General features: G+C 41.5%; 1 protein-coding gene across 4 annotated transcripts; it reads right to left on the minus strand.

Annotated features, from left to right (window-relative positions):
• Positions 1-809: 809 nt before the first annotated feature.
• On the minus strand, positions 810-40,235 carry LOC121844133 (palmitoyltransferase ZDHHC3-A-like; the record flags this gene model as incomplete). Of its 4 annotated transcripts, none has more annotated exon segments than XM_042314048.1 (6): positions 810-906; positions 27,809-27,933; positions 33,726-33,912; positions 34,761-34,856; positions 35,084-35,145; positions 40,021-40,235. In XM_042314048.1, coding segments are annotated over 5 exon segments (525 nt in total), but the record flags the coding sequence as incomplete, so codon positions are not given.
• Between the last annotated feature and the right edge of the window lie 14,765 nt (positions 40,236-55,000).

Raw genomic sequence — 55,000 nt, forward strand, 5'->3', positions numbered from 1 at the left:
CCATGAGATGGGTGGATATGGAACAGTTTCTCCATGAGATGGGTGGATATGGAACAGTTTCCCCATGAGATGGGTGGATATGGAACAGTTTCCCCATGAGATGGGTGGATATGGAACAGTTTCCCCATGAGATGGGTGGATATGGAACAGTTTCTCCATGAGATGGGTGGATATGGAACAGTTTCCCCATGAGATGGGTGGATATGGAACAGTTTCCCCATGAGATGGGTGGATATGGAACAGTTTCTCCATGAGATGGGTGGGTATGGAACAGTTTCTCCATGAGATGGGTGGATATGGAACAGTTTCCCCATGAGATGGGTGGATATGGAACAGTTTCCCCATGAGATGGGTGGATATGGAACAGTTTCTCCATGAGATGGGTGGGTATGGAACAGTTTCTCCATGAGATGGGTGGATATGGAACAGTTTCTCCATGAGATGGGTGGGTATGGAACAGTTTCTCCATGAGATGGGTGGATATGGAACAGTTTCCCCATGAGATGGGTGGATATGGAACAGTTTCCCCATGAGATGGGTGGGTATGGAACAGTTTCTCCATGAGATGGGTGGATATGGAACAGTTTCCCCATGAGATGGGTGGGTATGGAACAGTTTCTCCATGAGATGGGTGGGTATGGAACAAAGTCATTTTCAGTGCATTTGACAACTTAAAAACATCTTAATTCCTAACTTTCCAATAGGTAGTGTGAGTTGGCTACTGGTCTGTGTTATTGCAGCAGGCTGAAGGTGTAATGGGGTCTACAGTATGGAACGTTCCAGTATGTAAAGGATAGACTGGTACGTACTGTGAAGAGCACAAAGAACTTCTGGTTGTTCTCTCCCACACAGTTGTTAACCCAGGGACAGTGGTGGTCCATCTTCCTTATGCAGCGCTTACACACACTAGTATAGAGGGAGAGAGAGAACTAATTACACACACTAGTATAGAGGGAGAGAGAGAACTAATTACACACACTAGTATAGAGGAGAGAGAGAACTAATTACACACACTAGTATAGAGGAGAGAGAGAGAGAACTAATTACACACACTAGTATAGAGGGGGAGAGAGAGAACTAATTACACACTAGTATAGAGGGAGAGAGAGAACTAATTACACACACTAGTATAGAGGGAGAGAGAGAGAACTAATTACACACACTAGTATAGAGGGAGAGAGAGAACTAATTACACACACTAGTATAGAGAGAGAAGAGAACTAATTACACACACTAGTATAGAGAGAGAGAGAGAACTAATTACACACACTAGTATAGAGGGAGAGAGAGAGAGAACTAATTACACACACTAGTATAGAGGGAGAGAGAGAACTAATTACACACACTAGTATAGAGAGAGAGAGAGAACTAATTACACACACTAGTATAGAGAGAGAGAGAGAACTAATTACACACACTAGTATAGAGAGAGAGAGAGAACTAATTACACACACTAGTATAGAGAGAGAACTAATTACACACACTAGTATAGAGGGAGAGAGAGAACTAATTACACACACTAGTATAGAGAGAGAGAACTAATTACACACACTAGTATAGAGGGAGAGAGAGAGAACTAATTACACACACTAGTATAGAGGGAGAGAGAGAACTAATTACACACACTAGTATAGAGAGAGAGAGAACTAATTACACACACTAGTATAGAGGAGAGAGAGAGAGAACTAATTACACACACTAGTATAGAGGGAGAGAGAGAGAACTAATTACACTAGTATAGAGAGAGAGAACTAATTACACACACTAGTATAGAGAGAGAGAGAACTAATTACACACACTAGTATAGAGGAGAGAGAGAGAACTAATTACACACACTAGTATAGAGGGAGAGAGAGAACTAATTACACACACTAGTATAGAGGAGAGAGAGAGAGAACTAATTACACACACTAGTATAGGGAGAGAGAGAGAGAACTAATTACACACACTAGTATAGAGGGAGAGAGAGAGAACTAATTACACACACTAGTATAGAGGGAGAGAGAGAGAGAACTAATTACACACACTAGTATAGAGGGGAGAGAGAGAGAACTAATTACACACACTAGTATAGAGGGAGAGAGAGAACTAATTATACACACTAGTATAGAGGGAGAGAGAGAACTAATTACACACACTAGTATAGAGAGAGAGAACTAATTACACACATAGTATAGAGTATAGAGAGAGAGAGAACTAATTACACACACTAGTATAGAGGAGAGAGAGAACTAATTACACACACTAGTATAGAGAGAGAGAGAGAACTAATTACACACACTAGTATAGAGGGAGAGAGAGAGAACTAATTACACACACTAGTATAGAGGGAGAGAGAGAGAACTAATTACACACACTAGTATAGAGGAACTAATTACACACACTAGAGAGAGAGAGAACTAATTACACACACTAGTATAGAGAGAGAGAGAGAACTAATTACACACACTAGTATAGAGGAGAGAGAGAGAACTAATTACACACACTAGTATAGAGGAGAGAGAACTAATTACACACACTAGTATAGAGAGAGAGAGAGAACTAATTACACACACTAGTATAGAGGGAGAGAGAGAGAACTAATTACACACACGAGTATAGAGGGAGAGAGAGAGAGAACTAATTACACACACTAGTATAGAGGGAGAGAGAGAGAGAACTAATTACACACACTAGTATAGAGAGAGAGAGAGAACTAATTACACACACTAGTATAGAGGGAGAGAGAGAGAACTAATTACACACACTAGTATAGAGAGAGAGAGAGAACTAATTACACACACTAGTATAGAGGGAGAGAGAGAGAGAACTAATTACACACACTAGTATAGAGGGAGAGAGAGAACTAATTACACACACTAGTATAGAGAGAGAGAGAACTAATTACACACACTAGTATAGAGGGAGAGAGAGAACTAATTACACACACTAGTATAGAGAGAGAGAACTAATTACACACACTAGTATAGAGAGAGAGAACTAATTACACACACTAGTATAGAGAGAGAGAACTAATTACACACACTAGTATAGAGGGAGAGAGAGAACTAATTACACACACTAGTATAGAGGGAGAGAGAACTAATTACACACACTAGTATAGAGAGAGAGAGAACTAATTACACACACTAGTATAGAGGGAGAGAACTAATTACACACACTAGTATAGAGGGAGAGAACTAATTACACACACTAGTATAGAGGGAGAGAACTAATTACACACACTAGTATAGAGGGAGGGAGAGAGAACTAATTACACACACTAGTATAGAGGGAGAGAGAGAGAACTAATTACACACACTAGTATAGAGGGAGAGAGAACTAATTACACACACTAGTATAGAGGGAGAGAGAGAACTAATTACACACACTAGTATAGAGGGAGAGAGAGAGAACTAATTACACACACTAGTATAGAGGGAGAGAGAGAGAGAACTAATTACACACACTAGTATAGAGGGAGAGAGAGAGAACTAATTACACACACTAGTATAGAGAGAGAGAGAGAACTAATTACACACACTAGTATAGAGAGAGAGAGAGAACTAATTACACACACTAGTATAGAGGGAGAGAGAGAACTAATTACACACACTAGTATAGAGGGAGAGAGAGAGAACTAATTACACACACTAGTATAGAGAGAGAGAGAGAACTAATTACACACACTAGTATAGAGGGAGAGGAGAGAGAACTAATTACACACACTAGTATAGAGAGAGAACTAATTACACACTAGTATAGAGAGAGAGAGAACTAATTACACACACTAGTATAGAGAGAGAGAGAACTAATTACACACACTAGTATAGAGGGAGAGAGAGAGAACTAATTACACACACTAGTATAGAGGGAGAGAGAGAGAACTAATTACACACACTAGTATAGAGGGAGAGAGAGAACTAATTACACACACTAGTATAGAGGGAGAGAGAGAACTAATTACACACACTAGTAGAGGGAGAGAGAGAACTAATTACACACACTAGTATAGAGGAGAGAGAGAACTAATTACACACACTAGTATAGAGGGAGAGAGAGAACTAATTACACACACTAGTATAGAGGGAGAGAGAGAGAACTAATTACACACACTAGTATAGAGGGAGAGAGAGAACTAATTACACACACTAGTATAGAGGGAGAGAGAGAACTAATTACACACACTAGTATAGAGGGAGAGAGAGAACTAATTACACACACTAGTATAGAGGGAGAGAGAGAACTAATTACACACACTAGTATAGAGGGAGAGAGAGAACTAATTACACACACTAGTATAGAGAGAGAGAACTAATTACACACACTAGTATAGAGGGAGAGAGAGAACTAATTACACACACTAGTATAGAGGGAGAGAGAGAACTAATTACACACACTAGTATAGAGGGAGAGAGAGAACTAATTACACACACTAGTATAGAGAGAGAACTAATTACACACACTAGTATAGAGGAGAGAGAGAACTAATTACACACACTAGTATAGAGAGAGAGAACTAATTACACACACTAGTATAGAGAGGAGAGAGAGAACTAATTACACACACTAGTATAGAGAGAGAGAGAACTAATTACACACACTAGTATAGAGGGAGAGAGAGAGAACTAATTACACACACTAGTATAGAGGAGAGAGAGAGAACTAATTACACACACTAGTATAGAGGGAGAGAGAGAACTAATTACACACTAGTATAGAGGGAGAGAGAGAGAACTAATTACACACACTAGTATAGGGGGAGAGAGAGAACTAATTACACACACTAGTATAGAGGGAGAGAGAGAACTAATTACACACACTAGTATAGAGGGAGAGAGAGAACTAATTACACACACTAGTATAGAGAGAGAGAGAACTAATTACACACACTAGTATAGAGAGAGAGAGAGAACTAATTACACACACTAGTATAGAGAGAGAGAGAGAACTAATTACACACACTAGTATAGAGAGAGAGAGAGAACTAATTACACACACTAGTATAGAGGGAGAGAGAACTAATTACACACACTAGTATAGAGGGAGAGAGAGAGAACTAATTACACACACTAGTATAGAGGGAGAGAGAGAACTAATTACACACACTAGTATAGAGGGAGAGAGAGAGAACTAATTACACACACTAGTATAGAGAGAGAGAGAGAACTAATTACACACACTAGTATAGAGGGAGAGAGAGAACTAATTACACACACTAGTATAGAGAGAGAACTAATTACACACACTAGTATAGAGAGAGAGAGAACTAATTACACACACTAGTATAGAGGGAGAGAGAGAACTAATTACACACACTAGTATAGAGAGAGAACTAATTACACACACTAGTATAGAGGGAGAGAACTAATTACACACACTAGTATAGAGAGAGAGAGAGAACTAATTACACACACTAGTATAGAGGGAGAGAGAGAGAGAACTAATTACACACACTAGTATAGAGGGAGAGGAAGAGAGAACTAATTACACACACTAGTATAGAGGGAGAGAGAGAGAACTAATTACACACACTAGTATAGAGGGAGAGAGAACTAATTACACACACTAGTATAGAGGGAGAGAGAACTAATTACACACACTAGTATAGAGGGAGAGAGAGAACTAATTACACACACTAGTATAGAGGGAGAGAGAGAGAGAACTAATTACACACACTAGTATAGAGAGAGAGAGAGAACTAATTACACACACTAGTATAGAGAGAGAACTAATTACACACACTAGTATAGAGAGAGAGAGAACTAATTACACACACTAGTATAGAGGGGAGAGAGAGAGAACTAATTACACACACTAGTATAGAGGGAGAGAGAGAGAACTAATTACACACACTAGTATAGAGGGAGAGAGAGAACTAATTACACACACTAGTATAGAGGGGGAGAGAGAGAACTAATTACACACACTAGTATAGAGAGAGAGAGAGAACTAATTACACACACTAGTATAGAGTATAGAGGAGAGAGAGAGAACTAATTACACACACTAGTATAGAGGGGAGAGAGAGAGAACTAATTACACACACTAGTATAGAGGGAGAGAGAGAACTAATTACACACACTAGTATAGAGGGAGAGAGAGAGAGAACTAATTACACACACTAGTATAGAGGGGAGAGAGAGAGAACTAATTACACACACTAGTATAGAGGGAGAGAGAGAACTAATTACACACACTAATTACACACACTAGAGAGGAGAGAGAGAACTAATTACACACACTAGTATAGAGGGAGAGAGAGAACTAATTACACACACTAGTATAGAGAGAGAGAGAGAGAACTAATTACACACACTAGTATAGAGGGAGAGAGAGAGAACTAATTACACACACTAGTATAGAGGGAGAGAGAGAACTAATTACACACACTAGTATAGAGGGAGAGAGAGAGAACTAATTACACACACTAGTATAGAGGGAGAGAGAGAACTAATTACACACACTAGTATAGAGGGAGAGAGAGAACTAATTACACACACTAGTATAGAGGGAGAGAGAGAACTAATTACACACACTAGTATAGAGGGAGAGAGAGAACTAATTACACACACTAGTATAGAGGGAGAGAGAGAGAACTAATTACACACACTAGTATAGAGGGAGAGAGAGAACTAATTACACACACTAGTATAGAGAGGAGAGAGAGAGAACTAATTACACACACTAGTATAGAGGGAGAGAGAGAACTAATTACACACACTAGTAGAGAGAGAGAGAGAACTAATTACACACACTAGTATAGAGGGAGAGAGAGAGAACTAATTACACACACTAGTATAGAGGGAGAGAGAGAGAACTAATTACACACACTAGTATAGAGGGAGAGAGAGAGAGAGAACTAATTACACACACTAGTATAGAGGGAGAGAGAGAGAACTAATTACACACACTAGTATAGAGGGAGAGAGAGAACTAATTACACACACTAGTATAGAGGGAGAGAGAGAGAACTAATTACACACACTAGTATAGAGGGAGAGAGAACTAATTACACACACTAGTATAGAGGGAGAGAGAGAACTAATTACACACACTAGTATAGAGGGAGAGAGAGAACTAATTACACACACTAGTATAGAGGGAGAGAGAGAGAACTAATTACACACACTAGTATAGAGAGAGAGAGAACTAATTACACACACTAGTATAGAGGGAGAGAGAGAGAACTAATTACACACACTAGTATAGAGGGAGAGAGAGAGAACTAATTACACACACTAGTATAGAGGGAGAGAGAACTAATTACACACACTAGTATAGAGGGAGAGAGAGAACTAATTACACACACTAGTATAGAGGGAGAGAACTAATTACACACACTAGTATAGAGAGAGAGAGAGAACTAATTACACACACTAGTATAGAGGGAGAGAGAACTAATTACACACACTAGTATAGAGAGAGAGAGAACTAATTACACACACTAGTATAGAGGGAGAGAGAACTAATTACACACACTAGTATAGAGAGAGAGAGAACTAATTACACACACTAGTATAGAGGGAGAGAACTAATTACACACACTAGTATAGAGAGAGAGAGAGAACTAATTACACACACTAGTATAGAGGGAGAGAGAACTAATTACACACACTAGTATAGAGGGAGAGAGAGAACTAATTACACACACTAGTATAGAGGAGAGAGAGAGAACTAATTACACACACTAGTATAGAGAGAGAGAGAGAACTAATTACACACACTAGTATAGAGGAGAGAGAGAACTAATTACACACACTAGTATAGAGGGAGAGAGAGAGAACTAATTACACACACTAGTATAGAGGAGAGAGAGAGAACTAATTACACACACTAGTATAGAGAGAGAGAGAGAACTAATTACACACACTAGTATAGAGGGAGAGAGAGAACTAATTACACACACTAGTATAGAGAGAGAGAGAACTAATTACACACACTAGTATAGAGGAGAGAGAGAGAGAACTAATTACACACACTAGTATAGAGAACTAATTACACACACTAGTATAGAGAGAGAACTAATTACACACACTAGTATAGAGGGAGAGAGAGAACTAATTACACACACTAGTATAGAGGGAGAGAGAGAACTAATTACACACACTAGTATAGAGAGGAGAGAGAACTAATTACACACACTAGTATAGAGAGAGAGAGAACTAATTACACACACTAGTATAGAGGGAGAGAGAGAACTAATTACACACACTAGTATAGAGAGAGAGAGAGAGAACTAATTACACACACTAGTATAGAGGGAGAGAGAGAGAACTAATTACACACACTAGTATAGAGGGAGAGAGAGAACTAATTACACACACTAGTATAGAGGAGGAGAGAGAACTAATTACACACACTAGTATAGAGAGAGAGAGAGAACTAATTACACACACTAGTATAGAGGAGAGAGAGAGAACTAATTACACACACTAGTATAGAGGGAGAGAGAGAACTAATTACACACACTAGTATAGAGGGAGAGAGAGAGAACTAATTACACACACTAGTATAGAGGAGAGAGAGAGAACTAATTACACACACTAGTATAGAGGAGAGAGAGAGAACTAATTACACACACTAGTATAGAGGAGAGAGAGAACTAATTACACACACTAGTATAGAGGAGAGAGAGAGAACTAATTACACACACTAGTATAGAGGGAGAGAGAGAACTAATTACACACACTAGTATAGAGGGAGAGAGAGAACTAATTACACACACTAGTATAGAGGGAGAGAGAGAACTAATTACACACACTAGTATAGAGGGAGAGAGAGAGAACTAATTACACACACTAGTATAGAGGGAGAGAGAGAGAACTAATTACACACACTAGTATAGAGGGAGAGAGAGAACTAATTACACACACTAGTATAGAGGGAGAGAGAGAGAGAACTAATTACACACACTAGTATAGAGGGAGAGAGAGAGAGAACTAATTACACACACTAGTATAGAGGGAGAGAGAGAGAACTAATTACACACACTAGTATAGAGAGAGAGAGAACTAATTACACACACTAGTATAGAGGGAGAGAGAGAGAGAACTAATTACACACACTAGTATAGAGGAGAGAGAGAACTAATTACACACACTAGTAGAGAGAGAGAGAGAACTAATTACACACACTAGTATAGAGAACTAATTACACACACTAGAGAGAGAGAACTAATTACACACACTAGTATAGAGAGAAGAGAGAACTAATTACACACACTAGTATAGAGAGAGAGAGAACTAATTACACACACTAGTATAGGAGAGAGAGAGAACTAATTACACACACTAGTATAGAGGGAGAGAGAGAACTAATTACACACACTAGTATAGAGAGAGAGAGAACTAATTACACACACTAGTATAGAGAGAGAGAGAACTAATTACACACACTAGTATAGAGGGAGAGAGAGAGAACTAATTACACACACTAGTATAGAGGGAGAGAGAGAGAGAACTAATTACACACACTAGTATAGAGGGAGAGAGAGAGAACTAATTACACACACTAGTATAGAGGGAGAGAGAACTAATTACACACACTAGTATAGAGGGAGAGAGAGAACTAATTACACACACTAGTATAGAGGGAGAGAGAGAGAGAACTAATTACACACACTAGTATAGAGGGAGAGAGAGAGAACTAATTACACACACTAGTATAGAGGGAGAGAGAGAGAACTAATTACACACACTAGTATAGAGAGAGAGAGAGAACTAATTACACACACTAGTATAGAGGGAGAGAGAGAGAGAACTAATTACACACACTAGTATAGAGGGAGAGAGAGAGAGAACTAATTACACACACTAGTATAGAGGAGAGAGAGAGAACTAATTACACACACTAGTATAGAGGGAGAGAGAGAGAACTAATTACACACACTAGTATAGAGGGAGAGAGAGAGAGAACTAATTACACACACTAGTATAGAGGGAGAGAGAGAACTAATTACACACACTAGTATAGAGGGAGAGAGAGAGAGAACTAATTACACACACTAGTATAGAGGGAGAGAGAGAGAGAACTAATTACACACACTAGTATAGAGAGAGAGAGAGAACTAATTACACACACTAGTATAGAGAGAGAGAGAGAACTAATTACACACACTAGTATAGAGGAGAGAGAGAACTAATTACACACACTAGTATAGAGGGAGAGAGAGAGAACTAATTACACACACTAGTATAGAGGGAGAGAGAGAGAACTAATTACACACACTAGTATAGAGGGAGAGAGAGAGAGAACTAATTACACACACTAGTATAGAGGAGAGAGAGAGAACTAATTACACACACTAGTATAGAGAGAGAGAGAACTAATTACACACACTAGTATAGAGAGAGAGAGAGAACTAATTACACACACTAGTATAGAGAGAGAGAGAGAACTAATTACACACACTAGTATAGAGGGAGAGAGAGAGAACTAATTACACACACTAGTATAGAGGGAGAGAGAGAGAACTAATTACACACACTAGTATAGAGAGAGAGAGAACTAATTACACACACTAGTATAGAGAGAGAGAGAGAACTAATTACACACACTAGTATAGAGAGAGAGAGAGAACTAATTACACACACTAGTATAGAGAGAGAGAACTAATTACACACACTAGTATAGAGGGAGAGAGAGAGAACTAATTACACACACTAGTATAGAGGAGAGAGAGAGAACTAATTACACACACTAGTATAGAGGAGAGAGAGAGAACTAATTACACACACTAGTATAGAGGAGAGAGAGAGAACTAATTACACACACTAGTAGAGAGAGAGAGAGAACTAATTACACACACTAGTATAGAGAGAGAGAGAGAACTAATTACACACACTAGTATAGAGAGAGAGAGAGAACTAATTACACACACTAGTATAGGGAGAGAGAGAACTAATTACACACACTAGTATAGAGGGAGAGAGAGAACTAATTACACACACTAGTATAGAGGGAGAGAGAGAGAACTAATTACACACACTAGTATAGAGAGAGAGAGAGAACTAATTACACACACTAGTATAGAGGGAGAGAGAGAGAACTAATTACACACACTAGTATAGAGGGAGAGAGAGAGAACTAATTACACACACTAGTATAGAGGGAGAGAGAGAGAACTAATTACACACACTAGTATAGAGGGAGAGAGAGAACTAATTACACACACTAGTATAGAGGGAGAGAGAGAACTAATTACACACACTAGTATAGAGGGAGAGAGAGAACTAATTACACACACTAGTATAGAGGGAGAGAGAACTAATTACACACACTAGTATAGAGGGAGAGAGAGAACTAATTACACACACTAGTATAGAGGGAGAGAGAGAACTAATTACACACACTAGTATAGAGAGAGAGAGAGAACTAATTACACACACTAGTATAGAGGGAGAGAGAGAACTAATTACACACACTAGTATAGAGAGAGAGAGAGAACTAATTACACACACTAGTATAGAGGGGAGAGAGAGAACTAATTACACACACTAGTATAGAGGGAGAGAGAGAGAACTAATTACACACACTAGTATAGAGGGAGAGAGAGAACTAATTACACACACTAGTATAGAGGAGAGAGAGAGAGAACTAATTACACACACTAGTATAGAGAGAGAGAGAGAACTAATTACACACACTAGTATAGAGAGAGAGAGAACTAATTACACACACTAGTATAGAGGGAGAGAGAGAGAACTAATTACACACACTAGTATAGAGGGAGAGAGAGAGAACTAATTACACACACTAGTATAGAGGGAGAGAGAGAGAACTAATTACACACACTAGTATAGAGAGAAAGAGAACTAATTACACACACTAGTATAGAGGGAGAGAGAGAACTAATTACACACACTAGTATAGAGAGAGAGAACTAATTACACACACTAGTATAGAGGGAGAGAGAGAACTAATTACACACACTAGTATAGAGAGAGAACTAATTACACACACTAGTATAGAGAGAGAGAGAGAACTAATTACACACACTAGTATAGAGGGAGAGAGAGAGAACTAATTACACACACTAGTATAGAGGGAGAGAGAGAACTAATTACACACACTAGTATAGAGAGAGAACTAATTACACACACTAGTATAGAGAGAGAGAGAGAACTAATTACACACACTAGTATAGAGGGAGAGAGAGAGAGAACTAATTACACACACTAGTATAGAGGGAGAGAGAGAACTAATTACACACACTAGTATAGAGGGAGAGAGAGAACTAATTACACACACTAGTATTACACACACTAGTATAGAGGAGAGAGAGAGAACTAATTACACACACTAGTATAGAGAGGAGAGAGAGAGAACTAATTACACACACTAGTATAGAGGGAGAGAGAGAACTAATTACACACACTAGTATAGAGGGAGAGAGAGAGAACTAATTACACACACTAGTATAGAGGGAGAGAGAGAGAACTAATTACACACACTAGTATAGAGGGAGAGAGAGAGAACTAATTACACACACTAGTATAGAGGGAGAGAGAGAGAACTAATTACACACACTAGTATAGAGAGAGAGAGAACTAATTACACACACTAGTATAGAGGGAGAGAGAGAGAACTAATTACACACACTAGTATAGAGGAGAGAGAGAGAACTAATTACACACACTAGTATAGAGGGAGAGAGAGAGAACTAATTACACACACTAGTATAGAGAGAGAGAGAGAACTAATTACACACACTAGTATAGAGAGGGAGAGAGAGAGAACTAATTACACACACTAGTATAGAGAGAGAGAGAGAACTAATTACACACACTAGTATAGAGGAGAGAGAGAGAACTAATTACACACACTAGTATAGAGGAGAGAGAGAGAACTAATTACACACACTAGTATAGAGAGAGAGAGAGAACTAATTACACACACTAGTATAGAGAGAGAGAGAGAGAACTAATTACACACACTAGTATAGAGAGAGAGAGAGAACTAATTACACACACTAGTATACACTAGGAGAGAGAGAGAGAGAACTAATTACACACACTAGTATAGAGGGAGAGAGAGAACTAATTACACACACTAGTATAGAGGGAGAGAGAGAGAGAACTAATTACACACACTAGTATAGAGAGAGAGAACTAATTACACACACTAGTATAGAGAGAGAGAGAACTAATTACACACACTAGTATAGAGGAGAGAGAGAGAACTAATTACACACACTAGTATAGAGAGAACTAAGAGAGAGAGAACTAATTACACACACTAGTATAGAGAGAGAGAGAGAGAACTAATTACACACACTAGTATAGAGAGAGAACTAATTACACACACTAGTATAGAGAGAGAGAGAACTAATTACACACACTAGTATAGAGGAGAGAGAGAGAACTAATTACACACACTAGTATAGAGGGGAGAGAGAGAACTAATTACACACACTAGTATAGAGGGAGAGAGAGAGAACTAATTACACACACTAGTATAGAGGGAGAGAGAGAACTAATTACACACACTAGTATATAGAGAGAGAGAACTAATTACACACACTAGTATAGAGGGAGAGAGAACTAATTACACACACTAGTATAGAGGGAGAGAGAGAACTAATTACACACACTAGTATAGAGGGAGAGAGAGAACTAATTACACACACTAGTATAGAGAGAGAGAGAACTAATTACACACACTAGTATAGAGGGAGAGAGAGAACTAATTACACACACTAGTATAGAGGGAGAGAGAGAGAACTAATTACACACACTAGTATAGAGGGAGAGAGAGAGAACTAATTACACACACTAGTATAGAGGGAGAGAGAGAACTAATTACACACACTAGTATAGAGGGAGAGAGAGAGAACTAATTACACACACTAGTATAGAGGGAGAGAGAGAACTAATTACACACACTAGTATAGAGGAGAGAGAGAGAACTAATTACACACACTAGTATAGAGGGAGAGAGAGAACTAATTACACACACTAGTATAGAGGAGAGAGAGAGAACTAATTACACACACTAGTATAGAGAGAGAGAGAGAGAACTAATTACACACACTAGTATAGAGAGAGAGAGAGAACTAATTACACACACTAGTATAGAGGGAGAGAGAGAACTAATTACACACACTAGTATAGAGAGAGAGAGAGAACTAATTACACACACTAGTATAGAGAGAGAGAGAGAACTAATTACACACACTAGTATAGAGGGAGAGAGAGAACTAATTACACACACTAGTATAGAGAGAGAGAGAGAACTAATTACACACACTAGTATAGAGGGAGAGAGAGAACTAATTACACACACTAGTATAGAGAGAGAGAGAGAACTAATTACACACACTAGTATAGAGGAGAGAGAGAACTAATTACACACACTAGTATAGAGAGAGAGAACTAATTACACACACTAGTATAGAGGGAGAGAGAACTAATTACACACACTAGTATAGAGAGAGAGAACTAATTACACACACTAGTATAGAGGGAGAGAGAACTAATTACACACACTAGTATAGAGGGAGAGAGAGAACTAATTACACACACTAGTATAGAGAGAGAGAACTAATTACACACACTAGTATAGAGAGAGAGAACTAATTACACACACTAGTATAGAGAGAGAGAGAACTAATTACACACACTAGTATAGAGAGAGAGAGAACTAATTACACACACTAGTATAGAGAGAGAGAACTAATTACACACACTAGTATAGAGAGAGAACTAATTACACACACTAGTATAGAGAGAGAGAGAACTAATTACACACACTAGTAGAGAGAACTAATTACACACACTAGAGAGAGAGAGAGAACTAATTACACACACTAGTAGAGAGAGAACTAATTACACACACTAGAGAGGGAGAGAGAGAACTAATTACACACACTAGTATAGAGAGAGAGAGAGAACTAATTACACACACTAGTATAGAGGGAGAGAGAGAGAACTAATTACACACACTAGTATAGAGGAGAGAGAGAGAACTAATTACACACACTAGTATAGAGGAGAGAGAGAGAACTAATTACACACACTAGTATAGAGGGGAGAGAGAGAGAACTAATTACACACACTAGTATAGAGGGGAGAGAGAGAACTAATTACACACACTAGTATAGAGAACTAATTACACACACTAGTATAGAGAGAGAGAGAACTAATTACACACACTAGTATAGAGGAGAGAGAGAGAACTAATTACACACACTAGTATAGAGGGAGAGAGAGAGAACTAATTACACACACTAGTATAGAGGGAGAGAGAGAGAGAACTAATTACACACACTAGTATAGAGGGAGAGAGAGAGAACTAATTACACACACTAGTATAGAGGGAGAGAGAGAGAACTAATTACACACACTAGTATAGAGGGAGAGAGAGAGAACTAATTACACACACTAGTATAGAGGGAGAGAGAGAGAACTAATTACACACACTAGTATAGAGAGAGAGAGAACTAATTACACACACTAGTATAGAGGGAGAGAGAGAACTAATTACACACACTAGTATAGAGGAGAGAGAGAGAACTAATTACACACACTAGTATAGAGAGAGAGAGAACTAATTACACACACTAGTATAGAGGGAGAGAGAGAGAACTAATTACACACACTAGTATAGAGGGAGAGAGAGAGAGAACTAATTACACACACTAGTATAGAGGGAGAGAGAGAACTAATTACACACACTAGTATAGAGGGAGAGAGAGAACTAATTACACACACTAGTATAGAGGAGAGAGAGAGAACTAATTACACACACTAGTATAGAGGGAGAGAGAGAGAACTAATTACACACACTAGTATAGAGGGAGAGAGAGAGAACTAATTACACACACTAGTATAGAGGGAGAGAGAGAGAACTAATTACACACACTAGTATAGAGGGAGAGAGAGAGAACTAATTACACACACTAGTATAGAGAGAGAGAGAGAGAACTAATTACACACACTAGTATAGAGAGAGAGAGAACTAATTACACACACTAGTATAGAGAGAGAGAGAGAACTAATTACACACACTAGTATAGAGAGAGAGAGAGAACTAATTACACACACTAGTATAGAGAGAGAGAGAGAACTAATTACACACACTAGTATAGAGGGAGAGAGAGAACTAATTACACACACTAGTATAGAGGGAGAGAGAGAACTAATTACACACACTAGTATAGAGAGAGAGAGAGAACTAATTACACACACTAGTATAGAGGGAGAGAGAGAACTAATTACACACACTAGTATAGAGGGAGAGAGAGAACTAATTACACACACTAGTATAGAGAGAGAGAGAACTAATTACACACACTAGTATAGAGAGAGAGAGAGAACTAATTACACACACTAGTATAGAGGGAGAGAGAGAGAACTAATTACACACACTAGTATAGAGGGAGAGAGAGAGAACTAATTACACACACTAGTATAGAGAGAGAGAACTAATTACACACACTAGTATAGAGGGAGAGAGAGAACTAATTATACACACTAGTATAGAAGGAGAGAGAGAGAACTAATTACACACACTAGTATAGAGGAGAGAGAGAGAGAACTAATTATACACACTAGTATAGAGAGAACTAATTACACACACTAGTAGAGAGAGAGAACTAATTACACACACTAGTATAGAGGGAGAGAGAGAGAACTAATTACACACACTAGTATAGAGGGAGAGAGAGAACTAATTACACACACTAGTATAGAGGAGAGAGAACTAATTATACACACTAGTATAGAGGGAGGAGAGAGAGAACTAATTACACACACTAGTATAGAGGGAGAGAGAGAGAACTAATTACACACACTAGTATAGAGGGAGAGAGAGAGAACTAATTACACACACTAGTATAGAGGGGAGAGAGAGAACTAATTACACACACTAGTATAGAGGGAGAGAGAGAACTAATTACACACACTAGTATAGAGAGAGAACTAATTACACACACTAGTATAGAGGGAGAGAGAGAACTAATTACACACACTAGTATAGAGGGAGAGAGAACTAATTACACACACTAGTATAGAGGGAGAGAGAGAACTAATTACACACACTAGTATAGAGGGAGAGAGAGAGAGAACTAATTACACACACTAGTATAGAGGGAGAGAGAGAACTAATTACACACACTAGTATAGAGGGAGAGAGAGAACTAATTACACACACTAGTATAGAGAGAGAGAGAGAACTAATTACACACACTAGTATAGAGGGAGAGAGAGAACTAATTACACACACTAGTATAGAGGGAGAGAGAGAGAACTAATTACACACACTAGTATAGAGGGAGAGAGAGAGAACTAATTACACACACTAGTATAGAGGGAGAGAGAGAGAACTAATTACACACACTAGTATAGAGAGAGAGAGAACTAATTACACACACTAGTATAGAGGGAGAGAGAGAACTAATTACACACACTAGTATAGAGGGAGAGAGAGAGAGAACTAATTATACACACTAGTATAGAGGGAGAGAGAGAGAGAACTAATTATACACACTAGTATAGAGGGAGAGAGAGAGAGAACTAATTACACACACTAGTATAGAGGGAGAGAGAGAACTAATTACACACACTAGTATAGAGAGAGAACTAATTACACACACTAGTATAGAGGGAGAGAGAGAGAACTAATTACACACACTAGTATGGAGGGAGAGAGAGAACTAATTACACACACTAGTATAGAGGGAGAGAGAGAGAACTAATTACACACACTAGTATGGAGGGAGAGAGAGAACTAATTACACACACTAGTATAGAGGGAGAGAGAGAGAGAACTAATTACACACACTAGTATAGAGGGAGAGAGAGAACTAATTACACACACTAGTATAGAGAGAGAGAGAGAACTAATTACACACACTAGTATAGAGGAGAGAGAGAGAACTAATTACACACACTAGTATAGAGGGAGAGAGAGAACTAATTACACACACTAGTATAGAGAGAGAGAGAGAACTAATTACACACACTAGTATAGAGAGAGAGAGAGAGAACTAATTACACACACTAGTATAGAGGGAGAGAGAGAGAACTAATTACACACACTAGTATAGAGGGAGAGAGAGAGAACTAATTACACACACTAGTATAGAGGGAGAGAGAGAGAACTAATTACACACACTAGTATAGAGGGAGAGAGAGAGAACTAATTACACACACTAGTATAGAGGGAGAGAGAGAACTAATTACACACACTAGTATAGAGGGAGAGAGAGAGAACTAATTACACACACTAGTATAGAGGGAGAGAGAGAGAGAACTAATTACACACACTAGTATAGAGAGAGAGAGAGAACTAATTACACACACTAGTATAGAGGGAGAGAGAGAGAACTAATTACACACACTAGTATAGAGAGAGAGAGAGAACTAATTACACACACTAGTATAGAGGGAGAGAGAGAACTAATTACACACACTAGTATAGAGGGAGAGAGAGAGAACTAATTACACACACTAGTATAGAGGGAGAGAGAGAGAACTAATTACACACACTAGTATAGAGGGAGAGAGAGAACTAATTACACACACTAGTATAGAGAGAGAACTAATTACACACACTAGTATAGAGAGAGAGAACTAATTACACACACTAGTATAGAGGGAGAGAGAGAACTAATTACACACACTAGTATAGAGAGAGAACTAATTACACACACTAGTATAGAGAGAGAACTAATTACACACACTAGTATAGAGAGAGAACTAATTACACACACTAGTATAGAGAGAGAGAGAACTAATTACACACACTAGTATAGAGGGAGAGAGAACTAATTACACACACTAGTATAGAGGGAGAGAGAGAACTAATTACACACACTAGTATAGAGGGAGAGAGAGAACTAATTACACACACTAGTATAGAGAGAGAACTAATTACACACACTAGTATAGAGAGAGAGAGAACTAATTACACACACTAGTATAGAGGGAGAGAGAGAACTAATTACACACACTAGTATAGAGAGAGAACTAATTACACACACTAGTATAGAGAGAGAGAGAACTAATTACACACACTAGTATAGAGAGAGAGAGAACTAATTACACACACTAGTATAGAGGGAGAGAGAACTAATTACACACACTAGTATAGAGGGAGAGAGAGAACTAATTACACACACTAGTATAGAGGGAGAGAGAGAGAACTAATTACACACACTAGTATAGAGGGAGAGAGAACTAATTACACACACTAGTATAGAGGGAGAGAGAGAACTAATTACACACACTAGTATAGAGGGAGAGAGAGAACTAATTACACACACTAGTATAGAGGAGAGAGAGAGAACTAATTACACACACTAGTATAGAGGGAGAGAGAGAGAACTAATTACACACACTAGTATAGAGGGAGAGAGAGAGAACTAATTACACACACTAGTATAGAGGGAGAGAGAGAGAACTAATTACACACACTAGTATAGAGGGAGAGAGAGAACTAATTACACACACTAGTATAGAGGAGAGAGAGAGAACTAATTACACACACTAGTATAGAGGGGAGAGAGAGAACTAATTACACACACTAGTATAGACAGAGAGAGAGAACTAATTACACACACTAGTATAGAGGGAGAGAGAGAGAACTAATTACACACACTAGTATAGAGGGAGAGAGAGAGAACTAATTACACACACTAGTATAGAGAGAGAGAGAACTAATTACACACACTAGTATAGAGAGAGAGAGAACTAATTACACACACTAGTATAGATAGAGAGAGAGAACTAATTACACACACTAGTATAGAGGAGAGAGAGAGAACTAATTACACACACTAGTATAGAGAGAGAGAGAGAACTAATTACACACACTAGTATAGAGAGAGAGAGAGAACTAATTACACACACTAGTATAGAGAGAGAGAGAACTAATTACACACACTAGTATAGAGAGAGAGAACTAATTACACACACTAGTAGAGGGAGAGAGAGAACTAATTACACACACTAGTATAGAGAGAGAGAGAACTAATTACACACACTAGTATAGAGGAGAGAGAGAACTAATTACACACACTAGTATAGAGGGAGAGAGAGAACTAATTACACACACTAGTATAGAGAGAGAGAGAACTAATTACACACTAGTAGTAGGGAGAGAGAGAGAACTAATTACACACACTAGTATAGAGGAGAGAGAGAACTAATTACACACACTAGTATAGAGAGAGAGAGAACTAATTACACACACTAGTATAGAGAGAGAGAACTAATTACACACACTAGTATAGAGGAGAGAGAGAACTAATTACACACACTAGTATAGAGAGAGAGAGAGAACTAATTACACACACTAGTATAGAGAGAGAGAACTAATTACACACACTAGTATAGAGAGAGAGAACTAATTACACACACTAGTATAGAGGGAGAGAGAACTAATTACACACACTAGTATAGAGAGAGAGAACTAATTACACACACTAGTATAGAGGGAGAGAGAACTAATTACACACACTAGTATAGAGGGAGAGAGAGAACTAATTACACACACTAGTATAGAGGGAGAGGGAGAGAGAACTAATTACACACACTAGTATAGAGGGAGAGAGAGAGAGAACTAATTACACACACTAGTATAGAGAGAGAGAGAACTAATTACACACACTAGTATAGAGGGAGAGAGAGAGAGAACTAATTACACACACTAGTATAGAGGGAGAGAGAGAGCTAATTACACACACTAGTATAGAGGGAGAGAGAACTAATTACACACACTAGTATAGAGAGGAGAGAGAGAACTAATTACACACACTAGTATAGAGAGGAGAGAGAGAGAACTAATTACACACACTAGTATAGAGGGAGAGAGAGAGAACTAATTACACACACTAGTATAGAGGGAGAGAGAGAGAACTAATTACACACACTAGTATAGAGGGAGAGAGAGAACTAATTACACACACTAGTATAGAGGGAGAGAGAGAGAACTAATTACACACACTAGTATAGGGAGAGAGAGAGAACTAATTACACACACTAGTATAGAGGGGAGAGAGAGAACTAATTACACACACTAGTATAGAGGGAGAGAGAGAACTAATTACACACACTAGTATAGAGGGAGAGAGAGAACTAATTACACACACTAGTATAGAGGGAGAGAGAGAACTAATTACACACACTAGTATAGAGGGGAGAGAGAACTAATTACACACACTAGTATAGAGGGAGAGAGAAACTAATTACACACACCAGTATAGAGGGAGAGAGAGAGAACTAATTACACACACTAGTATAGAGGGAGAGAGAGAGAGAACTAATTACACACACTAGTATAGAGGGAGAGAGAGAGAGAACTAATTACACACACTAGTATAGAGGGAGAGAGAGAACTAATTACACACACTAGTATAGAGGGAGAGAGAGAACTAATTACACACACTAGTATAGAGGGAGAGAGAGAGAACTAATTACACACACTAGTATAGAGGGAGAGAGAGAGAACTAATTACACACACTAGTATAGGGAGAGAGAGAGAACTAATTACACACACTAGTATAGAGGGAGAGAGAGAGAACTAATTACACACACTAGTATAGAGAGAGAGAGAACTAATTACACACACTAGTATAGAGGGAGAGAGAGAGAACTAATTACACACACTAGTATAGAGGGAGAGAGAGAACTAATTACACACACTAGTATAGAGAGAGAGAGAACTAATTACACACACTAGTATAGAGGGAGAGAGAGAGAACTAATTACACACACTAGTATAGAGGGAGAGAGAGAACTAATTACACACACTAGTATAGAGGGAGAGAGAGAGAACTAATTACACACACTAGTATAGAGGGAGAGAGAGAGAACTAATTACACACACTAGTATAGAGGGAGAGAGAGAACTAATTACACACACTAGTATAGAGGGAGAGAGAGAACTAATTACACACACTAGTATAGAGGAGAGAGAGAACTAATTACACACACTAGTATAGAGAGAGAGAGAGAACTAATTACACACACTAGTATAGAGGGAGAGAGAGAGAACTAATTACACACACTAGTATAGAGGGAGAGAGAGAGAACTAATTACACACACTAGTATAGAGAGAGAGAACTAATTACACACACTAGTATAGAGGGAGAGAGAGAACTAATTATACACACTAGTATAGAAGGAGAGAGAGAGAACTAATTACACACACTAGTATAGAGGGAGAGAGAGAGAGAACTAATTATACACACTAGTATAGAGGGAGAGAGAGAGAGAACTAATTACACACACTAGTATAGAGGGAGAGAGAGAGAGAACTAATTACACACACTAGTATAAAGGGAGAGAGAGAACTAATTACACACACTAGTATAGAGGGAGAGAACTAATTATACACACTAGTATAGAGGGAGAGAGAGAGAGAACTAATTACACACACTAGTATAGAGGGAGAGAGAGAGAGAACTAATTACACACACTAGTATAGAGGGAGAGAGAGAGAGAACTAATTACACACACTAGTATAGAGGGAGAGAGAGAACTAATTACACACACTAGTATAGAGGGAGAGAACTAATTACACACACTAGTATAGAGGGAGAGAACTAATTACACACACTAGTATAGAGGGAGAGAGAGAACTAATTACACACACTAGTATAGAGGGAGAGAGAGAACTAATTATACACACTAGTATAAAGGGAGAGAGAGAACTAATTACACACACTAGTATAGAGGGAGAGAGAGAGAGAACTAATTATACACACTAGTATAGAGGGAGAGAGAGAACTAATTACACACACTAGTATAGAGGGAGAGAGAGAACTAATTATACACACTAGTATAGAGGGAGAGAGAGAGAACTAATTACACACACTAGTATAGAGGGAGAGAGAGAACTAATTACACACACTAGTATAGAGGGAGAGAGAGAACTAATTACACACACTAGTATAGAGGGAGAGAGAGAACTAATTACACACACTAGTATAGAGAGAGAGAGAGAACTAATTACACACACTAGTATAGAGGAGAGAGAGAACTAATTACACACACTAGTAGAGAGAGAGAGAACTAATTATACACACTAGTATAGAGGGAGAGAGAGAGAGAACTAATTATACACACTAGTATAGAGGGAGAGAGAGAGAGAACTAATTACACACACTAGTATAGAGGGAGAGAGAGAACTAATTACACACACTAGTATAGAGGGAGAGAGAGAACTAATTACACACACTAGTATGGAGGGAACATCCAGAGAGAGAGAGAACTAATTACACACACTAGTATAGAGGGAGAGAGAGAGAACTAATTACACACACTAGTATAGAGGGAGAGAGAGAACTAATTACACACACTAGTATAGAGGGAGAGAGAGAGAGAACTAATTACACACACTAGTATAGAGGGAGAGAGAGAGAACTAATTACACACACTAGTATAGAGGGGAGAGAGAGAACTAATTACACACACTAGTATAGAGGGAGAGAGAGAACTAATTACACACACTAGTATAGAGGGAGAGAGAGAACTAATTACACACACTAGTATAGAGGGAGAGAGAGAACTAATTACACACACTAGTATAGAGGAGAGAGAGAGAACTAATTACACACACTAGTATAGAGAGAGAGAGAACTAATTACACACACTAGTATAGAGGGAGAGAGAGAACTAATTACACACACTAGTATAGAGGGAGAGAGAGAACTAATTACACACACTAGTATAGAGGAGAGAGAGAACTAATTACACACACTAGTATAGAGGGAGAGAGAGAGAGAGAACTAATTACACACACTAGTATAGAGGGGAGAGAGAGAACTAATTACACACACTAGTATAGAGGGAGAGAGAGAACTAATTACACACACTAGTATAGAGGGAGAGAGAGAACTAATTACACACACTAGTATAGAGGGAGAGAGAGAACTAATTACACACACTAGTATAGAGGGAGAGAGAGAACTAATTACACACACTAGTATAGAGGGGAGAGAGAGAGAACTAATTACACACACTAGTATAGAGGGGGAGAGAGAACTAATTACACACACTAGTATAGAGGGAGAGAGAGAGAGAACTAATTACACACACTAGTATAGAGGGAGAGAGAGAACTAATTACACACACTAGTATAGAGGAGAGAGAGAGAACTAATTACACACACTAGTATAGAGGGAGAGAGAGAGAGAACTAATTACACACACTAGTATAGAGAGAGAGAGAGAACTAATTACACACACTAGTATAGAGAGAGAGAGAACTAATTACACACACTAGTATAGAGAGAGAGAGAACTAATTACACACACTAGTATAGAGAGAGAGAGAGAACTAATTACACACACTAGTATAGAGAGAGAGAGAACTAATTACACACACTAGTATGGAGAGAGAGAGAGAACTAATTACACACACTAGTATAGAGAGAGAGAGAACTAATTACACACACTAGTATAGAGGGAGAGAGAGAGAACTAATTACACACACTAGTATGGAGAGAGAGAGAGAACTAATTACACACACTAGTATAGAGAGAGAGAGAACTAATTACACACACTAGTATAGAGAGAGAGAGAACTAATTACACACACTAGTATAGAGGGAGAGAGAGAGAACTAATTACACACACTAGTATGGAGAGAGAGAGAGAGAGAACTAATTACACACACTAGTATAGAGGGAGAGAGAGAGAACTAATTACACACACTAGTATGGAGAGAGAGAGAGAACTAATTACACACACTAGTATAGAGGGAGAGAGAGAGAACTAATTACACACACTAGTATGGAGAGAGAGAGAGAACTAATTACACACACTAGTATAGAGGGAGAGAGAGAGAACTAATTACACACACTAGTATAGAGGGAGAGAGAGAGAGAACTAATTACACACACTAGTATGGAGAGAGAGAGAGAACTAATTACACACACTAGTATAGAGAGAGAGAGAACTAATTACACACACTAGTATAGAGAGAGAGAGAACTAATTACACACACTAGTATAGAGAGAGAGAGAACTAATTACACACACTAGTATAGAGGGAGAGAGAGAGAACTAATTACACACACTAGTATAGAGAGAGAGAGAGAACTAATTACACACACTAGTATAGAGAGAGAGAGAGAACTAATTACACACACTAGTATAGAGAGAGAGAACTAATTACACACACTAGTATAGAGAGAGAGAGAACTAATTACACACACTAGTATAGAGAGAGAGAGAGAACTAATTACACACACTAGTATAGAGAGAGAGAGAACTAATTACACACACTAGTATAGAGGGAGAGAGAGAGAACTAATTACACACACTAGTATAGAGGGAGAGAGAGAGAACTAATTACACACACTAGTATAGAGGGAGAGAGAGAACTAATTACACACACTAGTATAGAGGGAGAGAGAGAACTAATTACACACACTAGTATAGAGGGAGAGAGAGAGAACTAATTACACACACTAGTATAGAGGGAGAGAGAGAGAACTAATTACACACACTAGTATAGAGGGAGAGAGAGAACTAATTACACACACTAGTATAGAGGAGAGAGAGAGAACTAATTACACACACTAGTATAGAGGGAGAGAGAGAGAACTAATTACACACACTAGTATAGAGGGAGAGAGAGAGAACTAATTACACACACTAGTATAGAGAGAGAGAACTAATTATACACACTAGTATAGAGGGAGAGAGAGAACTAATTACACACACTAGTATAGAGGGAGAGAGAACTAATTACACACACTAGTATAGAGGGAGAGAGAGAACTAATTACACACACTAGTATGGAGAGAGAGAGAGAACTAATTACACACACTAGTATAGAGAGAGAGAGAGAACTAATTACACACACTAGTATAGAGAGAGAGAGAACTAATTACACACACTAGTATAGAGAGAGAGAGAACTAATTACACACACTAGTATAGAGGGAGAGAGAGAGAACTAATTACACACACTAGTATAGAGGGAGAGAGAGAGAGAGAACTAATTACACACACTAGTATAGAGGGAGAGAGAGAACTAATTACACACACTAGTATAGAGGGAGAGAGAGAACTAATTACACACACTAGTATAGAGGGAGAGAGAGAACTAATTACACACACTAGTATAGAGAGAGAGAGAGAACTAATTACACACACTAGTATAGAGGGAGAGAGAGAGAACTAATTACACACACTAGTATAGAGAGAGAGAACTAATTACACACACTAGTATAGAGGGAGAGAGAGAACTAATTATACACACTAGTATAGAAGGAGAGAGAGAGAACTAATTACACACACTAGTATAGAGGGAGAGAGAGAGAGAACTAATTATACACACTAGTATAAAGGGAGAGAGAGAACTAATTACACACACTAGTATAGAGGGAGAGAACTAATTACACACACTAGTATAGAGGGAGAGAACTAATTACACACACTAGTATAGAGGGAGAGAGAGAACTAATTACACACACTAGTATAGAGGGAGAGAGAGAACTAATTATACACACTAGTATAAAGGGAGAGAGAGAACTAATTACACACACTAGTATAGAGGGAGAGAGAGAGAGAACTAATTATACACACTAGTATAGAGGGAGAGAGAGAGAGAACTAATTACACACACTAGTATAGAGGGAGAGAGAGAACTAATTACACACACTAGTATGGAGGGAACATCCACAGAGAGAGAGAACTAATTACACACACTAGTATAGAGGGAGAGAGAGAACTAATTACACACACTAGTATAGAGGGAGAGAGAGAACTAATTACACACACTAGTATAGAGGGAGAGAGAGAGAACTAATTACACACACTAGTATAGAGGGAGAGAGAGAACTAATTACACACACTAGTATAGAGGAGAGAGAGAGAACTAATTACACACACTAGTATAGAGGAGAGAGAGAGAACTAATTACACACACTAGTATAGAGGGAGAGAGAGAGAACTAATTACACACACTAGTATAGAGGGAGAGAGAGAACTAATTACACACACTAGTATAGAGGGAGAGAGAGAGAACTAATTACACACACTAGTATAGAGGGAGAGAGAGAGAACTAATTACTCACACTAGTATAGAGGGAGAGAGAGAACTAATTACACACACTAGTATAGAGGGAAACATCCATGGAGAGAGAGAGAACTAATTACACACACTACTATGGAGGGAAAAACCCATTGAGAGAGAGAGAACTAATTACACACACTAGTATGGAGGGAAAAACCCATTGAGAGAGAGAGAACTAATTACACACACTAGTATGGAGGGAAAAACCCATTGAGAGAGAGAGAACTAGTGAACAACAACTAAACAATCCCTGTATGTCAGCAAGATGTCCTGAAGTCACAGTGTCCAGCAGACAGTCTGCCTCAGCTGACCGTTGGTCCTAAAGTCACAGCAGACAGTCTGCCTCAGCTGGCCGTTGGTCCTAAAGTCACAGCAGACCTACTATACTGTACGGAGGGAGGAGTCCCACCCGTCTGATCAACTGGGACTTTGAGTCAGGGTTCCCCTACCTGCAGTGTCTTCTGTTCTCTGGGACAGGGTCAGTCAGGGTTACTCTACCTGCAGTGTCCTCTGGGACAGTGTCAGTCAGGGTTACTCTACCTGCAGTGTCCTCTGGGACAGTGTCAGTCAGGGTTACTCTACCTGCAGTGTCCTCTGGGACAGTGTCAGTCAGGGTTACTCTACCTGCAGTGTCCTCTGGGACAGTGTCAGTCAGGGTTACTCTACCTGCAGTGTCCTCTGGGACAGTGTCAGTCAGGGTTACTCTACCTGCAGTGTCCTCTGTTCTCTGGGACAGTCCTACCATTCAAAGATATGTGCCGAGTCATCCTACCTACAGTGATGTGCCGAGTCATCCTACCTACAGTGATGTGCCCGGTCAGGCTTGATGCTGCAGCACTTGGGACACTTGTACACCACCTGTCCCGGCTTCAGCTGAAGACTCTCGATGTACTCTTTAGTGGCGTTTCCTGTTGGCACAGCTCCCTATAGGACAGACAGAGCAGTGAGTTGACTGGATGACTTATCATGATTCACCTGTTGGTGAAATGGGGTCTACTGTTGCAGTGGTCAGGCAGTGTTATAGAATATTGATGTGCTTTAAGTTGGTGCATTAATGGTGCATTACTGTATTGGCTGCAGTCTTGCGAGCTCTGACCCAACTTTGCCATTTTTTAAACTTATGATCGACAAGACCTTTTGAACATCAGATCGGCAGTTAATGACCTCAATTCCAGCTTCAACATTGACACATCTGCCCTGGGATATTTGTGTAATTGCGACCCAATTTTTAGTCTATCCAAGAGAAAACGCAAGCAAGAGGCAGGAGAAGGGAGCACTCGCGAGATTAAAGAGAATAGAAAACTAGCAACCTCTGACCTCTAATTGTGGATTTTCTATCAACAAGACTCTCGTAACCGCAATTTTCTGGGCTTTTCTGAAACTTCAGGAGCACAAGCTTTAGTGAATTATTTGTCCCAAATACAATGCTTCAAGTTTTTTGAAATATTTAGGACTAACTCATTCCTTGCCACCCATTCTGAAACTAACTGCAGCTCTTTAAGTGTTGCAGTCATTTCAGTTTCTGTAGTAGCTGACGTGTATAGTCATCCGCATACATCGACACACTGGCTCTACTCAAAGCATGTCGTTAGTAAAGATTGAAAAAAGTAAGGGTCCTAGACAGCTGCCCTGGGGAATTCCTGCTTCTCTCTGGATTAATGTTGGAGAGGCTTCCATTAAAGAACACCCTCTGTGTTCTGTTAGACAGGTAACTCTGTATCCACATTATAGCAGGGTGTAAAGTCATAACACATACGTTTTTCCAGCAACAGGCCCTGGAACGGACCCTGTATGTAGCTAACTTACTCTCTCAAGTTCTTGTCATTTTTATTTCTCGTGATTTTTTTTGTTTGTTTTCTAGTACTACTGCATTGTTGGGAAAGAGCCAGCAAGAAAAGGCATTTAACAGTACTAGTACAACTGACAATAACAACGAGATACAGGTAACAAGTTCAAACAGGTGCAGTTAATAGAGGTAATGAGTGGAGAACAGGAGGGCTTCTTAAAGAAAAACTATCAGGTCTGTGAGAGCCGGAATTCTTACTGGTTGGTAGCTGATCAAATATGTCATGCAATAAAATGCTAATTAATTACTTAAAAATCATACAATGTGATTTTGTTTTTTTTTGTTGTTTCAGATTCCGTCTCTCATAGTTGAAGTGTACCTATGATAAAAATTACAGCCCTCTACATGCTTTGTAAGTAGGAAATCCTGCAACATCGGCAGTGTATCAAATACTTGTTCTCCCCACTGTATGTGTGAGTACGGTCGTGTTCAGTTAGGCACAAAACAGGAGGAAAACGTTTTGAAACTAATAAAGAGGCCGCCACTACCTGAACGTATCCCAACAACAACAAAACTCCTCTTTTCCTTTAAACTGTTTCAAAACGTTTTTCTACGTACGGTGTTGTGCCCAAATGAACACAACCCAGACAACACCAGCATGTCAACTGTACAGTCAGCGCAGTGTCGCGTGTACAGTGTACAGTCAGCGCAGTGTAAAGTGTAAAGTCAGCGCAGTGTCGCGTGTAAAGTGTACAGTCAGCCCAGTGTCGTGTGTAAAGTGTACAGTCAGCCCAGTGTAAAGTGTACAGTCAGCCAGTGTAAAGTGTACAGTCAGCCCAGTGTCGCGTGTAAAGTGTACAGTCAGCCCAGTGTAAAGTGTACAGTCAGCCAGTGTAAAGTGTACAGTCAGTGCAGTGTAAAGTGTACAGTCAGCCAGTGTAAAGTGTACAGTCAGCCCAGTGTCGCGTGTAAAGTGTACAGTCAGCCCAGTGTAAAGTGTACAGTCAGCCAGTGTAAAGTGTACAGTCAGCCAGTGTAAAGTGTACAGTCAGCCCAGTGCGTGTAAAGTGTACAGTCAGCCGTGTAAAGTGTACAGTCAGCCCAGTGTAAAGTGTACAGTCAGCCAGTGTCGCGTGTAAAGTGTACAGTCAGCCCAGTGTATAGTGTACAGTCAGCCCAGTGTAAAGTGTACAGTCAGCCCAGTGTCGCGTGTAAAGTGTACAGTCAGCCCAGTGTAAAGTGTACAGTCAGCCCAGTGTAAAGTGTACAGTCAGCCCAGTGTAAAGTGTACAGTCAAAGTGTAAAGTGTACAGTCAGCCCAGTGTAAAGTGTACAGTCAGCCCAGTGTAAAGTGTACAGTCAGCCCAGTGTAAAGTGTACAGTCAGCCCAGTGTAAAGTGTACAGTCAGCCCAGTGTAAAGTGTACAGTCAGCCCAGTGTAAAGTGTACAGTCAGCCCAGTGTAAAGTGTACAGTCAGCCCAGTGTAAAGTGTACAGTCAGCCCAGTGTCGCGTGTAAAGTGTACAGTCAGCCCAGTGTAAAGTGTACAGTCAGCCAGTGCAGTGTCAGCCCAGTGTAAAGTGTACAGTCAGCCCAGTGTAAAGTGTACAGTCAGCCCAGTGTAAAGTGTACAGTCAGCCCAGTGTAAAGTGTACAGTCAGCCCAGTGTAAAGTGTAAAGTGTACAGTCAGCCCAGTGTAAAGTGTACAGTCAGCCCAGTGTATAGTGTACAGTCAGCCCAGTGTCGCGTGTAAAGTGTACAGTCAGCCCAGTGTCAGCCCAGTGTAAAGTGTACAGTCAGCCCAGTGTAAAGTGTAAAGTGTACAGTCAGCCCAGTGTATAGTGTAAAGTCAGCCCAGTGTAAAGTGTACAGTCAGCCCAGTGTAAAGTGTAAAGTGTACAGTCAGCCCAGTGTAAAGTGTACAGTCAGCCCAGTGTAAAGTGTACAGTCAGCCCAGTGTAAAGTGTACAGTCAGCCCAGTGTATAGTGTACAGTCAGCCCAGTGTAAAGTGTACAGTCAGCCCAGTGTAAAGTGTACAGTCAGCCCAGTGTCGCAGTGTAAAGTGTACAGTCAGCCCAGTGTAAAGTGTAAGTCAGCCCAGTGTATAGTGTACAGTCAGCCCAGTGTAAAGTGTACAGTCAGCCCAGTGTATAGTGTACAGTCAGCCCAGTGTATAGTGTACAGTCAGCCCAGTGTAAAGTGTACAGTCAGCCCAGTGTGTACAGTCAGCCCAGTGTAAAGTGTACAGTCAGCCCAGTGTAAAGTGTACAGTCAGCCCAGTGTAAAGTGTACAGTCAGCCCAGTGTATAGTGTACAGTCAGCCCAGTGTATAGTGTACAGTCAGCCCAGTGTAAAGTGTACAGTCAGCCCAGTGTAAAGTGTACAGTCAGCCCAGTGTAAAGTGTACAGTCAGCCCAGTGTAAAGTGTACAGTCAGCCCAGTGTAAAGTGTACAGTCAGCCCAGTGTAAAGTGTACAGTCAGCCCAGTGTAAAGTGTACAGTCAGCCCAGTGTAAAGTGTACAGTCAGCCCAGTGTAAAGTGTACAGTCAGCCCAGTGTATAGTGTACAGTCAGCCCAGTGTAAAGTGTACAGTCAGCCCAGTGTAAAGTGTACAGTCAGCCCCCAGTGTAAAGTGTACAGTCAGCCCAGTGTAAAGTGTACAGTCAGCCCAGTGTATAGTGTAAAGTGTACAGTCAGCCCAGTGTAAAGTGTACAGTCAGCCCAGTGTAAAGTGTACAGTCAGCCCAGTGTAAAGTGTACAGTCAGCCCAGTGTATAGTGTAAAGTGTACAGTCAGCCCAGTGTAAAGTGTACAGTCAGCCCAGTGTAAAGTGTACAGTCAGCCCAGTGTATAGTGTAAAGTGTACAGTCAGCCCAGTGTAAAGTGTACAGTCAGCCCAGTGTAAAGTGTACAGTCAGCCCAGTGTAAAGTGTACAGTCAGCCCAGTGTAAAGTGTACAGTCAGCCCAGTGTAAAGTGTACAGTCAGCCCAGTGTATAGTGTAAAGTGTACAGTCAGCCCAGTGTAAAGTGTACAGTCAGCCCAGTGTAAAGTGTACAGTCAGCCCAGTGTAAAGTGTACAGTCAGCCCAGTGTATAGTGTACAGTCAGCCCAGTGTTAGTGTACAGTCAGCCCAGTGTATAGTGTACAGTCAGCCCAGTGTAAAGTGTACAGTCAGCCCAGTGTAAAGTGTACAGTCAGCCCAGTGTAAAGTGTACAGTCAGCCCAGTGTAAAGTGTACAGTCAGCCCAGTGTAAAGTGTACAGTCAGCCCAGTGTATAGTGTACAGTCAGCCCAGTGTATAGTGTACAGTCAGCCCAGTGTATAGTGTACAGTCAGCCCAGTGTAAAGTGTACAGTCAGCCCAGTGTAAAGTGTACAGTCAGCCCAGTGTAAAGTGTACAGTCAGCCCAGTGTAAAGTGTACAGTCAGCCCAGTGTAAAGTGTACAGTCAGCCCAGTGTATAGTGTACAGTCAGCCCAGTGTATAGTGTACAGTCAGCCCAGTGTAAAGTGTAAAGTCAGCCCAGTGTAAAGTGTACAGTCAGCCCAGTGTAAAGTGTACAGTCAGCCCAGTGTAAAGTGTACAGTCAGCCCAGTGTAAAGTGTACAGTCAGCCCAGTGTATAGTGTACAGTCAGCCCAGTGTAAAGTGTACAGTCAGCCCAGTGTAAAGTGTATAGTGTACAGTCAGCCCAGTGTAAAGTGTACAGTCAGCCCAGTGTAAAGTGTACAGTCAGCCCAGTGTATAGTGTACAGTCAGCCCAGTGTAAAGTGTACAGTCAGCCCAGTGTAAAGTGTACAGTCAGCCCAGTGTAAAGTGTACAGTCAGCCCAGTGTAAAGTGTACAGTCAGCCCAGTGTATAGTGTACAGTCAGCCCAGTGTATAGTGTACAGTCAGCCCAGTGTATAGTGTACAGTCAGCCCAGTGTATAGTGTAAAGTGTACAGTCAGCCCAGTGTAAAGTGTACAGTCAGCCCAGTGTAAAGTGTACAGTCAGCCCAGTGTATAGTGTACAGTCAGCCCAGTGTAAAGTGTACAGTCAGCCCAGTGTATAGTGTACAGTCAGCCCAGTGTATAGTGTACAGTCAGCCCAGTGTATAGTGTACAGTCAGCCCAGTGTATAGTGTACAGTCAGCCCAGTGTATAGTGTACAGTCAGCCCAGTGTATAGTGTACAGTCAGCCCAGTGTAAAGTGTACAGTCAGCCCAGTGTATAGTGTACAGTCAGCCCAGTGTAAAGTGTACAGTCAGCCCAGTGTAAAGTGTACAGTCAGCCCAGTGTAAAGTGTACAGTCAGCCCAGTGTAAAGTGTACAGTCAGCCCAGTGTATAGTGTACAGTCAGCCCAGTGTAAAGTGTACAGTCAGCCCAGTGTATAGTGTACAGTCAGCCCAGTGTAAAGTGTACAGTCAGCCCAGTGTATAGTGTACAGTCAGCCCAGTGTATAGTGTACAGTCAGCCCAGTGTATAGTGTACAGTCAGCCCAGTGTAAAGTGTACAGTCAGCCCAGTGTATAGTGTACAGTCAGCCCAGTGTATAGTGTACAGTCAGCCCAGTGTATAGTGTACAGTCAGCCCAGTGTAAAGTGTACAGTCAGCCCAGTGTATAGTGTACAGTCAGCCCAGTGTACAGTCAGCCCAGTGTAAAGTGTACAGTCAGCCCAGTGTATAGTGTACAGTCAGCCCAGTGTATAGTGTACAGTCAGCCCAGTGTAAGTGTACAGTCAGCCCAGTGTATAGTGTACAGTCAGCCCAGTGTATAGTGTACAGTCAGCCCAGTGTATAGTGTAAAGTGTACAGTCAGCCCAGTGTAAAGTGTACAGTCAGCCCAGTGTAAAGTGTACAGTCAGCCCAGTGTATAGTGTACAGTCAGCCCAGTGTATAGTGTACAGTCAGCCCAGTGTAAAGTGTGTTCAGTTTGAACAACTCACAGGGTCGGTACACATGGCCCTGAAGTGAGAGGCGAGAGCCAGGAAGGCCAGAGTGTTGAACACAGTCCCATTGACTAAACTATAGGTCAGGTTTTTAGAAGGCAACAGCATGACGAAGAGCACAACGAACTCAGCATAGAACACCAACATCCAGGTGATAACCCCGCACACGATGCCACACGCGTCCCTGAATAAACAGATTAAATTTTTATTACACACATTTTTGTTTTTTAAATACATAAAGTTGCCTCAGTTATTTGAGTAAAAAAAAAAAAAAAAAAAAAAAAAATATATATATATATATATATAATGAATAATTTTTTATGAAGTCAGCTGACTCATTTCCATTCTGGTGCTGGTTATCACCAGGTGGGCAGGTAGAATGGACAGCCTGGGTAAGACGTGCTGTGCACGGAGCACTTCAAAAAGGTACTTCACCATTCATTACAATCAGAAAATACAGACAATATAGGCCTATACACAAATACATGGCTTAGACAAGATCCAGGTCAGTAATCCAGTGATCTACCATGACCTCTCATTACAAAGACTTAGGTTTAGGGGTTTCTGGAAGATTCCTGGAATTACATTGAAATAAGCAGGAAATCCAGGAATCCTCCAACCCATTTCTGGAAAAGTTGGGAAAGTTACCCATTCAATGCGCTAATGGACAACTATGTTTACCACGGTCTAGCAACCCAAAGGTTGCATTATGGACAACTATGTTTACCATGTGGCTCAGTTGGTAGAGCACGCTAACGCCACGGTCTAGCAACCCAAACGTTGCATTATGGACAACTATGTTTACCATGTGGCTCAGTTGGTAGAGCACGCTAACGCCACGGTCTAACAACCCAAACGTTGCATTATGGACAACTATATTTACCATGTGGCTCAGTTGGTAGAGCACGCCGCTTGCAAGACCAGGGTCGTGGGTTCGAGTCCCACGTGGGACCGGTACGAAAAACTTAAGTCACTCTGGATAAGAGAATCTGCTAAAAAAAAAAAAGGAACAAAATATGTAAATCTAACTACCTGATAAACCACATGCCGCTGGGGATGTGCTGGGAGACGGGGACACACGGCTGCTCAGTCTGCAGGCAGGCAGCCTGCCTCTCCACGTCCCTGCACCTGAACAACAACACCTTATTCACTCATACCTGCTGTACCCAATACATCTTGCTTTACACACATGGGTCTTGCCTTAGACCGCTACGCCACTCAGGAGTCCTATCATCGTAATGACATGAAAACAATTGGTAGATTATTATCAATGACTGATCAACAGCTGTAACAAGTTGTCCAGTGTAGGAAATCCTCACTGCTTCTAGAAAAGACCCACATTCACACAAACAGACCTGTGCACCGGGCTCTTCATCGTACAGACTCAGGATGGGGCCCGCCTCACAGTCACCACATGCTGTGGGCAGAAAGGGTAGAAGAAGAAGTGGTACGACTGTGAGCAAATACTGGCACATTCAGTGTACACTTCAGTAGAGATGGAATACTGTATAACACTACATTTATCCCATAATGACAAAAATAAAAACACGTTCTTACAATTTTTTTTGCACATTTAATTGATCATTTACATAATACATTTACATATTTACAACCAAGTCATTACATGTTTGAATCACCTTTGGCAGCGATTACAGCTGTGAGTCTTTCTGGGTCTAAGTCTCTAAGAGCTGTGAGTCTTTCTGGGTCTAAGTCTAAGAGCTGTGAGTCTTTCTGGGTAAGTCTCTAAGAGCTGAGTCTTTCTGGGTCTAAGTGTAAGAGCTGTGAGTCTTTCTGGGTCTAAGTCTAAGAGCTGTGAGTCTTTCTGGGTCTAAGTGTAAGAGCTGTGACTCTTTCTGGGTCTAAGTCTAAGAGCTGTGAGTCTTTCTGGGTCTAAGTCTAAGAGCTGTGAGTCTTTCTGGGTCTAAGTCTAAGAGCTTTGCACACCTGGATTGTACAATATTAGCATTTTTTTTTTTTTAATTCTTCAAGTTCTGTCAAGTTGGTTGTTGAACATTGCTAGACAGCCATTTAAGTCTTGATATATATATTTTCAAGCCGATTAAGTCAAAACTGTAATAAGGTCACTCAGGAACATTCAATGTCGTTGTGGTAAACTACTCCAGTGTAGATTTGGCCTTGTTTTTAGGTTATTGTACTGCTGAAAAAGGTGAATTTGTCTCAGTGTCTTGGAAAGCAGACTGAACCAGGTTTTCCTCAAGGATTTTGCCTGTGCTTAGCTCTATTCTATTTTTTTTTTATCCTAAAAAACCTCCCTAGTCCTTGCCGATGACAAGCACACCCATAACATGATGCACCCACCACCATGCTTGAAAATATGAAGTGGTACTCAGCAACACGTCATATTTATTTATTTTATTTAACTAGGCAAGTCAGTTAAGAACAAATTCTTATTTATAATGACGGCCTACCAAGAGGCGAAAGGCCTCCTGTGGGGATGTTTTTGTTTTAGATTCCATCTCTCACAGTTGAAGTGCACCTTTGATAAAAATTACAGACCTCTACGTGCTTTGTAAGTAGGAAAACCTGCAAAAATCGGCAGTGTATCAAATACTTGTTCTCCCCACTGTAAATATAGGACAAACCACACATTACGACAAGAGAGACAACACAACATGGAGACCTAAGACCACATAGCAAGGCAGCAACACAACATGGAGACCTAAGACAACATAGCAAGGCAGCAACACAACATGGAGACCTAAGACAACATAGCAAGGCAGCAACACAACATGGAGACCTAAGACAACATAGCAAGGCAGCAACACAACATGGAGACCTAAGACAACATAGCAAGGCAGCAACACAACATGGAGACCTAAGACAACATAGCAAGGCAGCAACACAACATGGTAAAAGCATTACTGGGCACAGACAACAGCAAAGGGCAAGAAGGTAGAGACATCAATACATCACACAAAGCAGCCACAACTGTCAGTAAGAGTGTCCATGATTGAGTGTTGAATGAAGAGATGGAGATAAACCTGTCCAGTTTGAGTGTTTGCTGCAGCTCGTTCCAGTCTCTAGCTGCAGCGAACTGAAAAGACGAGCGACCCAGGGATGTGTGTGCTTTGGGGACCTTAAACAGAATGTGACTGGCAGAATAGGTGTTGTATGTGAAGGATGAGGGCTGCAGTAGATATCTCAGATAGGGGGGGAGAGTGAGGCCTAAGAGGGTTTTATAAATAAGCATCAACCAGTGGGTCTTGCAACGGGTATATAGAGATGACCAGTTTACAGATGAGTATAGAGTGCAGTGATGTGTCCTATAAAGAGCATTGGTGGCAAATCTGATATTGGATTTGCCCACAACATTACTTTTTGTGCTGAATACAAAAGGGTTAACTGGTTTGCCACCTTTTTTGCAGTATTACTTTAGCGCCTTGTTGCAAACAGGATGCATGTTTTGGAAGAATCTCATTCCGTACAGGCTTCAGTCTTTTCACTCTTTCAATTAGATTAGTATTAAGGAGTAACTAATATACAATGTTGTTCTCCTATCACAGCCATTAAACTCTTAACAGTTTTAAAGTCACCATTGGCATCATGGTGAAATCCCTGAGTGGTTTCCTTCCTCCCCGGCAACTGAGTTAGGAAGAACGCCTGTATCTTTGTAGTGGCTGGGTGTTTTGATATACCGTCCAAATTGTAATTAATAACTTCACCATGCTCAAAGGGATATTCAATGTCTGCTTTTTTTAACCCATCAACCAACAGGTGCCCTTCTTTGTGAGGCATTGGAAAACCTCCCTGGTTGTTGTGATTGAATTTCACTGATCGACTGAGGGACCTTATGTAACAGGTTTATACTGGTGATTCCCCTTGCCACTTTATTGTTAAGCCAATGGGTTTTTGGTTTGAGTTTGTCTTGCCTTCACCTACTCAACATGGCATCTTATTGGCTGGTTTGCGTAGCTTGCTTACGAGGGGGGATGTTCCAGTTAGAATCGTCCCAGTGAACAAGCACCAAACCAGCGGTAAGTTGTTGGTTGCAAAGCACTGTACATCAAAAGTGATTTTTAAACTCTCAAGTGATGATTTAAATGTACAATTTATATCAAATTGTTTGTAAATGTTATTCGAACATCACACATAAGATGCAGCGGTTTTTGGAGAATATTTGTTGTGCATTTTGTTGTAGAGAATTCCCGCCAGTACTAGCTAGCAACTTACTGTGTCTGGTGGGGGGAGGTTCATATATTTTGTACAGTGTGTGAGTGCAGAGTTGGATGGTGAGACGTGCATTGCATGACGTGCAATTTTGTGCCGTTCCTAACAGAATACATCTACATGACTGATGCTACATATTGGAGTTCCGTGTCGATGACTGATTGTACACAACGCAAGAAGAGTACTGTTACATTTACAATTATCTGTATGTGTGGGGTACAGAGATGAGGAAGTCATTCAAAAATCATGTGAAACACTATTATTGCACACAGAGTGAGTCCATGAAACTTATGTGACTATTTAAGCTTACCATAACAAAGAGGTTAAATACTCATTGACTCAAGACATTTCGGCTTTAAAAAAAAACAATTCGACTGACATTATGGGGTATTTTGTGTAGGCCACCAGCGCCACAAAATCTCAATTTAATCCATTTAAAATTCAAACTGTAACAACAAAAAATGTGGAAAAAGTCAAGGGATGTGAATACTTTCTGCAGGTACTGTACATGCACTTTATCTACAGTGCCTAATGTCAATCCAACTACTAGCCTAATTTGCTGTTAGTGTAAACATTGGAAACATTAGTCAAGATGGAAAATCTACCAGAAAACAAAAAACAGGTGATCCATGAGAACATAAAATGATTGTTCTGTGTGTCAGATGACCACTCAAGCGTGTCCAGCGCACACAATCACCTCATGGCAAAAATACTGTATGCAGCAGAGCAGTGTTTGTTTGCATCCCAAATGGTACCTCATTGCCAATATAGTACACTACTTTTGTCCAGAGCTCTATAGGCTGTGGTAAATTTTAAAAAAATAGTGCACTAAATAGGGAATAGTTTTCCATTTGGGACACAAATCCTGACTCAGTAGTATCACGGCTCTATGTAAAAGGAAATACTGCTGTGCTGGCTGAGCATTTACCGCTCACTGTGATGCCAATGACAAATTCGACCTGAGGATAACAGACACCAGGACATCTGACTTCTGTGTCATTTTCTGATGAAAGATTGTGCCTCCTAGTTACCTAATAAGACAAACTTATTTATACAAACATACCCGTATTAGCTGCTACACACACACACACACACACACCTGTGATTAGATCACTGGAGGGGATGGGGACCATGGGGGTGATGGTGAAAACCAAAGTAAAGGGCATCACTGTCGCAATATTGTAGCTGGCTTGGCCTGTGCAGAATGTCCCACGACCCTCCCACCCACCATCATCATCATCATCATCATCATGCTAAAAGATGCGACAGTTTGGTTGGAAAGACGAACTAGCCACTAGCTAACGTTTACAAGCCAGCTGTTTTGCAAGCTACGTTAATGTTTTATGTTTTTTTAAAACGAACTGGCTTGTTTTATGTGGGTTAGTTTGCGGTTTTCCTTGGGAGTTAAACGTAGCTAACGGCGTTAGAGATAGCTAACGATATGTAAAACAGAACAGCTCGTCATATACACCATTGTTATTTAACTACATAATCAGATCATAGTAATTTAACAGCCGGGTAGCTAACAAATAAAACAGATAATACAGGCTGTAGTTAGCTCATTATAGCTAGCCGTCTCACTACCTGGCTGGAAATGCGAGCTAGCCAACGTTAGCTTACCTAGATAGCCAACGGAAACTAGTAGCTCATTTACCTGTCTTCAACATAGACGTGTCATGTTGCGAGACTCCAGGAAGAGAACTTTCTTAAAAATGGATCTGAAAACAAACTATGGTAAATGAGCTAAAATATCGTACAAAAATAGGCATGAAATGACTCCTGGTGAATCCACAGCGGAGGAACTGTCAACAGCGTCCTCTCTCTCTCTCTCTCTTCCATCGAGGCGGAGAGTCACTAGTGACTCACCATTGATTCACTCGTGATTCAACATTGATTCACTCGTGACTCAACATTGATTCGCTCGTGACTCAACATTGATTCGCTCGTGACTCAACATTGATTCGCTCGTGACTCAACATTGATTCACTCGTGACTCAACATTGATTCACTCGTGATTCAACATTGAGTCACCATCAATCGATTCTTTGTAAAAAATAAAATCTTTTTTTTTTTAAAGTCAATTTTGAAAGGGCTTTACCTGTACCTGTTTTTCCCTGTACAACTGTGGTGCTGAAGTGTATAATTCAAATTTAAAAACTTGATCGCATACAACCACCGAATTTTTCCTAATATGTGTTGCGCATTCTACATAAACATGAATTTCACTTGGCACATTCACGCTGAGTTGAGCAACACAAGGTTGTATTAAAAAGAGGTGTTTGGAAGAAGTCACGTCCTCCCAGTCCGGTGGCCAGGCGTAGGAGCGGTGAGGGAGTGTTTTGGTTTTATGGGTGCAGGGTTTGATCTGCAAATACATTATTTTATTTTTACCGTGCACATTTCCTTTTCAATTAAATATATTTAATCAATAATGTGGAATTATTAACATTCTGAATTGGGAAAGGCAGCAATACACCAAAAAAAAGCCTCAAGTCTGCCGGAAATTCACACGAAGAAGAAGTGGCGCTGGCCAATGGCTGAAGAGAAGGTTCTGTTTCGCTGATCTGTAGGCGGTGGTCGTTTTTAACCGCTTCCTCGTGGCTTGTTTGATGTTTTATTGTTTAATTGAATGTCATTTCCTTTTGAAACCTTTGGAAGTTGAAGTTGTGGAATATTGTTTTGCGTGCAAACGGATCAACCGGAAGTTGCCTAGTCTACTGATAAACATAAACCTCCTCTGGAATCATCAATCCAACCCATTTATAAACTCACACTGGACTGGAGTGTAACATTCCAATAGAGAAAGATAAACAGGAACAGTAAACATTACACTCACATAAGTTCCAAAGAATAAAGACATTACAAATGTCATATTATGTATATACTGTATACAGTGTTGTAACGATGTACAAAAGGGAAAATAAATAAGCATAAATATGGGTTGTATTTACAATGGTGTTTGTTTTCTCTCCCTCCAGTTAATGTCAGCTCTCCCAGCTCTTACTGACACCTACCATGACACCTACCACCTACCCTCTTTCCATTTACTGTTACAAGCATCCTCGCCCACTGAGCACCGACCAACACTGTACGTCCATGGACGTTGAAATTTGGTCAGTCAACCCTGGCCAGACCAAATCTGAACCAATCATAGACATCTATGTTTCACAAGTTTGGACAGCTCAGCACAGAAGAGAACTGTACAGTACAGTAGGGTATAATAACAAGGACAGGTGAAACTGATCAGGGTGTGACATTTCTGTGGCTGACTCCTGGTTGCAAACCTATGTAGTTTGAATGGAGTTGAAAAGGTATATGGTTTAGGCCTCTTAACTTGGGCCTCTTCACTAAAGGTCTGGGCTTAGGCCTCTTAACTTGGGCCTCTTCACTAAAGGTCTGGGCTTAGGCCTCTTAACTTGGGCCTCTTAAGGTATGGGTTTTAGGCCCCTTCACTAAAGATATGGGTTTTAGGCCCCTTCACTAAAGGTATGGGGTTTAGGCCCCTTCACTAAAGGTATGGGGTTTAGGCCTCTTCACTAAATGTATGGGGTTTAGGCCCCTTCACTAAAGGTATGGGGTTTAGGCCCTTCACTAAAGGTATGGGGTTTAGGCCCTTCACTAAAGTTATGGGGTTTAGGCCTCTTCACTAAAGGTATGGGGCTTAGGCCTCTTCACTAAAGGTATGGGGTTTAGGCCCCTTCACTAAAGGTATGGGGTTTAGGCCCCTTCACTAAAGGTATGGGGTTTAGGCCTCTTCACTAAAGGTATGGGGTTTAGGCCCCTTCACTAAAGGTGTGGGGTTTAGGCCTCTTCACTAAAGGTATGGGGTTTAGGCCTCTTCACTAAAGGTATGGGGTTTAGGCCTCTTCACTAAAGGTCTGGGGTTTAGGCCTCTTCACTAAAGGTATGGGATTTAGGCCTCTTCACTAAAGGTATGGGATTTAGGCCTCTTCACTAAAGGTCTGGGATTTAGGCCTCTTCACTAAAGGTATGGGATTTAGGCCTCTTCACTAAAGGTATGGGATTTAGGCCTCTTCACTAAAGGTCTGGGATTTAGGCCTCTTCACTAAAGGTCTGGGATTTAGGCCCCTTCACTAAAGGTATGGGGTTTAGGCCCCTTCACTAAAGGTATGGGGTTTAGGCCCCTTCACTAAAGGTATGGGCTTTAGCTAGCTAGCGACTGGAATGAGCTGCAACAAACACTCAAACTGGACAGTTATCTCAATCTCTTCATTCAAAGACTCAATCATGGACACTCTTACTGACCATTTGGCTGCTTTGCATGATGTATTGTTGTCTCTACCTTCTTGCCCTTTGTGCTGTTGTCTCTGCCCAATGATGTTTGTACCCTGTTTTTTGCTGCTGCCATGTTGTGTTGCTACCATGTTGTTGTCATGTTGTGTTGCTACCATGTTGTTGTCATGTTGTGTTGCTACCATGTTGTTGTCATGTTGTGTTGCTACCATGCTGGGTTGTCATGTTGTGTTGCTACCATGTTGTTGTCATGTTGTGTTGCTACCATGTTGTTGTCATGTTGTGTTGCTACCATGCTGGGTTGTCATGTTGTGTTGCTACCATGTTGTTGTCATGTTGTGTTGCTACCATGCTGGGTTGTCATGTTGTGTTGCTACCATGTTGTTGTCATGTTGTGTTGCTACCATGTTGTTGTCATGTTGTGTTGCTACCATGCTGGGTTGTCATGTTGTGTTGCTACCATGCTGGGTTGTCATGTTGTGTTGCTACCATGTTGTTGTCATGTTGTGTTGCTACCATGTTGTTGTCGTCATGTTGTGTTGCTACCATGCTGGGTTGTCATGTTGTGTTGCTACCATGCTGTGTTGTCATGTTGTGTTGCTACCATGTTGTTGTCATGTTGTGTTGCTACCATGTTGTTGTCATGTTGTGTTGCCACCATGTTGTTGTCATGTTGTGTTGCTACCATTGTCATGTTGTGTTGCTATGTTGTGTTGCTACCATGTTGTTGTCATGTTGTGTTGCTACCATGCTGGGTTGTCATGTGTTGCTGCCTTGCTATGTTGTTGTCTTAGGTCTCTCTTTATGTAGTGTTGTGTTGTCTCTCTTGTCGTGATGTGTGTTTTGTCCTATATTTTTATTAAATTTATTTATAGCCCCGTCCCCACAGGAGACCTTTTGCCTTTTTGTAGATTGTCATTGTAGACAAGAATTTGTTCTTAACTGACTTGCCTAGTTAAATAAAGGTTAAATAAAAATAAAAATAAAAATGTAGGCCTCTTTTCTTAAAGGTATGGATTTTAGGCCTCTTAACTTGGGCCTCTTCAATAAAGATATATGGGTTTTAGGCCTCTTGACTCAGGCTTCATCAGGTCCTCATACAAAGCTTGCTGCTCTATACAACCACAACATAACTACCACAACCAACCCAAAACAGCTACTACAACCAACTCAAAACTGCTGCTACAAACTACCCAAAACAACTACCACAAACAACCTAAAACAACTACAAACTACCTCTCAAACTACCCAAAACAACTACCACTCAAACAACCCAAAACAGCTATAAAGGACTATCAACCTCAAAAGCTGCCAAATTACAGACACGAGCCTATTTTTTGCCGTTTATGAAACGTACCACGAGATGGCAGCATTGAGTTGAGACGGGATTTTTGGAGCGTTTGTTCTTCTATATTCTAGATCGTTCTAGTAGTCACTCTAAGTGCACACCACTTGTATAGTGGTGTGCACTTGACCCACAGGCTGATGGGTAGTATAAAAAATAGATTTGAACACTGCTTTTTAAAAACTCAAAAATGCATGGATTGAGATCAGTGAGTATGAAATACTAAGAAAATAACATGCCAGTTTTTTTTTTTTTGTGGGGGGGTTCTGCACCATTCAAAGACACTGAGTCCAACTGTACTGAACAAAAATATAAACGCAACATGTAAAGTGTTGGTCCCATGTTTCATGACCTGACGTAAAATATCCCCAAAATGTTCCATACGGCACAAAAAGCTTTTTTCCCTCCCAAATTTTGTGTACAAATTTGTTTACATTCCTGTTAGTGAGCATTTCTCCTTTGCCAAGATAATCCATTCACCTGACAGGTGTGGCATATCAAGAAGTTGATTAAACAGCATGATCATTACATAGGTGCACCTTGTCCCGGGGACAATAATAGGCCACTCTAAAATGTGCAGTTTTGTCACACAACACAACGCCACAGATGTCTCAAGTTTTATGGGAGTGTGCAATTGGCATGCTGACTGCAGGAATGTCCACCAGTGCTATTGCCAGATAATTGAATGTTCATATCTCTACCATAAGCCGCCTCCAACGTTGTCTTAGAGAAATTGACAGTACGTCCAACCGGCCTCACAACCACAGACCATGTGTAACTACGCCAGCCCAGGACCTCCACATCCGGCTTCTTCAATTGCGGGATCGTCTGAGACCAGCCATCAGCACAGCTGATGAAACTGAGGAGTATTTCTGTCTGTAATAAATCCCTTTTGTGGAGAAAAACTCATTCTGATTGGCTGGGCCTAGCTCCCAAGTGGGTGGGCCTATGCCCTCCCAGGCCCACCCATGGCTGTGACCCTGCCCAGTAAAGTGAAATCGATTAGAGCCTAATGAATTTATTTCAATGGACTGATTTCCTTATATGAACCGTAACTCAGTAAAAAATTGTTGAAATTGTTCAGTAATAATATGCGCCTACCAAATACTACACCAAACTATCCAAATGATTATTATGTAATTCTTGAACTGTACCATATTACAATGAACAGATCCTCCAACTCTCTCTAAATATCTTTAACTCTGTACGCCAGTGTAGTCTAATTGTCATGGTAACTCCTTTCACAGGTCTGGTGTTTCACGTCATCCTTTAAATACAACAGCTGTAGGATCAGTTGTCAGCTTATAGAGTAGTGGTGCAACTCCAACACACACACACACACACACACACACACACACACACACACACACACACACACACACACACACACACACACACACACACACACACACACACACACACACACACACACACACAGCCACACAGCCAGGCAGCTATCTGAGGAACTGGTCTTTTCAGACCTGAGGCTGTTCTCTATTGATTCTGTCCATCCCAAAATAAAACCTCACTAACTCCATGTCTCCCACTGTCTTAAGCAGGAAGTCAACGTCTAAACTGCAGTAATAATAGACATGGGATTCCTTGGATTCTAAGGTGCATCTAAACCCGTTGAAAGTTTAATACTAATTAATTGAATTTGAGTATCAAAACGAACACATTCAACATTTATTTTTTTAAATAATATCTGTTTTTCCAAAGGAACAGTAAACTAATCCAACCATAATTTTAGAAGGATTGCCTTGTGAGTAAGGCTAATTTCTTCAATGGTGATCTTCGTCACCATCTAATGAAAGGATAGCTTGCTGGTGGGATTGAGTCCAAATGAAGTCTCTGGACACCAAAGTAGTCACTATCAGTCCTGGATCCCTGGTAGTGGACACTATCAGTCCTGGACCAAAGTAGTGCACTATCAGCCCTGGACCAAGTAGTGCACTATCAGTCCTGGACCAAAGTAGTGCACTATCAGTCCTGGACCAAAGTAGTGCACTATCAGTCCTGGACCAAAGTAGTCCCTGGCACTATCAGCCCTGGACCAAAGATACCTGAGATTTGGATCACCTGGTCACCTGGTCTCTGGATCACCACCTGGTCAGTCTCTGGATCACCTGGTCAGTCTGGATCACCTGGTCAGTCTCTGGATCACCTGGTCAGTCCCTGGATCACCTGGTCAGTCTCTGGATCACCTGGTCAGTCTCTGGATCACCTGGCCAGTCTCTGGATGGATCACCTGGTCAGTCTCTGGATCACCTGGTCAGTCTCTGGATCACCTGGTCAGTCTCTGGATCACCTGGTCAGTCCCTGGATCACCTGGTCAGTCTCTGGATCACCTGGTCAGTCTCACCTGGATCACCTGGTCAGTCCCTGGATCACCTGGTCAGTCTCTGGATCACCTGGTCAGTCTCTGGATCACCTGGTCAGTCTGGATCACCTGGTCAGTCCCTGGATCACCTGGTCAGTCTCTGGATCACCTGGTCAGTCTCTGGATCACCTGGTCAGTCTCTGGATCACCTGGTCAGTCTCTGGATCACCTGGTCAGTCTCTGGATCACCTGGTCAGTCTGGATCACCTGGTCAGTCTCTGGATCACCTGGCCAGTCTCTGGATCACCTGGTCAGTCTCTGGATCACCTGGTCAGTCTCTGGATCACCTGGTCAGTCCCTGGATCACCTGGTCAGTCTCTGGATCACCTGGTCAGTCTCTGGATCACCTGGTCACCTGGATCACCTGGTCCCTGGATCACCTGGTCAGTCTCTGGATCACCTGGTCAGTCCTGGATCACCTGGTCAGTCTCTGGATCACCTGGAAGTCCTGATCACCTGTCATGGTCTGGTCATCACCTGGTCAGTCTCTGGATCACCTGGTCAGTCCCTGGATCACCTGGATCACCTGGTCAGTCTCTGGATCACCTGGTCAGTCTCTGGATCACCTGGTCAGTCTCTGGATCACCTGGTCAGTCTGGATCACCTGGATCACCTGGTCAGTCCCTGGATCACCTGGTCAGTCCCTGGATCACCTGGTCAGTCTCTGGATCACCTGGTCAGTCTCTGGATCACCTGGCCAGTCTCTGGATCACCTGGTCAGTCTCTGGATCACCTGGTCAGTCTCTGGATCACCTGGTCAGTCCATGTTAGCAGGTGTCTTCATATTTTCTACATGCGGCGTATATAAAAACACAGGAATATGACGTTTTTGACAGCACTGGGCCTTTAAATCAGTACTGGTGCTTAATGATTGTGCATTTGCTATATAGGCCTACAGCATGCAAAAAAAACACACTGTACTGATGCTACTGCATTAGCCGTCTGGAGAAGAGAGGGTCAATGAGACAGAAAGTCACCTGTTGCCATAGCAGCAAAACCAAAAGGACAGGTTTCCCATCTCTTCTACTGTTAGAGAGAAAATCATTTGCCTGCTACAATGCTTCATGCTTCATTTGCATAAATTGCATCCTGAGCAAAAAAATAAAATCTGCAATATCGATTCATTCAGCTCTTAGATTATTCGATTAGTAGTATGTTTGATTCCCAAGTGAAGAAATGTACCACGTCACAGACTACATTTAGACCTGGTGTGTTGGTTTTAAATCACGTATTATACGGCACTGGACAATACGTTTTATGTGCAAATGACTGATAAATAAATACCAAGGACTGACTGAAACACCAACGCATTTATTCCATTAAAAAATAAATAGACAAGCGCCATAATAACGAATCACACAATTCCAAACCAAACCAATGTAGCCTCGACAATTGGGACCCTGGCTGTGACCCTCCTCGCAGCGAGTGTCTCAGGGGAAGTTCGAAAATGTAAAAAAAAAAAACATTTATATTATAGACTGTGTGTAACAGGACAAATATAAACACCACATACATTATTATAATGTCTTATAAGCTCTGCAAACATTTAACAATTTATAAACGTGTTATCAATACAGCAAAGATGTGAGAACACGTGTGGCTTAGTTGGTAGCGTATGGCACTTACAACGCCAGAGTTATGGGTTCGATTCCCACAGGGGGACGGACCAGTACGAAGATATATGGACTCTCACTAGTGTTAATTAAGTCGCACTGGATAAAAGCGTCTGCTAAATCTTTATATATGTTTATCTTGAGTAAGTAAAAGTGATTTCAATTTAGACTACTAGGCGCATGCGTTCTGAAGAAGCAGCCAGGAAGGGGGACTCCAGTTTGGCATTCTAGGTACCAACATCAGTACTGCGTACGAGGAAGCTATCGCCCGACTTCAAATACATGATCCTCGGCTAATCCTCCAGCCTCTTGGGAACGAAGATAATAACCCGTGCCGGAATTAGCTAGACACAAACACGAAAACAAAACAACGTTTAACATAAAACAAATTGGCTACTGTCGCTTTTCCTGATTTACAGGTTCCTTTCTCTCTCCGGGTTCGTTGAGGATGAGGTTCCCGACCATCAGACGGTGTCCTGGGGAAGGAGATGGGAAGAAGGAACTGGCGCCTCCATTCAGGAACCCCTTTGTGCATGACTTGAGATTCACCCCGCTGGAAAAGGCAAAGGTAAGCGGGGGAAAAAAATATTACAACTGGTGCAACACGTAAACCAATGTTTATTATTATTATTATTATTTTTAAATCGATAAGATTTATATAACGGGTTGCTAGCCAGCCAGCTAACTACTGATCAAGGTGTTTAGCTGGCCTAATTGACTAGCAACTAGCTAGAAGGCTGGCTACATGTTGCTCACTGGACTCGTATACTCTGACTACCAAGTCTTGACAACAAGCTGGACAAATATTTGGAAACAGCGGCATTATCTTGCACATAAACCACGACACACAGGGTAGCAGCTATAAGACAACAATTCACATGTCTTGGTGTGTGGTTAGGTAACTTAGCTGATAAACCAGCCACCGATGTTAAGAAATTATAATATATTAAAATTATAATACAAGAGGATACGTCTTTTGCAAAAGAGTCACAAGAGGCCCCCCTGAACATCATCACTTGAGTTTAGTTGTGTATTCCTGCTCAGTCAGCATCTGGTCTGGTGTGGCTTGTCCATGTAAGCATTATATTCTGCACTATGTTCTGTTGAACGCTGGCGGGGGGGGGAATAATTAGTTAACAATGTATATTAGTATGAAATGGACCAGAGAATGCATGTATCCCACTTGATCCAAGCGTGCAGAGTTCAACAACCAGTTCAATGCACTGAATGTCACTACGTCAGCAACTCTTCCATTGCTTCTTCTATTAAAATGATGGGGCTTGACAGACACAGCAAACACAGTTCCGTATGAAGATAAGGCATAAAATTGCTTGTCCAATAGAAATCCCCCGGTCACAATTTGTAAGCGATGTCATGGCGACGTTGGTTAGCTAAAGCGCATGCGTAGAAACAGGTTATCGGGTTTTAATGGTCGTCTCGCAGCGAACTGCGCATGTGCAGGACGTCAAATCAAACGCATTCCTTCAATATAAAGTTGTTGTTGATGAAAATGAAAAACGTGTCAATTAGTCAATTTCACGAAATTGGAGTAATAAAATGTTTAACTACTTAAGAATCTAGGTTGTGCCTTTTAGATTTCGACTAAATTAACAACTAAGGAAGAGATATTTTACTTCTCATTGACTTGTCAAACTCCGTGAATCCACCGTTCACCGTTCAGAGTCAATGTGGAGGCTATATACAGGGTATTACGGTACAGAGTCAATGTGGAGGCTATATACAGGAGGTACTGGTACAGAGTCAATGTGGAGGTTATATACAGGGTATTACGGTACAGAGTCAATGTGGAGGCTATATACAGGGGGTACCGGTACAGAGTCAATGTGGAGGCTATATACAGGGTATTACGGTACAGAGTCAATGTGGAGGCTATATACAGGGTATTACGGTACAGAGTCAATATGGAGGCTATATACAGGAGGTACTGGTACAGAGTCAATGTGGAGGTTATATACAGGGTATTACGGTACAGAGTCAATGTGGAGGCTATATACAGGGGGTACCGGTACAGAGTCAATGTGGAGGCTATATACAGGGTATTACGGTACAGAGTCAATGTGGAGGCTATATACAGGAGGTACTGGTACAGAGTCAATGTGGAGACTATATACAGGGTGTTATGGTACAGAGTCAATGTGGAGGCTATATACAGGGGGTACCGGTACAGAGTCAATGTGGAGGCTATATACAGGGGTACCAGTACAGAGTCAATGTGGAGACTATATACAGGGTGTTATGGTACAGAGTCAATGTGGAGGCTATATACAGGGGGTACCGGTACAGAGTCAATGTGGAGGCTATATACAGGGGTACCAGTACAGAGTCAATGTGGAGGCTATATACAGGGGGTACCGGTACAGAGTCAATGTGGAGGCTATATACAGGGGTACCAGTACAGAGTCAATGTGGAGGCTATATACAGGGGGTACCGGTATAGAGTCAATGTGGAGGCTATATACAGGGGGTACCAGTACAGAGTCAATGTGGAGGCTATATACAGGGGGTACCAGTACAGAGTCAATGTGGAGGCTATATACAGGGGGTACCAGTACAGAGTCAATGTGGAGGCTATATACAGGGTATTACGGTACAGAGTCAATGTGGAGGCTATATACAGGAGGTACTGGTACAGAGTCAATGTGGAGGCTATATACAGGGTATTACGGTACAGAGTCAATGTGGAGGCTATATACAGGAGGTACTGGTACAGAGTCAATGTGGAGGTTATATACAGGGTGTTATGGTACAGAGTCAATGTGGAGACTATATACAGGGGTACCGGTACAGAGTCAATGTGGAGGCTATATACAGGGGGTACCGGTACAGAGTCAATGTGGAGGCTATATACAGGGTATTACGGTACAGAGTCAATGTGGAGGCTATATACAGGAGGTACTGGTACAGAGTCAATGTGGAGACTATATACAGGGTGTTATGGTACAGAGTCAATGTGGAGACTAAATACAGGGGTACCGGTACAGAGTCAATGTGGAGGCTATATACAGGGGTACCGTTACAGAGTCAATGTGGAGGCTATATACAGGGTATTACGGTACAGAGTCAATGTGGAGGCTATATACAGGAGGTACTGGTACAGAGTCAATGTGGAGACTATATACAGGGTGTTATGGTACAGAGTCAATGTGGAGGCTATATACAGGGGGTAGTACAGAGTCAATGTGGAGGCTATATACAGGGGTACCAGTACAGAGTCAATGTGGAGGCTATATACAGGGGTACCGGTACAGAGTCAATGTGGAGGCTATATACAGGGGGTACCGGTACAGAGTCAATGTGGAGGCAGGGGTACCGGTACAGAGTCAATGTGGAGGCTATATACAGGGTATTACGGTACAGAGTCAATGTGGAGGCTATATACAGGAGGTACTGGTACAGAGTCAATGTGGAGACTATATACAGGGTGTTATGGTACAGAGTCAATGTGGAGGCTATATACAGGGGGTACCGGTACAGAGTCAATGTGGAGGCTATATACAGGGGTACCAGTACAGAGTCAATGTGGAGGCTATATACAGGGGTACCGGTACAGAGTCAATGTGGAGGCTATATACAGGGGTACCAGTACAGAGTCAATGTGGAGGCTATATACAGGGGGTACCGGTACAGAGTTAATGTGGAGGCTATATACAGGGGTACCAGTACAGAGTCAATGTGGAGGCTATATACAGGGGTACCAGTACAGAGTTAATGTGGAGGCTATATACAGGGGGTACCAGTACAGAGTCAATGTGGAGGCTATATACAGGGGTTACCGGTACAGAGTCAATGTGGAGACAATATACAGTGGGGTACTGGTACAGAGTCAATGTGGAGGCTATATACATACTATATACAGGGGGTACCAGTACAGAGTCAATGTGGTGGCTATATACAGGGGGTACCGGTACAGAGTCAATGTGGAGGCTATATACAGGGGTACCAGTTCAGAGTCAATGTGGAGACTATATACAGGGTGTTATGGTACAGAGTCAATGTGGAGGCTATATACAGGGGTACCGGTACAGAGTCAATGTGGAGGCTATATACAGGGGGTACCAGTACAGAGTCAATGTGGAGGCTATATACAGGGGGTACCGGTACAGAGTCAATGTGGAGGCTATATACAGGGGGTACCGGTACAGAGTCAATGTGGAGGCTATATACAGGGGGTACCGGTACAGAGTCAATGTGGAGGCTATATACAGGGGTACCAGTACAGAGTCAATGTGGAGGCTATATACAGGGGTACCGGTACAGAGTCAATGTGGAGGCTATATACAGGGGGTACCGGTACAGAGTCAATGTGGAGGCTATATACAGGGGGTACAGAGTCAATGTGGAGGCTATATACAGGGGTACCAGTACAGAGTCAATGTGGAGGCTATATACAGGGGGTACCGGTACAGAGTCAATGTGGAGGCTATATACAGGGGGGTACCGGTACAGAGTCAATGTGGAGGCTATATACAGGGGTACCGGTACAGAGTCAATGTGGAGGCTATATACAGGGTACCGGTACAGAGTCAATGTGGAGGCTATATACAGGGGGTACCGGTACAGAGTCAATGTGGAGGCTATATACAGGGGGTACCGGTACAGAGTCAATGTGGAGGCTATATACAGGGGTACCGGTACAGAGTCAATGTGGGGCTATATACCAGGGGGTACCGGTACAGAGTCAATGTGGAGGCTATATACAGGGGTACCAGTACAGAGTCAATGTGGAGGCTATATACAGGGGGTACCAGTACAGAGTCAATGTGGAGGCTATATACAGGGGTACCGGTACAGAGTCAATGTGGAGGCTATATACAGGGGGTACCGGTACAGAGTCAATGTGGAGGCTATATACAGGAGGTACTGGTACAGAGTCAATGTGGAGGTTATATACAGGGGGTACTGGTACAGAGTCAATGTGGAGGCTATATACAGGGGGTATGAGATGAGACAGCCTATAGGGAGGAGGTCAGAGACCTGGCCGTGTGGTGCCAGGACAGCAACCTCTCCCTCAATGTAAGTAAGACAAAGGGTCTATCATCCTCCAAACAGCATCCGACCGCAAGGAGCTACAAAGCTCAGTGCATATGGCACAGTACATCTCTGTGGTCGAGCTCCCTACCATCCACGATTTCTATACCAGGCGGTGTCAGAGGACGGCCATAAAAATTTACCCAAGTCATAGACTGTTCTCTCTACTAGTACACAACCTGGGGTGGACCTGCAAATCTATGGTGACCTAGGGGGGGGGTTCTACCTGAATCTATAGTGACCAGGGGGTTCTACCTGACTCTATAGTGACCTGGGGGGGTTCTACCTGAATCTATAGTGACCTGGGGGGTTCTACCTGAATCTATAGTGACCTGGGGGGGGTTCTACCTGAATCTATAGTGACCTGGGTGGGGTTCTACCTGAATCTATAGTGACCTGGAGGGGTTCTACCTGAATCAATAGTGACCTCACCAAGGGTGGTTCTATCTGAATCTATAGTGATCTCACCGAGGGTGGTGCTACCTGAATCTATAGTGTCCTCACCAAGGGTGGTTCTACCTGAATCTATAGTGACCTGGGGGGGTTCTACCTGAATCTATAGTGACCTGGGTTGGTTCTACCTGAATCTATAGTGACCTGGGGGTTCTACCTGAATCTATAGTGACCTGGGGGGTTCTACCTGAATCTATAGTGACCTGGGGGGTTCTACCTGAATCTATAGTGACCTGGGGGTTCTACCTGAATCTATAGTGACCTGGGGGGTTCTACCTGAATCTATAGTGACCTGGGGGGTTCTACCTGAATCTATAGTGACCTGGGGGGGTTCTACCTGAATCTATAGTGACCTTGTCGAATGGTGGTTCTACCTGAATCTATAGTGACCTCACTGAGGCTGGTTCTACCTGAATCTATAATGATCTGGGGTGGTTCTTCCTGAATCTATAGTTACCTGGGGTGGTTCTACCTGAATCAATAGTGACCTCACCAAGGGTGGTTCTATCTGAATCTATAGTGATCTCACCGAGGGTGGTTCTTCCTGAATCTATAGTGATCTCACAGAGGGTGGTGCTACCTGAATCTATAGTGTCCTCACCAAGGGTGGTTCTACCTGAATCTATAGTAACCTGGGGGGTTCTACCTGAATCTATAGTGACCTGGGTTGGTTCTACCTGAATCAATAGTGACCTCACCAAGGGTGGTTCTATCTGAATCTATAGTGATCTCACCGGGGGTGGTGCTACCTGAATCTATAGTGTCCTCACCAAGGGTGGTTCTACCTGAATCTATAGTGACCTGGGGGGTTCTCTGAATCTATAGTGACCTGGGTTGGTTCTACCTGAATCTATAGTGACCTGGGGGGGGTTCTACCTGAATCTATAGTGACCTGTGACCTACAGGGGGGGGTTCTACCTGAATCTATAGTGACCTGGGGGTTCTACCTGAATCTATAGTGACCTGGGGGTTCTACCTGAATCTATAGTGACCTGGGGGGTTCTACCTGAATCTATAGTGACCTTGTCGAGGGTGGTTCTACCTGAATCTATAGTGACCTCACTGAGGCTGGTTCTACCTGAATCTATAATGATCTGGGGTGGTTCTTCCTGAATCTATAGTTACCTGGGGTGGTTCTACCTGAATCAATAGTGACCTCACCAAGGGTGGTTCTATCTGAATCTATAGTGATCTCACCGAGGGTGGTTCTTCCTGAATCTATAGTGATCTCACAGAGGGTGGTGCTACCTGAATCTATAGTGTCCTCACCAAGGGTGGTTCTACCTGAATCTATAGTAACCTGGGGGGGTTCTACCTGAATCTATAGTGACCTGGGGGGGTTCTACCTGAATCTATAGTGACCTGGGGGGTTCTACCTGAATCTTAGTGACCTGGGGGGGGTTCTACCTGAATCTATAGTGACCTGGGGGTTCTACCTGAATCTATAGTGACCTGGGGGTTCTACCTGAATCTATAGTGACCTGGGGGTTCTACCTGAATCTATAGTGACCTTGTCGAGGGTGGTTCTACCTGAATCTATAGTGACCTCACTGAGGCTGGTTCTACCTGAATCTATAATGATCTGGGGTGGTTCTTCCTGAATCTATAGTTACCTGGGGTGGTTCTACCTGAATCAATAGTGACCTCACCAAGGGTGGTTCTATCTGAATCTATAGTGATCTCACAGAGGGTGGTGCTACCTGAATCTATAGTGTCCTCACCAAGGGTGGTTCTACCTGAATCTATAGTGACCTGGGGGTTCTACCTGAATCTATAGTGACCTGGGGGGTTCTACCTGAATCTATAGTGACCTGGGGGTTCTACCTGAATCTATAGTGACCTGGGGGTTCTACCTGAATCTATAGTGACCTGGGGGGGTTCTACCTGAATCTATAGTGACCTGGGGGGTTCTACCTGAATCTATAGTGACCTGGGGGGTTCTACCTGAATCTATAGTGACCTGGGGGTTCTACCTGAATCTATAGTTACC

Source organism: Oncorhynchus tshawytscha, unplaced genomic scaffold (assembly GCF_018296145.1).
Source record: "Oncorhynchus tshawytscha isolate Ot180627B unplaced genomic scaffold, Otsh_v2.0 Un_contig_651_pilon_pilon, whole genome shotgun sequence".
Taxonomy (NCBI): Eukaryota; Metazoa; Chordata; class Actinopteri; order Salmoniformes; family Salmonidae; genus Oncorhynchus; species Oncorhynchus tshawytscha.